Source organism: Perca fluviatilis, chromosome 5, assembly GCF_010015445.1.
Source record: "Perca fluviatilis chromosome 5, GENO_Pfluv_1.0, whole genome shotgun sequence".
In the NCBI taxonomy this organism is placed as follows: Eukaryota; Metazoa; Chordata; class Actinopteri; order Perciformes; family Percidae; genus Perca; species Perca fluviatilis.
The window spans coordinates 2465237-2527722 of NC_053116.1; the positions used below are offsets into that span (position 1 = coordinate 2465237).

The window sequence follows — 62486 nt, forward strand, 5'->3', positions numbered from 1 at the left end:
ATGTGTAATCCTTATAGCCAAACTTTATTATTTTCTGTGCAGAGGGATAGGCGCCGATTTATGTTTTCCTCCGTGGGTGCTCACACGCGCACAGTAGGCCTAGCCTATAAGCTATCTTTCAACTCAGGACAGCGCCACTTCTCACAAATACAGATAGGATCGGAGATGAAAAGTTTAACTGGCACGTAACCGCGATCAGCTTTGTGGGAAATGCCACCGACATAACCAATCACACTATGACAGACGCTCCACAACTGCAGTGTTTCATTTTAGATTAACGTAAAAATGAACTGGCAGTCTGGCACTCGTGGGCGGTCAGTATTTTCCGTGGGTGCTCCGGAGCTTGAGCACGTGGGTGCTCCGGAGCTTGAGCACCCACGGTATCGGCGCCCATGAGAGGGATCCATGACGTTAAGTTAGCCTACTAGCCATAGCCAGTGTTGTTTACTGACGGTCTGCCGCCGCGCGCCGCGTCATCATATCAACGGTTCCTGCGCATGCAACAGCACTCAAATCGTAAAATTAACTCCTCCTCAATATCAGAGGGGGAAAATATATTTATTAAACAGAAAATCAAGTCATTTCAAGTCATTTGACTCAAGTCTAAGTCAAGTCTCAAGTCATGAATATCAAGTCAAAGTCAAGTCGAGTCTTTTATGAATGTTAATCAAGCAAGTCTCAAGTCCTAAAATTTGCGACTCGAGTCTAACTCGAGTCAAGTCATGTGACTCGAGTCCCCCATGTCTGCATTATACAATAACTTTATATGAAGGAGAATCCATGAAACAGTTACAGAAGCTAAACTATTTGTATTGTGCAAACTGCAAAGTAGTAAAATAAACTCAAATCGAATGAATAGCCTACACATACAAACAACTTTAACACCGTTTCCCTTTCAAAACTAAATAGTTGTAAGCTAGTACTGTATAACCCTTGTGTTGTCCTTCGGGTCCCAGTGACCCGAAGGACAACAAGGATTATGTACTTCCATTTACTTTGTTGAGAATTGCTCTCTAAACAAGGGTTAATACAGCACCTTAGTTCTTGTTTGTACAGCATTTTGGTCAGCTTAAACTGTGTTTAAATGTGTTCTAGAAATAAACTTTACTTACTTACTTTAAAAGAAACCGGTTTTAGAGAGCAATTCTCAACAAAGTAAACGGAAGTACATAATCCTTGTGTTGTCCTTCGGGTCACTGGGACCCGAAGGACAACACAAGGGTTAAACACTACCTTGGCCACAGGTAAGTTAGGTTGTTGTAGTGTGGTTGTAGTGGGGGACTGAACGTAGCTCCGCTGTCAGCCTCCTTCGCTGTTTGAATAACGTTAGTAGGTTGGCGGACGTATTTCAGCGAGGCAAGACATCTTAAATCCAGAGTTTTACTTATTGCTCCGAACCAGTCTTTCTCAACGGTCTGTAGCGGGACCGGAGGTGGATTGCGTTCATAACGTTGCTCCGCTGCATGCTTGAAGTGACAGGTCTTTAACGTTAGCACAGTAACGTTAGCACGGCCGAGTAACGTTAGAGCGACTGGCAGCAGCCGTGGCTAAATTATGTCCGATTTGTTAGAAAGAAAAAACTTGGGAACAACAGACGGCTCCTCTCTTGAGCACACGTTGTTCTGGTGTATCTCCGGTCTTTCTTCATCCTCTAGCTAACTTTCTTCTCGGTTCTTGTGCAGTAGCGACCGTAGCCTCTCCCAGCTTAACAGACTGTTATGCTACCTGGCTAGCTAGGCTAGCAGCTGTAATGTTACCCAGCATGCCATTCGGCGGTGTAGCTACATTTGTAAATGTAAAATTATTAGTGTTAGAAACTGTTTAAGTCACAAATTGTTATATGATTTGGTGTTTTATCCTTTTAAGAGAGTTAGTTGTGGGTTATTAATTGTTGTATTATAAAGTTATTACCATGAGTGAGAAGGGTACGCAGTTAACAGGGGCCCTGGTGCTGTGACGGAGTGTAAAAAAAAACAAAACTGGATCAGTCCGTGGATCTGTTAATTTTTCCGATCCACCGATCCAGCTATTTTTGCAATATCGGGGCCGATATCCGATCCTAATATCGGATCGGTGCACCCCTAGAATTAACCAACTCCCTCTAGTCTTGTATTGCTCACAGGTTTTCATTGTTTTGATTTTAGTTTGTGAGTATATTAATATTGCGGTCAAAGGCTAAAACTCATTAAGGGGTGCTATAGAGACACCATGCCACTTCCAAGCCCAAATGTGATATCAGATCGAAATATTAAAGCAGTGTTTCCTATACATAGGTTCTACTTGAACTGTATACATTTCCCCCCCCCAAAACAACAGTGTATTTTTACACACACAGACCAGCTGCCTCCAGCCCCTTATGAAGTCTTGTGCCACGTGCATGACCGCGACACACTTCAGGCTCAAGGCTATCGTTAGTAGTAGCATGCTGCTGGTGGGATTAACTGTACTAATAAAACCGTAGAAACACGGTGACCACACCGCTATGAAAGCTCTCCGACCATCAGTTATCAGAGTCTGGTTGTTAGCCCACTCCACGGCAGTCTCCTCCGCTCCATATATTTATAACGGAGCTAACCGGAGATGACTGGAGCTAACCGCTAATTGGAGCTAATCGTTGTTAATCGTTGCTAACCGAGCCTTCAGTTCTCCGTGCCTGTATCCATTAACTATATTCATGTAGTTGAGACCAGATAAAACCCTTAATTCTATTAAATTGGCTGTGACATTAAACGTTTTAAACTATAACTCAGAGTTGTTTGAATGACAGAAATCTGCTCAGATGAGAACTTAATGAGAGCAACAGGACATGTACAGTACAGTAGTAGTAGGCTATGTTTAGGAACCCCAAATCATGGATAAAACACTTAAAAACGTGAAAAATGATCTAACCAACAAAATGAAAAATAATTTACTTAAGATAGCCTTAGTCTTTTGTGATTTAACAGCAGATAGTAGGAAACAGTGTTGAGATTAATAATATGTCATTTTCTGGATGAAGTATAGTACAGTATTATGGGTATTTTATCTGCTGAACCGTTAACATTTGGCATAAAAAATGTATTGACAAAGCATACCATGGCTACACTTTCCTTTCATTTGTTTTAAATTCAACGAGCAATTTGTTGTATTTTAGCAGAATACTAAGCAGCAGAAAGGCAGAACTGGCTACATTTTAACATGTTTATCGCAAGTAATCATCGCATTATTCAACGTTCAACGTTAGGGCATATCGCATATTCTCCACATATTGTGCTGCCCTAATAACAATCCTAAAATTGTGTCTTAAGCCCTATTCGCACGGGATAAGTATTATCTAGGGACCTCGTGTGAATTATAAATTACCCACCCACGTCTGAGTTTCATCTGGCGCATTCGAACGGGATAAGCGAAGCCTGTGATTTTACTCGAATTTACTGACATTAAGCAACAGTAGAAACATGGGTGTGGTTTGTGTGTGGTCAGATCTCGAGGACACACACGCACACAATCTCAACCGGGTAGTCAGTCATCGTCCGAACTGCGACCTCTCCTTTTTCTTTCTCTCACTTTTTTCTCCGGGTGGTGTCAAGCAGGGTCCGGTTAGATGGATAAAACTAAACATTTCACCAGGTTAAAATCTATTAGCTTGATTTATTTGTAACATTAACCTCTAATTATGAAGTGAGCCCCCTCGCTTGATTGTGCATTATTTTTGATAAGCTATTGCTTGGAGATGTTTTGTCGTTATCTCTAGATGTATGATACAAACAAAAAATATATTTACCGCATGCTGCTATACCATCCATCGCCATCTAATAATTATTTTTGTCTTTGCACTTGTGGTGGTTTTCATCTTTCTCTTTCTGCAAATTGTATATGATGTATAGTGACATGACCCAGCACCCAAAACGCTGTCAAAACACTCCAACGCACCTTCCATTCTTTGCGAAAGATGGATAAAAAGGCGCAAAAGAAGGAAATAGGTACCTTGAAAAAACAAAAAAGCCCCGCCAAATCCTGGACAAATCAGAGATGCCGATTCGCACGGGACTAATATTATCACAGCACCTCCGTTTTCGGCGAAATATGGTAGGTCATTTGCGGGGGAATTATTACTTTACAAATTACAGACATGACCGATTCGCACGGGATTAAGATCACAGACAACCTCCGCAATTATTACAAATGACTGGAGGTCACCAGGTAATACTTATCCCGTGCGAATAGGGCTTTATGCTGCATAGTGTTGCAATATTTTCATTTGTATCTGTGTCATATTTTAGTCTAATTTGCTTAATATGTAAATAGATATTTATTTCTAAATTATCTAATGTCATGTAGTCATTGTTTTCACCTTCGTTTGACTAGTTTATAACTGAACCCAGCCATCACGCACCGCGCCTTCACATCCTGCGCCACCCACCACCACCTGTGGAAAACACTGTTAAAGTTACTGGTTTGAACATGGCTGCAACGTTTTGAGAGGTTATGTGCACCCTACAGTCCATGTTTGCAGAATAAAAATGAGTGCACAAAATCCAAGATGATTCACTTCTTTTTATACATGGTCCTAGATAAGAACAATGTTCTAATCAAATTTCGTGAATGTCAAAGAACCTTTACTGTGGGGTAAAAAAGTATTTAGTCAGCCAATTGTGCAAGTTCTCCCACTTAAAAAAAGTGAGCGAGGCCTGTAATTTTCATTATAATGAAAAATAACCATGAGAGACAAAATGAGAAAAAAAAAAATCCAGAAAAATCACATTGTAGGATTTTTAATGAATTTATTTGCAAATTGTGGTGGAAAATAAGTATTTGGTCAATAACAAAAGTTAATCTCAATACTTTGTTATATACCCTTTGTTGGCAATGACAGAGGTCAAACGTTTTCTGTAAGTCTTCACAAGGTTTTCACACACTGTTGCTGTTATTTTGGCCCATTCCTCCATGCAGATCTCCTCTAGAGCAGTGATGTTTTGGGGATGTCGCTGGGCAACACAGACTTTTAACTCCCTCCAAAGATTTTCTATGGGGTTGAGATCTGGAGACTGGCTAGGCCACTCCAGGACCTTGAAATGCTTCTTACGAAGCCACTCCTTCGTTGCCCGGGCGGTGTGTTTGGGATCATTGTCATGCTGAAAGACCCAGCCACGTTTCATCTTCAATGCCCTTGCTGATGGAAGGAGGTTTTCACTCAAAATCTCACGATACATGGCCCCATTCATTCTTTCCTTTACACGGATCAGTCGTCCTGGTCCCTTTGCAGAAAAACAACCCCAAAGCATGATGTTTCCACCCACATGCTTCACAGAAGGTATGGTGTTCTTTGGATGCAACTCAGCATTCTTTCTCCTCCAAACACGACGAGTTGAGGTTTTACCAAAAAGTTCTATTTTGGTTTCATCTGACCATATGAAATTCTCCCAATCATCTTCTGGATCATCCAAATGCTCTCTAGCAAACTTCAGACGGGCCTGGACATGGTACTGGCTTAAGCAGGGGGACACGTCTGGCACTGCAGGATTTTAGTCCCTGGCGGTCCCTAGTGTGTCACTGATGGTAGCCTTTGTTACTTTGGTCCCAGCTCTCTGTAGGTCATTCACTAGGCCCCCCTGTGTGGTTCTGGGATTTTTGCTCACCGTTCACCTCACCTTGTGATCATTTTGACCCCACGGGGTGAGATCTTGCGTGTAGCCCCAGATCAAGGGAGATTATCAGTGGTCTTGTATGTCTTCCATTTTCTAATAATTGCTCCCACAGTTGATTTCTTCACACCAAGCTGCTTACCTATTGCAGATTCAGTCTTCCCAGCCTGGTGCAGGTCTACAATTTTGTTTCTGGTATCCTTTGACAGCTCTTTGGTCTTGGCCATAGTGGAGTTTGGAGTGTGACTGTTTGAGGTTGTGGACAGGTGTCTTTTATACTGATAACAAGTTCAAACAGGTGCCATTAATACAGGTAACGAGTGGAGGACAGAGGAGCCTCTTAAAGAAGAAGTTACAGGTCTGTGAGAGCCAGAAATCTTGCTTGTTTGTAGGTGACCAAATACTTATTTTACCGAGGAATTTACCAATTAATTCATTAAAAATCCTACAATGTGATTTTCTGGATTTTTTTTCTCATTTTGTCTCTCATAGTTGAAGTGTACCCAGGGCTGGACTGGGACAAAAAATTGGCCCTGGCATTTTTGGCCCAGGCGGCCCACACCCACCGTGATTGGTCAGACACATTCCCTGCAGACAGTCCTCTTAAAATATGTGTGCATTCTATTATATGAGTTGCCTAGTGTTCAGTGTTCATGTGATCGTTTTGGATCCTTCAAGAGGGGTCTCAAGACTTATCTGTTGATCTTACATTTAAATAATTATTTCATTCTTAGAGTTATGATTTGTATATTTATGGTATTTTTATTATTGATATTTTATATTGTATTGACATTATTGTTATTATTACTATTTTGCTTAATATCTTTAAAAACAGTTTACTGTTAATATTAACTATTGTAAGATTCATATTTTGTCGCTTTGGACACAAGTGTCTGCTAAATACAATAACCATAACTATAACCCTTCCCAAAAGCTACAATAAAGCTGAGAGTAGTATATGCCCTGGAAAAGAGCACCAATACAAGAGAAGCTAATTAAGCCATTCAAGGAACACTGATGCCTGATTTTATAGATCACACAGACTTTTCAGTTACCCAACAGGCTAACCGCTAGCATTTTCAATGTAAGCTTAAGCAGTTAGGTTACCTGACAGCCACTAACTTTAATGTTACAGCCAAACTGCTGTTTGCACACACACACGAACACACACACACACACACACACACACACACACTTACTTCCTTACCACATTGTCATCTACTCTCTCTTCCATCTTGTCCTCCCTCGATCCCATGGCCCTGACACGGTTACTCTCCTCTACTTCAGGTAATGCTGATGTTGAAGCAGCTACTACAGCCCCAAACGTCCGAAAATTTGGCACCTTTTGAGGAATCCGCCTGTAGATTCTTAATCTTTTTCTCCTGTAATTTCTCTGCACCTCCCTTGCGCTTTGGTGGTCGTTTGTCCATTTTAACGTGAATGCTAAACTTCCAGCATAACTATTACAGCTTGTGTCTCAGGGACAGGAGGCGTGGCCATAGTGGGATTCGTAAATTTGCGGCCCGGAGTGGGGGTTCCTGGATTTGATTGGGTCAGGCCAGTGCCAATAAAGAAAATTAACCTATGGGCCGCTGTGAGTTCTTTATGGGCCGGCCCGGCCAAAAAAATAAAAAAGGCCTATTTATATCGGCGATTCAGCCAAAAAGTGCTTCAGCCCACCGGGAAAATGCCCTGTATGCCAGATGGCCAGTCCAGCCCTGAGTGTACCTATGATGAAAATTACAGGCCTCTATCATTTTTTGAAGTGGGAGAACTTTCACAATTGGTTGCTGACTAAATACTTTTTTGCCCCACTGTATGTGAACCATGGCGTGTATTAGGGGACGTTAGGGGAGACCACTGCAGAACTTTTTTTTAACCAGGTCTGACGTGACAATTTAAGTGAGACTATCTATCTATCTATCTATCTATCTATCTATCTATCTATCTATCTATCTATCTATCCATCCATCCATCCATCCATCCATCAGTGACATTCAAGCCAGCAATGCAATGTAGCATCAGCCTTTCGGATTCCAACATCCACATTTAGCCTTGGTGCAGAATTACAGGCACTAGAGCCAGTCTCACAATGAGCTTTCCTTAGGATGCCATTTCTGTGTTTGTAGCTTTAAATGCTATTGAGGAGAAGGGGCAAGGTGGATGGTGGGGGTGTGGCCTTGACCAACTGCCATGCTTCGCTTGTTTGCAAGCCATGATGTCTCGCTCTTTCTCATGGGTGAGACAAATTTTCTGGGCGGGCAAAGCAGAGAAAAGGGAGGTAACCTTTCCCCTTATGACAAGATAAGGGGGAGATTCCAGATCAGCCCATCATGATGTCTCTCTCTTTCTCATGGGTGGGACAAATTCTCTGGGCGGGCAAAGCAGAGAAAGGGGAGGTAACCTTTCCCCTTATGACAAGATAAGGGGGAGATTCCAGATCAGCCCATCTGAGCTTACATTTTCTCAAAGGAAGAGCAGGATACCCAGGGCTCGGTTTACACCTATCGCCATTTCTAGCCAGTTAGGGACCATAGGCAGACTAGGGGAACTCATATTAATGTTAAAAAACTCATGAAGTGAATTTGTCATGCTATGGGACCTTTAACACAAATAAGATAACATTGTAACAGCAAGAGCTGCGCAATATGAGGAAAATATGCAATATGCCATGAGTTTGAGCATCAAAAGCCCCTGAAAAATGTTAATGAGCAACAAAAAAGTAATTATAATCATTTAAAAAATATATATTCACAGTAAGTAATCATTAAAACACGCAGCATCAGGTGAAACAGCATTAGACCCACTTCTAGCGGGACTAACCCTACAAAGGAAAGGAGCGTAATATGTAGTCGTAGCCACAATAACATACATGCAGGAGGAAACAGCTTGGCTCTGAAAACATGTTCCACGAGGCAGTGTGAATGCGCTGGTGTTTTTTAAATTACTCTGAGAAAACGTTTTCCCACATTGTTCACACCAGTACGGCTTCTCTCCAGTGTGAATGGGTTGATGTTTTTTTAGGCTAATCTGTTGTGTGAAAGCTGCCCCACATTGATCACAGTTGTACGGCTTTTCTCCAGGGTGAATGCGTTGATGGCTTTTTAGGCTAATCTGTTGTGTGAAAGCTGACCCACATTGATCACAGCTGTACGGCTTCTCTCCAGTGTGAATGCATTGATGTTTTATTAGGTTACTCTGTTGTGTGAAAGCTGCCCCACATTGATCACAGCTGTACGGCTTCTCTCCAGTATGAATGCGGTGATGCGTTTTAAGGTTACTCTGTCATGGGAAAGTTGCCCCACATTGATCACAGCCGTGCAGATTCTGTCCAGTGTGAACTCTCTGATGAATCTTTAAATATGTTGATGTTGTGAAGGATTTGTCACAGTGTTGACAGTGGTGATGTTTGGGTCTCTCTCCTCCTCTCCGTTTCTATAGCAACAGACAGAGAGCGAGAGTTACTGAACAACCTTCTTTAAAGGTACGATGACATGGTGCTCTTTGGATGCTTTTATATCGACCTTAGTGGTCCCCTAATACTGTATCTGAAGTCTCTTTCCCGAAATTCAGCCTTGGTGCAGAAATACAGCCACTAGAGCCAGTCCCACAATGAGCTTTCCTTAGGATGTGCCATTTCTGTGTCTGTAGCTATTGAGGAGGAGAGAGGGGGGGGCAAGGTGGAGGGTGGGGGTGTGGCCTTGACCAACTGCCAATTTGCTCGTATGAAAGCCATGATGTCTCTCTCTCATGGGTTGGCCAAATTCTCTAGGCGGGCAAAGCAGAGAAAGGGGAGGTAACCTCGCTTGTTATGACCTCATAACAAGCCAGATTCCAGAACAGCTCATCTGAGCTTTCATTTTCTCAAAGGCAGAGTAGGATCCCCAGGGCTCGGTTTACACCTATCACCATTTCTAGCCAATTGGGGACCATAGGCAGGCTGGGGGAACTCATATTAGTGTTAAAAAACCTCATAAAGTGAAATTTTCATGCCATGGGACCTTTAAACCGTAGACTTGCTCTCACTCACAATTTTAACTCTTCATACAATAATTTATGACAAAATGAAGGAAAACGTGTGAGTTGCAGATATGTTATTATGGAAGCAAGTGTACTCTTCATAACTTTTATAAGTTCTGAAATATTCTGCTCTTCTCACGGGGGTTTCTCAGGTGCTGCGAGCAAATCACTCCGCCCAAGAAGCAGAAATAACAGGACTCTGATGAAGATGTAACCTTACATCAAAACATTAGTCACTGCTATGCACTTTAAAAAATAAAAAACTATAAATGAAGACATCTGTGTTGCACTGGCGATCTTTTTACTGTACATTGTTTTGTCCTGCCTTGGTTGCACCGGATTGTTGTGGTTTGCAGAAGCGCAGGGAACTACCAGAAGTAGCAGTGCTTTGCCTTCTGAGAAAAGTTCCCAGTTTGTATACGGTTAAAAGATGGCTGTGTGTCATGTGACCTTGTTATTTGTACACGCTGTGACTATACCAATCACAACATGTAAATAGGAAAATGTTGGCGTTATTTTATCATGTGGGCAAACGGCCTGTGGATCGTTGCCATGCCGGGCATATGCCTTATGTTTGGCAACACATGGCTCAGCAGCCAGCCTGCCAGCCCCCCGACAGACTGCCTCCCGACCCGCTGCTGCGGGCGCGGGGGACCCTATGCAAGTGATCCTGCAGACGCTGCTCCAGGGCCAGCGTGAATTGCAGCAAGTCACTACAGCCCTCGGTGCCCTGACTCAGCAACTCTTGCGGATGCAAGACCCAGGCGGACCTCTCGGAGCCCAAACGGCCCATGACGCCGCCCGCTCCCACCTGACCAAGCTCACCGCAGACGATGATGTGGAGGCGTATCTCTATAACTTTGAACAGACCGCCGCCTGGGAACTGTGGCCTCGGGCTAATTGGGCGGATATCCTAGCCCCCTAGCTTACGGGTGAAGCACAACGAGCTTATCAGACTTTGCCCTGGCCAAATGCAAGAAATTACGACACCCTGAAACAGGAAATATTGCTTCGGCTGGGACTCTCTTCAGTGGCGGCCGCCCAGCAGTTTCATATCTGGTCCTTCTCGCCTGATATACCGGTTCGTATCCAAATGACCAACCTTATACGAACGACTCAGAGATGGCTGCAACCTGACCGACTAAACGCCCAGCAGATCACAGAATGAGTTTTAATGCATCGTTTCAACCCTCCAAAGTCCGCGAGATGACTGATGCCACCGCATGGAGCAATTGCTACTAACGCTACGCGTATTCCAGTCCCAGTGAACGAGGTGCTACAATGAGGGCTCAAAGACGCGAGACAGGGGTTTCCCCTCCTTGTCCACCCCCACCTACACCACGCGGGCCACCGCCACAAAGAGACGAACCTATGCCCACCGATCCAGGCATTCGTTCTCCCCCTACCCGGACCTGGCTGGCTGGCTGTGCTATCCACACTAGAGTCCGGATCGGGCCGAATTTTTCTGTCCGATCCCGGGCCGCGTGCAACAGAGCCGTGACCGAACCCGGCCCGAGCCCAACAGGCATTAAGAAATTTGATTCCGAGCCCGACACAGTTAAAATCGCATTTTTTTTCTCATACTAATGACACAGAGACATGTACGTTTGTTTGTATGGAAAGCCCGCTTTTATTAAGCAACTGTAAAGCACTCAGAAATGTCAACAGATGAGCGCATCAGCGCAGTGAGCTCACACAGGCAACAAGCACAAGTTAACACAGGCGCGCACAAGAGGCCCAATCATATAATTAAAATAAAATGAACAAAATTCACACAAGAGGTTCTGTGGACCTATATGTCTCTTATGGAATTCAAATCAACACGAGTGTCCCCAGCAATGTAAAATTAACGTTAACACAAAAGAAGCTTATTTAAATGAAAATCACTCTTACCATTTTCCTCGAAAACTGTATAGGCTACTAAACTGCAACATGGGATCTATTTACATAATCGATCCATCAAAGTTTAGACTAATCCATGTTCTTATGCAGAAAAAGGATTGCATCAACGGTGGATGGCTTCAAGGCTGTCCTCCTCTGCTCAATTGTCCTGCCAGCAGCGCTAAAGTTGCGCTCACTGCTGCTGGCTGGAATGGCAAGGATGCCGCGGGCAAGGACACAAAGCTTCGGGTAGTTGAGTTGCTGATCTCTCCACCAGCCCAAAACATATCTGTCGTCCTGCATTGCATGATTTCGAGTCGAGTACATCTCGACTACGTCCCCGGCATCTGCCAGTGCCACAGGTACATTTTCCCACTCCTCAAAGTCAACTGCAGCTTTCTTGGGCACAGGTCCTTCTCCTTCAGTGGCGGCCTCCTCGGTGCGGAGTTCACTGAGCTGTCTCCGAACATCCAGGTGAAGGTGGTCTCTCTCTGAGGGGAACAACATTCGGAGCTGGCTATATTTAGGCCAAAGGAAAGTTGCAATTTTTTGGAGCTCTTGGATCTGCACTTTACGCAAAATCCAAATGAGATGCCGCTCGCGGATGATGGTTTGATAGGGGCTGTCAGTCGTCTTTCTGTTGCAGTGACGTTTCAGTCGCAGGTCAACACCAGGTTTATGGTTGGGTACTGGTCCCCTTCAAGTTCACGCTGGGCATCATAAAATGGTTGCAGGAACTCGATTAGAAAGTCGAGGACATCTGGAGATATGGCATCGATCCGCCAGCTCTCTGCACAGTCATCCAGTTTTTCGCGTATTTCTTCATAAACCGAGCGGACAGAATTTAAGGTCAGATATACCGTGCTAAACCTTGTGTCTGCCATTTGGATGACGTTTTTTGACAGCAAAGCTGCCATGCCAGTCTTTTTTAGTTTTTTGACCAGCACCTTGGTTGCTTGCAGTGTCTCTGCAACAGACAGAGCTTCTTGGGCCTGTTCTGTGGGGTCCAGGGCATGTCGCATCACTGTATTGTAAAGGTGATCTTGGCAGTCAAGTCTTTGATATGGTCTGAGGGCACTGATGATATTTGCGCCTTGGTCTGTCACCCACACCACTTTATTCAGCAGACTCATATCCAGGCCATACTCCGTTAGAAGTCTGATGATTTCTCTCCTAATATTCTCCCCTGTCTTAGCCTCTTCCAGTGGAAATGCAGCAGTTGTCAATACGGTGCTTATCATTTTAAATGTTTGTGTCACAAAATGGCAAGTGATGGTCATGTAGCTTAATTTGTGGTAGTCCTCCGTCCACATATCCGTTGTCATTCCGGTCGAATTCACCTCAGTCAGAATGTCATTTAGCTGCTCAACCAGCTTTGCGCGTTTCTCTGTTGCCAGCTCACGGCACCGTTTTGACACGGTGGTGGGGTCAGGCAGTACGTCCTGCACTGCCACTGAACCATATGTAGCACCGACGTTAATAAGCTGCTGGGCCAACTCAATGAAACCCCCTTCTTCAATGGAATGAAATGGCCTTATGTCTTTTCAGCAGTACTTCACGCATTTTTCAGTCAGTTTTTGTTTGGTCTGCTGAGGGATTTTTCTTGAGGAACTTGCAGCAAAGGCAGTGATGCTTGGCTGCTGTAGCCCAGGTGACTTACAAGTGTTAACAGGACGCTGCATGGCGGAATTCTCGATCCTCTTGCTGTCATATTTCATGACAACTCCGCAACCCCTACATTGAACATAACCAAAAGGTTCATCACTATCTGCCTTGACAACTATGTAGAAATACTTCCACACAGTAGACTTTCCTTCATTTTTAGTGGTTTTAAAATCTCCTGAGGCCAACTTCTTTTTAACGTCTTCCATTGTTGTGCTCTGAGTGCTCAATGCGCTGCAGCATGTAGCCTGCCTGATATGCACGTGTTTCATTGTCAAAGCTGTCCGCAAATCCACACACAGGAAGACGGATGTTAGGTTAATATTTTACATTTATTTTAATAATTTAATAAGCTGTTTTAAATTTAAAAAAATGTCAATGCCTTAGGCTATTGCGCTGATGTGACCGAGCCCGACCCAAAGCCGACCCTCATTTCTAAATATCTGTCCGAACCCGGCCCGGCCCGTCGGGTACCGTCGGGCTCGGGCCGGGTATCCATGCCTTAATCCACACTTTCCAACTAAAACGGGTCCCCACCCGCCGGGTCCGCATCCAGGGTCGGCTCGTCCACGCCTTACTCGACTCGGGAAGCACCGTCTCCCTGGTTCGCCCGGACGTCTTGGAAGGAGAGCCCCCTGGACCATTACCATGTTACCCATCTCCTGTGTCTACGGAGATGTCCGGGAAGTGACAGCCACCCGGGTGGTTGTTCTCCACCTTTCCTGGCAGGACAAATGTTGTGCAGCACGAGATCCATACTCCCCCTGGGACCATTATCCGGCAACGGCCCTACCGAATCCCTTAAGCCAGACGACAAGCGGTGGAGTAGGAAGTCAAAAAATGCTCCAGCTCGGGGTAATTGAACCATCCCACAGCCCCTGGTCTAACCCTATAATGCTGGTCCCGAAGCCAGACAGCTCTTGGAGATTCTGCAATGACTTCCGCCAACTGAACAAAGTCTCGAACTTTGACAGCTATCCTCTCCCCCGGGTAGACAAGCTGGTGGAACGGTTAGGCCGTGCAAGGTTTATATCGACTCTGGATCTAACCAAGGGCTATTGGCAAGTACCCCTGAGCCCGGAGGCAAAACAAAAGACGGCTTTTAGCACGCCTAGTGGCCACTGGCAGTACAGAGTGCTCCTATTCGGTGTTCATGGAGCCCCGGCTACCTTCCAAAGGATGATGGACCAGATCCTGGCCCCACACCGAGACTACGCTGCTGCGTACTTGGATGACTTGGTCATCCATGCGGAGGACTGGGCTGAACACAACGCCAGGCTAAGCAGGGCTCGAGAGTGCGACCAATTTGGTCGTAAATGCGACCAAAATTTGTAAGGGTGCGACTAAGATTTTTCCTAGGTCGCACCGGTGCACCTAACGTCCTCGCATCCGCTGCCTCTCCACTAACGAAGCGATGTTGTTTATATCGATATGGTTTAATGTTGTGTTACATGACCCATTCCTTCTGGAAAGCCATGCCTGTGTTTGGATTTGGATCTCTCCTCCACGCAGCCCCGCCCCCATTCACTCACACACCGGCCGGCTCACCTGCAACATGGAGAGACACAGCGCCGCTGGTCCAAACTGCTGACATTTGTCTACAGTTTTAATTGTTATTAACACAGCTGTATATTATAGAATAGAATAGAATACACTTTATTGTCCCCGAGGGGAAATTTGTCTTGGGCACAGTGCCACATCCGTTCCTTCACAACACAGACAATATGTAACATAAAAACATTCTCAAGTTAAATACAGTCAAATAAAGTGAAATAAAATAAAATCAACATAAAAGTGAGATCAGCACAGCGTCCTGAGACACAAGCACACAAAAGCACAAAAGACAAAGAGGACACACATGACAGCACAGAAAGCACAACATCCTGAGAATTAACTGTAATAATTAAAGTGCGAAATGCTAAAATAGCTGGGGTATTTACTGCACCCCTGCTCTGCTGGACTAAAATGTACTATTGGAGTTCAGCAGCTTAACAGAAGTTGGAATAAATGATAACTTTAGTCTGTTTGTTTTACATCTTGGCACACGGAATCTTCTGCCTGATGGCAGAAGTTCATATTCAGGGAAGAGAGGATGTAGTGAGTCTGCGGTGATTCTTTCAGCTTGTTTTCTGACTACTTGCTCATACAAGCTCTGTATGGGCTTGTACTCTTTCCTCCCTATTATCCTCACAGCTGCCTTGTGTGTGCTGACCAGCCTGCTTTTTAGCTGCACTGTTAGGTTGCCAAACCATGCTGTAATTCCATATCTAATAATGCTCTCCAGAATCGCCCGGTAGAACATAAGCATGATCTGGCTACTTACTCCATACAGTCTCAGTCGCCTTAAAAAGTATAATCTCTGCTGCAATTTATTACACAGATGGTCAATGTGTGTTTTCCAGCAGAGAAGATTGTCTATGTGGACACCTAAGTATTTGTAAGACATGACCTGGATAATTTTCTGATTTTTTATGACAACCGGCTCATGGTCAATCACTTGCCTTGGGTCAAAGATCATCTCCTGTGTTTTTGTGACATTTAAGATAAGATGGTTGGTGTCACACCACTTAATAAATGTGTCTATCTCATCATGGTACACAGACGGATTTATGTCCTTCCGAAGAAGGCTCAAAATTGCAGTATCATCTGCAAATTTTATAATATAGTTATTTGGGTGTACTGTCCTACAGTCATTGGTATACAATGTAAAAAGTATGGGTGATACCACAGAACCTTGTGGGACCCCCATACTGCTATGTTTAACCTCTGACAGCGTGCCGTTAACTTTCACCTGTTGTGTCCTATTAATCAAAAAGGAATAAAACCATTTAACCAGGGCAGTATTGACATGCATATTATTCAATTTCTTTAAAAGCAGATAAGGTTGCACAGTATTAAATGCTGAACTAAAATCAGCAAATAATATTCTGGAATAGGCTTTTGTATCCTTAAGGTGTTTAGAAGTAAGATGCGAAATGCAGAGGATGGCATCTTCAGTACTGCGTTTATGTTTATAGGCAAATTGCCACGTGTCCAATACCGGCTCAACCTCTGCCTTAAGCTGGGACACTACAATTTTCTCAAGGCATTTCATTAAGATAGGGGTCAAAGCTATGGGGCGAAAGTCATTATTCACTGAGGCAGAGGGCTTTTTAGGAACTGGTGTTACAATGGATTTCTTCCATAAAGCTGGAACAGTGTGCGTGTCCAGAGACCGTTGGAATATGGGACACCATGTTGGTGTTAGTTCTTCTGCACAGTTTTTAAGCAGAAAAGCTGGTAGTCCATCTGGGCCTGTTGACTTATTGGTGCACACCTTTTTAAAGAGGCGCTGAACGCTGGCTGGATCCACTTCCAGCCAGCGGGTGTAATCATCATCAGGCATAGATTGCCGCACACTGTCCAGCTCCTGGGAGCAATGTTCTGACTCGAACCTCAGGAAAAAGTCATTCAGCTCATTTGCCCTTTGTAATTCATCCACTGCAATGATTGTTTGTTTTGGAGGGTTCATATTAGTGACCGATTTCATAGTAGCCCACAGTTTTTTAGTATTTGATGTTTGTATACTATTTTCCATGGTTTGCCTATGTTGTTCTCTTGTATTTCTGAGGAGCTGTTTGAGCTCTTTTTGAACAACTAACAATGCTGCCTTATCTTTGTTTCTAAAGGCTTGCTTTTTCCGATTTATGCAATTTTTAATCTCTTTTGTAATGTAGGTTTTATTGTTGGGGTAAACAATAATATTTTTCTTATCTACCACATTGTCAGAGCAGAATTTTATATAATCAGTTATTGTTTCAGTAGCATCATCAAGCTCTAGTGCATGAAATATAGACCAGTCTGTACACATAAAACACCCCTTTAAAGTCTCAACAGAGTCGTCTGTCCACACATTAACAATCTTATGTTCTGGTTTATTAGACTTAAAAACAGATTTATAAGAAGGGATTAGGTGTATTGTATTGTGGTCTGAGTTAGAGAGAGGTGGTTTTGGCTTTGCAGAATATGCATTCTTAATATTTCCATAGCATTTATCTAAAATCTTATTATTTCGGGTATGGCATCTTACATATTGTTCGAAGCCTGGTAAAACAGCCTCTGGCTTACAGTGGTTAAAATCACCTAAAAAGAAGATCGGAGCTCCGGGTGTGCGCTGCAGCTGTTCATGTGCCCACTCTGCTATACATGTAGCAGCTTTACTTGCATTGGCGCTGGGGGGGACATAAACAGCAACTATAATAACACTGCCAAACTCCCTTGGGAGGTAGTGTGGTCTCAAGGATAGACAAAGTAGTTCTATATCCGGACTGCATGTGATGTCTCTTACTGTATACTGTCTGCACCATTTGTCACTCACGTAGATGCACAAGCCTCCTCCGCTCCTCTTGCCGGACGTTTCTGAGGAGCGGTCGGCTCGCACAAGTGAGCAACCGTCCAGATTGAGTAGAGAATCAGAGACTCGTTGGTGAAGCCAGGTCTCGGTAAACACAAGAAGGTTTGATTCCCGGAATTCAAAACAGTTTCTGTGGTTGATTCGGAGTTCATCCATCTTGGGCATCAACGACCGCGCGTTGCTCAGGATTATTGATGGTAGTGGTGGTTTACTGGCACGCCGGCGGAGACGCTCTCTGACGCCTCCCCGCCTTCCTCACTTTCGCCGCGGTCGTGTGGCTCGGATGACAGCCGGCAGATGATCCGGGGGTGTAGCTTGGAATGATCGGAGAGACAACAGCGTATCTCTGGAGTATATATGTCGTAGTCCATATTCCCACTGTGTTGCGGGGCATGGAACTAAAAGATCACTAATGATCATCAGAGCCAGCAGCAGACCGGCTAAGTGTAGGCTTGATGCCATTGTTCGAGGCTATTGTTTGCCCGCAATAGCTGGCAGATGAGTTGTCTCCGTTTGCAATGCCGTCACAAGCACACGTTTGTATTGCTAACAAACAACCAAAGCGCATTTGTAAGAGAAAAAGAAACACTTAGAACGAAAACACTTAACAGAAAACAAACAAAAGCAACAGTAGCACGAGCCCAGGTCGCTGCAGCGCCGCGCCCCGGAAATCATACGCTATCTAATATTGTTAAGTATGAGAGGGAAACCTGTATTGGTACCAGTGTTTCCGCTGGTAACTCTGTTACTGCGGCCGCCACGGCGAAAAACACATTATTAAACTAACTTCAGTTCGTTGAGTAATAGCGTGTAAGACGGAGCATGCTGGATCATAGTTCATAAAAATGCAGCGCAGTGACGATACAGACATTTCATAGCCTACACAAGACGGGTGTAACGCCGCTAATGAGTCAGCCGTCACTCTCTGAGTAGCCTAGCATACGCTTCAGTCCATCGCACTCCCCCTGTCTTTCTTTCTTTTTTTTTTTAAGATTTCGGCCTTTATTTTGATAGGAAAGCTGAAGACATGAAAGGGAGAGAGAGTGGGGGGATGACATGTAGAGACATGAAAATCACTCACCTTTCGGCGAAATTCGCCGTTTTGAAACCAAAATAGGTGACCTACGTGAATCGTGTAGATTTGATTAGAAAATTAAGGGGGGAGAGGGGGGGTGTAAGTACTCGGGCCTGGTGCCATATGACTATTTTAGAAAAATAAATAAATTAAAAAGTCCACATGGGATTTGTTTTAATGCGCTGGATTTAACCATACTGTCTATGGATTTGACCAATCATCGAACTTCCACCAACCTTCTGCAGCGCATGTTCAAGGAAGACGCCGGCAGCGGTAAGACAGGGCTTGCTAGTCATTAGATGCTAGTCACAAAGCTTCGGTCCGTGCACTCTGTAATACGAGTACGTTACCGGCAACGACCGCTACCGTTAAGACTGCGACTGTTCCTTTACTGACCGACCGTCGTATACAAACAATGCGAGTGTACACGTTCATAGCGGATCATGATTTGTAAAAGCTATCTGAAGCCCAAACTGCCTTGATAAAGCTGTCTGTTTGGAATCAGCATGGCAGGTATTTAAACATAACGGCCTTGTCCCAGAGTTTAGACTTCTAGCTATATGAAAAGATAAACAATGCCACGTTTTTAATAAATGTAAATAAAGCAGCTAATATCAGCATGGACAAAATCATGAATGTACTAATTTGCTTTTTTGATGATGACCTGGCCAAACTAGTAAATTTTAGTTTTCACAATGATTCATTGTAGGATTATGATATTATTGCAATATGTAAATCCACATTGACTCTTTATTTAATATATGGTTGGAAGAAGTACAAATGTATCCAAAACTTTTTAGTCTTTAAAAATTATGACTTTTATTATTGTGTAATGTCAGAAGGACTTTAACTGTTTTGCCAGTCAAATTAACTTTAATGAGTGCATATTGAAATATTACACTGTTGGTTGGCAAAAAATGCATCTCAAAATGCATCAGATTGATGCTTTAAAATATGGAATATTTAAAATTTTCTTCTGGGGGGGCATGCCCCCGGACCCCCCTAGAGGGGTAATATCCTTCTCACCTTTTTCACCCCTGACCCGTTTTCATGCCTGTCATATAGGAAAGGGCTGCAGGTCGGAGTCAAACCTCTATATTTACCAACTGAGCTATCCGGGCGTCCTCTCTCTCTTTTAATCAGTCTGTTATTGTTGTTGAAAGCTTATGAAGGAGCTTTCTCAGGCTATTTATTTTAGATAACTTTCATTTACATGTGTTGCAGCTGTATATTTTCAAACTGGTAAAGAAAACCCTGTCTTTGCATTTTATTTTAATCACAATCTGTTTTAATAAAAGAGCTTGTGAAAAGTGGGTTTGACTTAAAACTGAACATTTAGCCCACTTTGTAAAAAAATACAGAGCTATATATCGTGTATTGCCATTCAGCGTTACGGCGATGCGAGGAAAAATCTGGGTGCACCTAAATTCTGTGCTGGTGCACCTAAATAAAAAAAGTTAGGCGCACCAGTGCAACCAAGGCAAAAAGTTAGTGTGGAGCCCTGCTAAGGAAAGTCCTTGCTGCCCTCCGCCAAGCGGGCCTAACTGCCAACCCCTCCAAGTGCCACCTCGGCCTCACTGAGGCCCACTACTTGGGATATCTGATAGGCAGGGGTTTACTCAAGCCCCAGGAAACAAAGATTGCGGCAGTAAAGGGTTTCCCCCGTCCCACCACCAAACGCCAGGTACGAGCCTTCCTGGGGCTAGCGGGGTACTACCAGCGCTTTATCCCTTCATTCTCATCTACAGCTGCTGTCCTCTCAGATTTGACCAAGAAAGGTTGACCGGAGAAGATCTGTTGGACTCCAATTGAGGAAGCCGCGTTTGTTCGGCTTAAGGAGGCCCTGACCTGTGAGCCTGTTCTGTGGGCCCCGGACTTCTCTAAGCCTTTCCGCCTCTGCACCGACGCATCTGACGTTGGTCTCGGGGCTGTTCTGTCCCAGGAGCAAGAAGGCGAGAAACACCCAGTCCTTTACCTGTCCCGCAAGCTGAACGCGGCCGAGAAGAGATATGCGGCTGTTGAAAGGGAAGCACTGGCCGTCAAGTGGGCGATCTTAGAACTTCGCTACTACCTGTTGGGCCGGACGTTCACCTTGGTGACCGATCACGCTCCCCTTAAATGGATGCACACTAACGCTTGTGTCACCCGGTGGTTCCTAGCCCTCCAGGATTTTCAGTTTACGGTCGAGCATCGTCTGGGGGCGGCCAATGGCAATGCTGATGGCTTGTCCCGCTGTTGGGCCTTGGTTTCCTGTCAGAGCTGTGCGCTCTGGTTTACCTCTGCGGGGGTCCCCGGTGGTGCCCCCGACTGGCCCGACTTGTCACCTCGGGGGGGGGGGGGATGTGGGCAAACGGCCCGTGGATCGTTGCCATGCCGGGCATATGCCTTGTGTTTGGCAAGACAAGAACATGGCTCAGCAGCCAGCCTGTAACAAGACACGGCTGGCAGCCACTAATTACCGCCTTCAGCTGCCTCTCGTTTACCCTCGTCAGGCCAGCATAAAAGGAGCCACACCAACAACAGCAAGTCAGTCTGTTTTGTCACTGAAGCTGAACCACTGCTCTGTTTCCCTGCCCACAGAAAGCCCGTAAAATAAACTAAGGACGACGGGGACTGTATGAATAACCACGGATATTCCAGGCCTCCTGTCTTCACCCTCATAAAAGTCTCCTAGTGAGCTCCCTGCTGCACTTTGCCTACCCATGAGAATTCCCCCAAGACTTACCCTCTCACTAGCCACGCCACAAGGGAGCTACACTGCTGCACATTTCCGTTTTGCTGTATTAAGAACAAATAAAGTACCCGCATCAGCGGGTTTTCACTGCAATCGATTCTGGTCAATTCTTGTCCCGCCACAATCACTTATTGGGAGCAGTAGGCTAGTTGGAGCCAGGATCTGTGCTCAGCTAGGCTAGCGGTGAGTGCATCAGACAGAGTTACAACACGCACAGAGAAGAGAAGGGTAGGTATGGACTTATCTAACTCTGGGGGATACGGTGAATAAACTAAAGTCCCAATAAGTCGGCGTGTTCCTTCAAGTTACTTATGATTTGAATGAATGCGTAAGTGCGGTCAACAGAAAGTGTTCCAGGCTTACCTCCTCTCTGTCAAAGCCCTAAAATCCAGGTGAACAGGTGAAGCCAACAAATATGTTATTACATCCTCTCAAACCACGATGAACCTAAAATATCAGTGCCTAATATAATAATCAATAAATAATATAAATGAGACCAAAACAAAACATACAGTTGAAACATGTGGCTCCTACATTCATTATAGGAGGGCTTATATTGTATAATACAGTATCAGTTAAAAGTTTGGACATGCTTTCCCATTTCAGTGAATGAGGAAGTGTGTCCAAACGTTTGACTGGTACTGTATATTAGTCATTATTATACATTATTAGTATTTATATGGCCTGTATGGTGAAAAAGTAAATGAAGAACTAAGACTTTAAATAACCACCTGTGGGTCGCGGAGTCTCACTATATTTTAAACTTATCAACATCACTGCTTCATCACCGTTCATTAAAGTTCATTGAAGCAGCAGTCTGTCGGAGGATCAGTGAGCGTGCTGACGGTAAGAACCGTGTGCTCCCCACACCTCCAGGCTCTACTAAATACCTGCTCACTACCTGTTCATTTAAAACACCCGTGCTGTGATACCTATCAACATGTAACCAAGCTATCCTATACTAACCCTAGTGGTCAGAATGTATATTTTCAGACATTTAATGAACAAAAAACAATAACTCAATCAGCTCCTACAACTTCCTTCCACATTTGATCTCTAACAACAGAATGAACGGATGATCCACGGAGCCTTGACTCTCTTCCATGGGGCTGTTTCAAAAAAGCAGAATTTATAAATTCAGGATAACTGATAAAGCGAGGCTTAAACTAGTCTGATCTGTGCAGCCTGGCTTGGTGCGTTTCACAAAGGCCAAGCCAGGCTGAGGAGGAGCGACTAGGTTGAGTCAGGTTGAGGAGGAGCAATTAGGTTGAGTCAGCCTGAGGAGGCCTAGGTCGAGACAGGCTGAGGAGGAGCGACTAGGTCGAGTCAGGCTGAGGAGGAGCGATTAGGTCGAGCCGGGCTGAAGAGGAGGTCGAGCCAGGCTGAAGTAATTTGGATAGATGCGCGTTCACGACTTTCCTCAACAGACTTTGAAGTCTATCACAGATTTACTGATGCTAAAATGGAGAATACACGTTGTGCATACTTTACACAGAGTGAGCAGCAGCTTCTTATGGAAGTTTGATGAAGTGAAACACATTATTTGTAAAGAAGAAACACGGCCACTGTAATGAAACAGTGAGAGAAAGCGTGGCAGGCGATCGCAGACTGCCTGAATGCGTAAGCAGCCTAAAAATATACATTTACTTACCACTGTTCTGAACTGAAACCGTCATAATTATACCATTCAAGGAGTTAGGTTACTAATCATTTACACAAATTAACAGTTGTAGCTAGGGCTGCACAATATATCGTTAATGTTGCGTTAACTTGAAACGGGTAAACCTCGTGGTGCATTCAAAGTTATTGTAAAATACCCTTTTCTCGTCTGTTTTTGTCATTTAACAGCAATTTACTGGTGAAATAAGTTACTGTTATTATTACATTTTTAATAAATCATTTAAATTCCTCCCTTTTTTGTGCTGATCCGAAAGATTTATCCGATCTGTGACTCAAAACCATGATCCAAACCGAACCATGAGTTTGGTGATCCATTGTACCCCTACTATTTTGCATGTATGTATACGCATGTGCATATTGCAATGTCGAGTCATTTATATATAAATCCTAAACGACATTTGTGAAACTCTCTGTGTGCATTCATTAATACTGAGATTGTATTTCTGGGACTCTTCAGTCTGGAGTACCTTCTTTCCTTCGCTCACCTCCTTCTTCCTCTTGCTCCCTCGCTCCTCTGAGTCTCCTAAGGCCTCACTGACAACTTTCCTCTTGCCCTCCTTTTTCTCCTCCTTCTCCTTGTGTTTCTGCATGTACTCGGCAATAAGGTCGGGGCAGTCCAGGTTGTCTTCCGGCTCCCATGTGTTACCCTCACTGGAAAAGGGAGTACAGACAGAAGAATATCTCGTCAGGTTTTGTTTTTAGGCAATAAATTATCAATTATCAGCTAATTCGTATTATTCCTTTTTTCTATTGCCATTTTGTAAGATGAATTGCAATTTTGGCAAAATACCTAACCTTCAACTTTGAAGGCATGATACAATGCCAGAATTTATGCTGTATATTATTTGCAATTTGTAAATCAACAAGAAACTATATATATTGTGTCGTCCACATAACTATGGTAACTTATTTTGTTGTTTTCCATAATCTGAGTCAGTGGAAGCATGTAGATATTAAACCGAAGAGGCCCCAGAAGGGAGCCTTGGGGAACTCTGCACGTCATATTTGTATGCTCAGATGTATCATACTAATCAGATGGGAAGATTTATTGGAATATAGCTGAACTTTATGTTGGAGGAAACTCCCAAATGGGACAAATATTAGCAGAAATGGTCACTAGCGGAACAATTAAATACAAAGTTTGCGGTGGTAACTGACCCAGGGGTGCACGTGTGGAAAGAGATGCAGACTTCTTATATTAACCATTGTGTTGTCTTCCCATCAACCTTGCAACTTTTTGGGTTCAACGCTAAGTTTTTTTTTTTACAGTTGTCCAAGTGAAAAAATATTCAACTTGCCATACGAACGTTTTTACTGGCAACTATAAAAAAAAATTGGTTTGTAAATAAGGAGAAAGAAAACTGCCAAAAAAGCATCGGAAAAATCTCCAAAACTTTAAACTTCGGAAAAAAAACACAGCAAAAACCATTAAAAAAAACCCCATAAAAAATATTTAAAAAAGCTTTGAAAGAACGTCAAACATTGAAAGCATTAAAAGTGTACAAAAAATCTTCAAAAGCATCAAGCGGCAACTACTTTTTTTGATTTGACAACGGCACATTCAAATCAAATCATCAACAAGCATTCTCCGACGGGAGCAAGAGAACGATAACGTCAGTTACGATACAATGATGCCCGAACGGGCAACCAGGTTTCTATAGTTACTTGACCAACGTGGCCTTTTACTTTTCCCGGGCCATCGGGCAACCCTTATTTTTTAAACCCTGCTCGGTCAAAATTTCATTTATTTATTTTTTACTTTTTGGTCATATTTTTCTACACTTTCCCCGACATTTTTGAATTTTTTGAAACTTTTTTCGATGTCACTTTTGTCAACATTCTTTTATAAAACATTTTAAAGGAACAAATGTTATTCCATGTCACCAGTCTCATGATCAGAAGAGTCTCCAGTCTGGTCTTCAGTCTCTGGTTGTAAAAGGGGATGTGGATGCGAGTTCCTGGCTGGTTCTGGTCCTCCACAGTCCTCTCCATCAGCTTCTGTTTCCATCGGACCAACACATTTATGTCTTTTGACATGAGAACGCCAGGCAAATCTTTTGTTACAAACACTGCAGCTGAATCTTTTCTCTCCAGTGTGGACTGCCATGTGTGACCGTAAACTGTCTCTCCGTGTAAAAGATATCTTACAAACTGAGCAGCTGAAAGATTTTTCTCCTGTGTGGACTACCATGTGTGACCGTAAATTTTCACTCAGTGTAAAAGATTTATTACAAACTGAGCAGCTAAAAGGCTTCTCTCCTGTGTGGATTCTTATGTGTTTTTGTAAATGTCCACTCTGTGTAAAACATTTCTTACAGACTGAGCAGCTGAAAGGTTTTTCTCCAGAATGAGTCATCATGTGTTTCTTCAGGGTTCCACGTTCAGTGAAAACTCTACCACACTCAGAGCAGCTAAAAGGCTTATCTCCTGTGTGAGTTCTCATGTGTGACCGTAAATTTTCACTATGTGTAAAAGATTTCTCACAGACTGAGCAGCTGACTAGTTTTTCTCCTGTGTGGATTCTCATGTGTTTCTGTAAATTTCCGCTATATGTAAAATATTTACTACAAACACTGCAGCTGAAAGGCTTTTCTCCTGTGTGGATTATCATGTGTTTCTTCAGGTTTCCACTATCAGAGAAAGCTTTACCACACTCAGAGCAGCTAAAAGGCTTTTCTCCTGTATGAGTTATCATGTGTCTCTTAAGATCTGACTTGAAGCCATATATTTTCCCACACTCAGAGCAGCTGAATGTTTTCTTACATCTTGAATCATGTTTCAGAGAGTTTAAAGCTGACTGAGATGCTCTGGTCTCCTTCCAATCAGCACTGTTATCTGTCTCAGGTTCAGGGACAGGAGTGAATGGGAACTTGGTGATATCAGCCTCCTCCAACCCTTGAAGCTGCTCTCCCTCCTGACTGCTGCACAGTTCCTCCTGTTCCTCTTTAATGTGTGGAAGGGGCTCTGGCTCCTGCTGGTCCACACTGGAGCTACACTCCTGCTGCTCAAGGGGAACCCAATCTTTAACCACCAACAGCTGCTGAACATCTGCAGGAAACACAAATTGACAAAAACTGGGATGTCAGACAAAACCAAGACAACTGCACCATTCAACAACTTGCCAACGTTTAGGAACAATCACAACCCCTGACATTTTCATAATTCATAGTGTAACTGACAGTGGTGAGAACAAGATATAAACTTAACAGGAAGGTCTGGAGGTCATTGAAAGCAGACTGTAACCTGGAGAATGCCTGGCTGGTTTGTGGTGAACAGAATGCTATCATCTGCATAAAAATGAGCATTACAACACTGAGCCGAAACATGTATGATTTCAGGGGATCTAAAATTGAACCGGTCCGATCAATCAACCTTGAGTTGCATTGCCTCGGCCCCCAGCTTCATGGTGTTCGTGTCTTTCAAAGAGAACTTAAAGTGCCCATATTATGAAAAAAACACTTTTTTCTGGGATTTGAGGTGTTCTTTTGTGTCTCTGGTGCTTCCACACGCATACAAACTTGGAAAAAAATCCATCCATGCTGTTTTGAGTGAGATACGGTTTCTGAATGTGTCCTGCCTTCAGTCTCCGGGTTAGCTGTTAAAAATCGCTAATGCTAGCATGCTACCTTGTTCTCAATAGCAAAGCACTGCTACAACACACACAAGTTCACCATAATCTACAAAAGAACTACTTACATGTGTCCTCATTTAGAAGTCTCCCAGCTAATCCTGCCTTGTAACTGACCGAAGTTGGAGAAACAGCCTTTCTTTTACTTCTATGGAGCTAGCTAGCTGACATGATCTACATCTGAGCTACTGCGCATGTGCGAGTGATATCAAAGATAGTACAGAAGAAGAAGAAGAAAAGAGGTCTCACTCTGTAGGTAAAACAGAGACCAGGTGAAAAGAGGATCTGCAGCAGTGAGAGAGAGCTGTGCAGTACAACAAAAATATGGTGTTTTTTGAAAATTAAACCATGTAAACCTATTCTGGTACAACCTTAAAATACAATTATGAACCTGAAAATGAGCATAATATGGGCGCTTTAACTATTTTTGTGACTGGGACTTCATGAAGGGATGCATAGATTCTGGTCCGTTTTCTCCACGAGTGGGCTCTGCAAAGCTCAAGAAAAAAAGTAGGCCAATCGGGTGGAATGCATCAGGTTTTGTTAATCCACACTCCCTACATGGTTCCCTACTCCTGCTGACGTGAAGATGGAGGTGCTGAAGGCTCACCGTCCGTAGTACCAGAATGCTGTACAGGTGGGTACCCGTACAAGAAGCTATGGTACACACACCGTGAGCAGATCTGAAGACAGCCAGAGGCTCTCAGCTCAAGGTGAACGGCAGAGAAAATATTCAGATTTTTTTTTTTTAGAAGGAATATTCAAACGCCATTTTTGGCCAATTTTGACAGCACTTAAATAAAACAATGTAACCTTATCACGCTCTTGCCAACAGGGCTGCCCTTTCAAATAGTCGGTGCCCCATGAAAATTCGCCAGAACCTATCTATCGCCCCGTCACTTTTAATAAAACCACTCATGTCATATTGTTGTATCCTGATTAGGGCTGTCTATAATGATTATTTTTGTCATTGATACCTCTAACCCATTTGCATATTATTATAAATATTTTTTTTATTATTTTTACTTGATAAGTAACAATTAACCCAAAATTAAAACATCAGCACCGGAGCAATCCCAGAAGTGGAACGTTGAGGATATAGACTACTTGGGGCTGGACATTTTTCCCTCATTAATTAGTATTGCTACTAAAAACTTCCAGAACATCTATAATTTAAAAAGGAACCTGATCTTGATCGATGGTTTTACCTCCCAAAATCACTACAATCTTGGGTGTCAATAGTTAAGACGGACATACTATGACAAATTATTTTCTTCTCCATGTTACCTTTACCACCTCCAACTGATTACTGGGACAAAATGTATCTGGGATCGATAAAAAACAACCGCGCATAACGTTGACAACTCTCCAACATCATAAATCAGAGAGTGGACTTTTAATTCATAATTTTAAAAATGGTCATTATTTTGGACATTTGCCTTGAGATCATTATCAGATTGACTTAGTCCTGGCTGTTACTTGTTGAAAACCTATAGTGTAATTTAGCATACCCACACAGCTAGGGCTGGGTATCGTTAAAAATCTTTCGATCCGGTGGCAATTTTGATACCTTAGTTTCGATGCCGATTCCTAACGATACTTTTTTCGATACCATATGTTTTAAAATCAATTTCAACATCAACAAAAATACATTAAACACAAAGCTAATTTTCCACCTAAATTGTAAATCAAAACAGTTAAATTCTGGTAAAACTGCTTACTCAGAGTAACATCATTAAAAGTGCCTTCCCTTGCAAGCTCAGCCTGGCAGTCAGTCATCAGGGCAGAGAAACCACCGTTGTGCCTGCTTGTAAGAGGAAGTGTAATGTCAACAGCACAGCGACTGCTTTCGGCTCGCCATTAATATCACATCACAGCAAAGGTGTCTGCATGAAGTTTAAAAAAACTGTAAATACACTTGAAACCAACCATGACTCTCTGTGACTTCAACAAAACTGCAGACAGTTTACTCCGTCCGCACCTCTGTGTGTGTGTGTGTGTGTGTGTGTGTGTGTGTGTGTGTGTGTGTGTGTGTGTGTGTGTGTGTGTGTGTGTGTGTGTCAGTCGGAGCTCCACTCGGTGTCAATATACAGAGAGGACAGATAAGCTTGCGCTTACGTGCTCAGACGCTTTTGGAAGCGAAATTTGGCACCGAAAGATAAATAATTTTTCGACACTCATTTTTTCCGGTGCCATAAAAGTTTCGACGATCGTCAGCCCTACACACAGATTGGACAACACATTCTTTCTTCGTATGATACCACATAAAATAAACGACTGCCAGCTGGTCCTGTGACCAGACCAGAGCATCATGCAGCGAACGCAGTTAAGTTTAGACACCAATAAAACTTCAACACGATCGATTAGTCAACTTATCCACTCAGAGGGGGCAGCTCTAGACTTCTGCAGAGTGTTTCCCCCTTCCCCTAAAAACACGGTAAATAAACACATCCACGTTGTTCCTACCTTTCTCTTCATCATCTTCACTCTTCACAGGGACAGGAGTGAATGGGAACTTGATGATATCAGCCTCCTCCAGCCCTTGAAGCTGCTCTCCCTCCTGACTGCTCCACAGTTCCTCCTGTTCCTCTTTAATGTGTGGGGGGGGCTCTGGCTCCTGCTGGTCCACACTGGAGCTACACTCCTGCTGCTCCTCTTCACCAACAATCACTTCCAGAACGTCTGGAGGTAAAGCTGAAACACAGAAAGACATACATTAGATATCAGTCTCAACAATACTTTGCTAATTAGCTGACATCACTCTGATGAGGACGCCGCCCCATAATGAAATCATCCGATTTATTTCAGGTCCCCAAAGATCATCATACAAAACTGAGCTTCCAAAACCCTTAAAAAAAACCTCATACCTCCACTCGGCTCCAGCTGTAAAAGCTGTACCATTCTGTGTGAGAAAATCTCCGAACTGGAAGGTAAGATAACTTTGCTGCACCGGATCAGACAGCAGGGCTCCAGACTGCAGCCAAATTAAACGTGTAGTATAGCCTGTTATCAGATAGTTAACTTTGTAATATTAAACGTGAACGGCAGTTAGCCGACCCGAACGTCAAAGGCTTGCGGCTGTCAATGTTGTCATGACAACAGTGGTGTAACGGACCATAGTTGAACACTCACGGTTTGGAATGCATGTGAACCGATGATCAATTGCAAAGTTTACCAATAATAATAATAATAGTCTGAAATAAATGTTTACTGTTGTTGTTACTTAAAGTAAGCTGATGAATCTCTATAGAGGAGTACCGTAAAAAGATACAGGCAACTACATTTTCTGTTTACGTGACCGGCGCAAGTTAAAATCCAGCACTAATATGGCACCGGTGCCAAACCGACCGCTATCTACCGGACGGAATAGCAACGTGGATTTCGGTGCAACTTAAATGCTCTCTGATGCTGCGAAAACAGACTTAGAGACAAGAGTAGCATCGCTGCATGTAACGCTAGTTAACACTAATAACATGTTACACTTGGCAGCAGGTAGCGTGTATGTTAGACTACCGTTAGCTAGCAGATTAAACACGGTTTAAATGCTGACAGCTAAACGGTGGAAAAGTGTGACTGTATTTCACTGTAGAGGATTCTAACAGCAGGACGTACAACAGTCTGCCGCTAAAGCTATGAACTAAAAGACACAAACTAGCTCTATGGTCACTGCTGTTGTTAGAAAAACCACACACACACACACACACACACACACACACACACACACAAACACACACACACACAACAACCACAAACACACACACACACACACACACACACACACACCCCTCCACTTTCCTGTTCCCAAAAGTTACAAATCAACACTTTGGACAACTGATGGACTGATTCATATTTATTTATAAATGATATGTATGGATATATTTTATATTATTATAACATGTGACACCCTCCCCCCTTTGAAGTTGATTAATTTCTTCTTCCAGCTTTGACAGCATCACAGATTAAGCCTTCAACTTTTCAAAAATATATATTTCAGCTCATAGCTTCTTATGTGATGAAATGTATCTTTTGACCTCCCAAGTGTTCTCTAGCCTGGCAGAGTCAGACTCAGTCTGGAACCTCCCAGTCAACAACTTCCTTAGTAAACGGTGTGTTACTGGATGTACTGGCCCTTTAAAAAGGTATTTCAACAGGTAGAAAGTTCAGTGTGGGCTATAATCTGTCAGATAAAAGCCTCATGAATAAAATCTAGTCATTTTGAGGCAGAAACAACCTTTTTAAACACAAGGCAGAAGCTGCAATCACTTTTTGGCCAGTGGAAAAAAGACTGGATGGTTATAATGTAGGCAGCGCTGGAATGTAACTAAGTACATGTAATCCAGTACTTGTACTTCAGTCCAAATGTTGAGATACTTGTACTTTACTTGAGTCTTTTCTTTTCATGCCACTGGTATTAGTACTTGCACTGCAGTAAAGGGTCTGAATACTTCTTCCAGAAGTGAATCTAGGACAGCGGATGTTTTTCTTGCAGCTGAAGGACTGGGAGGATAAAGTTAGCACGCTGATATAAAAACACATTAGCTTCAGGAGCTAGCTGCATGCGGCTAACAGGCTAACGTTAGCTTAGCGTGATTATGAGAGCAGTTAGATTGTCAGACTAACCTTCTCCCCGCAGCTTGGTCTCCTCCGTGTGTTCCCGGTGTCGCTCCATCTCTGATGAACAAACTAAACGCTGTTCGGGATTCCCTGATCTGGATTCAGCTAACGGCTTCTCTCCTCACTGCTCCCGCTGCTCAGCAACAAACAACAACAAACACCACTTCCGGGGGGACCGCTGTCAAAATAAAAGCCACGTTCTTCTAGTTTCACTTTTAGTTTTGATTTCTTCCATGAGGATATATTTTGTTACCTTTAGAAACCCTGTTTTACTGTAGTAACTTTTTAAACAGTGAAGACTATTAGAAAAACTGATGGATTGATTTATATTTATTTAGATATGTGTATAGCCTTTGTTTGATAACCTACATTTGATGTATTACTTGAGTTGAACACACACACACTCACGCACACACGCACACACACACACACACACACACGCACACACAAACACACACACACACACCACACACACACACAGACACACACACGCGCACACACACGCACACACACACACACACACACAAAATACACTGGTGTCAAAATAAAAGCATACCTTTTAGTTAGGAAATGTATTGGAGTAAAAGTGAAAGTTTCCAGAAGATACGTTACAATTAGCCCTAAGTACAATAAGTAAGTATTTCTATATCGTTACATTACAACACTGTTGGTTCCAAATGTAATCTTATGAACTTCCAGTTTGACTTAGTTAGTGTCTCTTATAAGAGAACTAAGAGAACTTGCAGTTTTGGCCATTTCTTCGCTTTTTGTTCGCCGGTTTCTCTAAAGAGCTCCCCTACAGCTTCAGAATAGATATTTGGCAGCTCCTATGTTTACTTGTGTCTGACTCCTCTCTTGGTCAGTCTGCCGTTTCCTCTTTCTCTGTTCCTCCGACAATGCTTTCCTATCTTTCTGCTTCTTTTTTGCCGGCTCAGCCATGGTGATAGTGTGAAAACTCCATCGCTACCTTGTTAGCTGGTTCCTGAATGGGTGTATGCGTGCAGTGCCGTGAAGCAATTTGTTACATCACGAGACCTGATATCTAGCGATACTTCCTGATGCTGAGGCCGCCGGCTTATCTGCCGAAAGTTGCAAGGGTGGTTTTTCCGCTCACAGGCGCTAGGGGGAGCTAGACAACCACCATTCAACTTGAAAAAAGTCCTATAACCATTCCAATGACTCCAAAGCTGTTCATTTAAGGTAAATTAAGCTTAAAAAAGCTGCATAGTTCTTCTTTAATCATTTAAATTCCTGCGTGTTTTCCAGAGGAAGTCTGGAACACTTCCGGGCTTTTATTTTGAAGTTCAGCAACTAATCTGCACCGGAAGTTGTAGTCTTCACTGCGGCTAACTTCACACTTTTAACAAGATGGTCTAGCAGAAAGGTGTGTTAGCAGAGTCTCTTTGTTGTGTTGAGAAAGAGGTAACATGTGTAAAGTCCAGATGCTGAGAGCGTTGGTGGAGCAGCGACTAACTGCGGCTGCTGAAGAGATATTTGGGCTGTTTGAAAGAACGATAGCAGAGTTAGTGGTGGGCAGATCGAGGCTTCGTGAAACAATGAAACAGTTGAAGCAAATGTGTCATATTGTGTCGAGGCTTCGAAACAATCCAACACCCGTCTCAGCGAAAAATGTTTAATTAATTCAGCATTTCTTTGTGTGTCTGTGTGCAATAATTAATACTATGCATTGTCTGGATAAAATACAATGAAACAGCCTAGGCCAAAGGTTTTCACAATGGGTGCCAGGAGGTTGTGCAGTAAAAATAAAAGGAAAGAAAAAAACTAAAAATATTCCAAATTATTATGGTTATTGTTATAAAAGTATTATGGGTAGGCCTATTATAAAATGGGTATCTTTATAAAAATATAAAACTGTCAGAGTAGCCCTGCAGCTGATTCAACATGTAGCTATAATAATAATAATAATAATAATAATAATAGGCGCAAAAGCTACCCAGTGTTTCCTCTATGTTGATTTCTGCCGCCACAGTATCAGAAATAGGGCAGACGCACAACAGGGTTTCCGCTATGTACATGTAGTATATAAAGTCATAATTACAGGACTCTACAGAGCTGTGTGCTGTACTGAACCCAAGCTAACCTGTCATCTGCTCTCCCTCCCTTCAACTGGAACAGTGACAGGACGTCATCACTCGCGAAGTCATGGCAACCAGATAAACAACAGGGCGTGTACACTTGTCACTCAATCTTAGGCAAAGTCACAAACAGTGACGAAAGCCGCAACTTCAAATCCGCACTCACTCAGCCGGTGCATGGCAGGGCCTTCTGAACTCTATGGGGAACTCACTCCTCTACCTGTTCCACTGTTTAAAAAATAGCGGCGCAACTTGGTGGGCGTTATCCTGGTAATTTCTCTGCATGAGAAATACAAGGTGTGGCGTGTGAGCGTGTGAACTGGTTGAAATGCGTGTGTCTCACTGAGATTTGAGAGGTATGTTACATAGTAGTAATGTACACATTGGGGTGTGGGTAAGAACACACGGGGTGCTCAGGCTGTATGGTTATTTGCTATTAGTGATTAATCCTTAACGCACAGTGATGCAACAACTGAGGCTTAGAGGTGTCTAGTTGAAGGAAATGTGAGTGTTTGTGTGTCTATAACAAGAACAAATGCAAGATACAAAAACTGAATGAGAATTCAAGTAACCATATACTTAGCTTAAATGGCTTATTTCTAGCAATAGTCAATTTTTATCTGGAAAGAAATGAATACGTCACTCTTACTCCAATAAGTTACAATAATATACATCATATAATACACATCGAGGAATGTAACATTCAATACAACAGTCTTTACAAACTAGCCAAACAAGGCTAGAATACACACACAATACGTACACAATAAAAACAATACAACAAAATACACACACACACAGAAAAACTTTACACAACAAATAAAATTAAGTTAAAAACCAACAATAAAAAAGTAATAAATAGTTAAAAAAGATATACAAAATGGAGATAAGAATATGGATAAAGTGCACTAGCTCTGTATGTGGTGTGAGTTTAGGAGGGGAGGATGGAGTGTGTGTGGGATGATATTGCAGTGTTTAGGAAGGAAGGATGGAGTGTGTGTGGGAGGATATTGCAGTGTTTAGGAAGGATGGAGTGTGTGTGGGAGGATATTGCAGTGTTTAGGGAGGATGGAGTGTGTGTGGGAGATATTTCAGTGTTCAGGAAGGGAGGATGGAGTGTGTGTGGGGGATATTTCAGTGTCCAGGAGTCTGATGGCCTGTGGATAGAAGCTGGTTGTGAGTCTTGTGGTCCGTGCTTTCATACTCCTGTGGCGCCTTCCTGAGGGCAGGAAAGTGAAGAGACTGTGTTGTGGGTGTGTGTTGTCTTTAATGATGTTGTGGGTCCTCCTGATGACCCTGGTGATGTACATGTCCTGTAGTGATGAGAAGGCTCCTCCACAGATGAGTTGTGCCGTTTTTATAACACGTTGGAGAGCCTTCCTGTCCCGAGCAGTGCTGTGGGTGGTGATGGCGCAGTGGCTATGACACGTGCCTTTGGTGTGGGAGATCTGGGTTTGATTCCCACTGCGATACATCAACCAATGTGTCCCTGAGCAAGACACTTAACCCATAGTTGCTCCAGAGGTGTGCGACCTCTGACATATATAGCAATTGTAAGTCGCTTTGGATAAAAGCGTCAGCTAAATGACATGTAATGTAATGTCTCCATACCACACTGTGATGGAGCTGGTGATGACACTGTACATCTGTAGAAGTTGCTGAGGATTTCCATTGACATGCCAAAGGTTTTCACTAGGGCTGCACGATTATGCTGTTGCTGTACACTTGGTCTCAAATGTCCCTCTCCCGTGATGATGGTATTTGGGGAGAACAATCCTGAGGTTGTAGTAATGAAAATCACCAGCCACAATAAACAGGGCATTCGGGTGTGCAGTCTCATGCCTGCTGATGACATCATGCAGTATCACCAGCAGAGTTATGTGATCTGCTCGTGACGGGATGTAAACAGCCAGCAGAAGCACAGCGGTAAACTCCCTTGGTAAATAAAAGGCTCTGCACCGTACCAACAGTTCAATATCTGCTGAGCAGTGTTTTTCAACAACCCGCACGTCTCCACACCATGATGGAATGTGTGTCTAGCAGGAGAGCAGAGTCTGGCGTGGTCTTTGAAAGCCAGGTTTCTGTAAAAACAGGAGCACAGCATTCCCTTAACTCGCGCTGAGTTCTAGTCCTCAGCTCGTCCATTTTATTTTCCAGGGAACGTACATTGGCAAGCAGCAGGCTAGGTAGTAGGGCTTTGACTTTTGCCTGAAAATCCTATTCAAAGTTCGTTTGTTTATTAATATTTGAATATATTTGAATATTTATTAATATTTTCCCCATTAAATGCATTCAGTAAGAACTATATTTTTATCAAACTTAAGTTGTATATGTTCTGTCCACCAGAGGGCAGTGTATCAGTCAATGTCAATAGGCAGACAATGTTTTCATAAGAAAAACGCAATTATTAAAATTGTTAATATAATTAAAAGTCAGACCCTGGATTAAACACAAACATTATGCTTATGACAGGAAGTTCGGCGCTTTCACCGTGGCCTACGTAAGTGGTCTGATGTTTATACTTGTCGTGCGTGTCCCCTGTTCTTTCTGACCACGGTGAGAGATCTGTAGCAGGAGAAGTTAATCCTCTCCTTGATTTCATGTTGTTTATGGAGAAGGAGAACCAGGAAATGAGTCGGGGGGGGGAAGCAAGCCACGGCCGAGTGACGTGCGTTGCCGCAACATGTAGTTACATTATGAAATGCGTGAAAACGCCTCGGAATATGAATTGAAACAAGCAAACACATTTAAAAAAATAATGGGTTTGAAATAAACAGGTTTGAATATTAAGAGCTGCCTAATATTCGTTCGAATATCGTTATTTTTTTTAAATATTTGAATTATATTCAAATAACAAATTTCAGAGACAAAGCCGTACTAGGTAGCGGTGGTCCAGTAGCTCTAGCCTTTAGCCTAGCATGTAGCCCACCTCTCATGCCTCGTCTCCACCCTGTATCGGTCGCGTGAAGCCGTGCTGCTGCTCTATCCTGCCGGCTGTGGTTGGCTGGATCCCGACGAAGGAGAAAGTCACAATCCAACAGGCCGTTTTTAAGCTTGTGGTGAACTTTGCCAATGTTGAGAAGTTCCTCCTTACTGTATGTTATTGTTCCATTTATAAACAACCTGTACATTTAAGATACATGCTAGAACTAATATACACAAAAATACATTGGTATGGGGAGAACGACGCAAACACGTCAACCATGGTTGGTGCAATTTTAAGATTACATTTAGGGCTGAAACGATTCCTCGACTAACTTGAATAATTCGATTACAAAAAAATCCTCGAAGCAAAATTCTTTGCCTCGAAGCTTCGTTAAATCAAAGGTTGTACGGCTCACTGTGTTTCCGCACGGAGGATTATTACTAGCGCACAAGAGGTTTGCGCTTCTGCGAACACAACACAAGCACAGACAGTATATAAACACAAGACTGACGGCCCAGATTACAAATGAAAACGAAAATAGCGAGGGTCTAAGAGAAGAGACAGGCGAGAGAAAACGACAGAAAGTTTGGGATCATTTTAAGCTGCAAACATGCTGCTACATCACCTCTGTAACAAACCTCCAGTGTACTCATCCATTCCACGGAGCCAACCCGACACAAGGTAGCTAACGTCTGCTGCTCTCGTCCACCGCGCTGTTTACACAATTAGCCTTCAGCATGCTACTCTGCTAATAGCCATGTTTTACACAACTAGCCTACAGCATGCTACTCTGCTAATAGCAATGTTTTACACAACTAGCCTTCAGCATGCTACTCTGCTAATAGCCATGTTTTACACAACTAGCCTTCAGCATGCTACTCGGCTAATAGCCATGTTTTACACAACTAGCCTTCAGCATGCTACTCTGCTAATAGCCATGTTTTACACAACTAGCCTACAGCACGCTACTCTGCTAATAGCCATGTTTTACACAACTAGCCTACAGCATGCTACTCTGCTAATAGCCATGTTTTACCAACAAGCTAAAACGAAAGCTGTCGGTTTGTAGTCTAACTGTTTATTAGTTTGCTTCTAATCTTTGGAAACTTAGCTGCTGCCGAGACAAACCGGCTCCTCCCCCCAGCATGGCTACTTAATATGCACGTGAATGACGTCATCATGCATTCTTTATTCTTTCTCCTCACCATAGATATTTTATGCTCCTCACTGTGTATTAGGCTTCTGAAAATGTGTCCCCCAGAACAGTGTACATTTGTACATTGTACAGTCACATTTACCCTCTGGTCAGTGAACAGCTCTTTTGCATATCCAGTGTAAAGAGCCAGAGGCAAGAAGGGGAATGGGGTGAAAGTATTAACATTTGGGCCACCAAAAATGTACTATTGTATTTTTTTTAAGGGTCTTGGAATTTGGCAATAAAAAATGTATGTCTTTTGTATATAACAAGCGACAGGTTTCCTTTTTTTTAGTAAACCGCAATAATAAATATTTACTATTGCTGTTTACTAAGTATTTCTTACTAAGTATTTCTTATCCGATTACTCGATTAATCGATGGAATAATCGGTAGAATATTCGATTACTAAAATAATCGATAGCTGCAGCCCTAATTACATTAGCATGAGCAAGCCAAAACAACTAATGCTAAATAATCAGAGGTTCACATGCATTCCGAACCTTGAGTGTTGACCCGTACGGACCACATCAACTACGGTCCGTTACACCACTACTCCTCATTGTTGGTTGTTCATAGTTAAAGCTGCTCTAAGCGATGGCACACATTTTTTTGTCACATACAGCAAACATCTCTTCACTATCCGCTAGCTGCCTGTTTCCTGACCACACTGTAAAAACGCGGTCTCTGTAGACAGCCCAGGCTCCACAAACGCCAACAAAAACAAAATGGCCAACCTGCACCACAAAACATAACAAACAGAGAAGGATTTTGGGGTGGGGGGGGGGGGTTAGTGCACTGAAGGGAGGAGGAGGGGACGGGATGAGGAGGACAGTACTTTGAACGTCAAGAAGAAGTAATGTCACCCAACATCGCTTAGAGCATTTTTAAGGGGGCAATGCTTAAAGCATTTTGATGTTAAAGAGCACTTATGTGCAAAGAGGCACACTTCAAGAAAACACCAGCAGCCTCAGGCAGACCCACCTGCCGCAGGTCTTTGACCAGCACATGCAAAAAGTGCTGCAAGAGATCCGTGAAAAGAAAAACTTTGTTGTTTTTGACGAAACCTCTGACAACCGAGATCGCAGTGTCCTCAACATTGTTATAGGTGAGCATCCAAATTGCTTTGCTGAATATATTAACAGTTTAAATAAAAAAGCTGAATTGTGAGTTTGTGTCACTGAGCTTTTAAAGTTCAATACTGCTTAGAGAGAAAAGAAAACGGCTAAAAATAAATCCGAAAACACGGAATTTGAAAAAAAAATTAAACTGAATCTGAAAAAAAAATAAAACGGATTTCATAGGGCCCTAGGTTAATTCAATTCAATTCAATTCAATTCAATTTTATTTATAGTATCAAATCATAACATAAGTTATCTCGAGACACTTTACAGATAGAGTAGGTCTAGACCACACTCTATAATTTACAAAGCCCCAACAATTCCAACAATTCCAGTAATTCCCTCAAGAGCAAGCAGTGCGACAGTGGCGAGGAAAAACTCCCTCTTGGGAAGAAACCTCGGACAGACCCAGGCTCTTGGTAGGCGGTGTCTGACGAGCCGGTTGGGGGTGTGATGAACAGTGGCGATAGTAGTCACATTAATAATGGAACAGTGACTGGATGTAGCGGGAAGCTGCAGGGTTCAGCAGGACGCAGCATGACATTGCAGGGCATCGCTGAGCTCAGCAGGAGTGCAGCAGGACCACGGCGACAGCTGCAACCAGGGTCTTGGTGCCAACGTTCTCCAAGGAAATCACGCCTGGGGAAAAAAGCATAAGGACTCGCGGAGTAAACTCCCCAGAAGCTAGGATTAGTAACAAGCATTTCTGGGACGGGCTGCACACAAATAGTAATAGTAATAGTAACAGTAATAGAAACAGTAATAGAAAGGGAGAGGAGAGAGCAGCTCAGTGTGTCAAAGGAAGGAAGTCCCCCGGCAGTCTAGGACTATAGCAGCGTAAGTATAACAGGTAACTAAGAGAGACAGGTCATAAGGAGAGGTAGCTTTTTCGGGCTTAGAACTCTCCCCCGCCGGATTCGGCTTGGCTGGCCTGCCTCCCTCTACTTTGTTATGTATTATTAATCTAACAATTATGAAGAGAAGCAGTTGGGCCAGTTAGGTGAACACTGCAACTCCTCACTCCCTAACTATAAGCTTTATCAAATAGGAGAGTTTTAAGTTCATTCTTGAATGAGGTGACAGTTTCTGCCCCCGAACCCAGATCGGGAGCTGGTTCCATAGGAGAGGAGCCTGATAACTGAAGGCTCTAGCTCCCATTCTACTTTTAGAGACTCTAGGTACCACCAGTAACTCTGCATTCTGGGGAGCGCAGTGTTCTAGTGGGACAATAGGGTATTAGGAGCTCTTCTAGATATGATGGTGCTAGACCATTTAGAGCTTTGTAGGTCAAGAGAAGGACTTTAAACTCAATCCTGGATTCAACAGGAAGCCAATGCAGAGAAGCTAATACAGGAGAAATATGATCTCTTTTCTTAGTTCTTGTGAGAACACGCGCTGCAGCATTCTGGATCAGCTGGAGAGTCTTAAGAGACTTATTTGAGCAACCTGACAGTAGGGAATTACAATAGTCCAGCCTGGAAGTAACAAATGCATGGACTAGTTTTTCAGCGTCGTTTTGAGACAGGATATTCCTAATTTTGGCAATGTTACGAAGATGAAAAAAGGCTGTTCTTGAGGTTTGTTTTAGATTGGCATTAAAGGATATATCCTGATCAAAGATAACTCCTAAATTTCTAACAGTGGTGCTGGAGGCCAGGGCAACACCATCCAGAGTAGCTATATCTCTAGATAATGAAGTTCGGAGGTGTTTAGGGCCCAGCACAATAACTTCAGTTTTGTTAGGGTTTAACATCAGAAAATTATAGGTCATCCAGGATTTTATATCCTTAATGCACTCTTGAAATTTTGCTAGCTGACTGGTTTCGTCTGGTTTGATTGACAAGTATAATTGGGTGTCATCCGCATAACAGTGAAAGTTAATTGAGTGTTTTCTAATAATATTGCCTAGAGGAAGCATATATAAGGAGAATAGAATTGGTCCAACCAAATTGGTTAAGTGCCCAAGACAAATTTTCCACGATGTGGGACAATAAAGTGAGTCTTGAATTAAAGCCAAGGGTATCTGTTTCGCAGTGCCAGCTCAGTCCCAATGTGATAGCCAAAGCTAGAGCAGAGTCAGGGGCCGTTCACATTTTACGCGGCACGCGCTGCGCTCGCCGCTAGGTTGTCCTATTCCCAACTATATCTGTTGTGCTCGCCGCCGGGCTCAGCGCAAATTTACGTCATACATGCGCCAATAATAATAACTGAATCCACGTCACGTCTGCGTCCGGTGTTTACATCAGATGTGCAGTAGGCTACATGCGACATTATGTTGGATACACAGTAGTGATTTGGTGGAGTCGATGTTTCTGTCTTTGAAACAAAAGAAAGCCTTGTTCCGTTTGTGGATCCACGTGTGTTCGGTATTTACTTTTTTTTTCTTTTAATTCAGACCCGTCACAGCGCACCGCAGCCGCTCTTGCCGCGGTCAAAGTTGAACCTTGTTGAACTTTGACCGCAGCACGTGTAAGAGCGGCCAGCCGCAAAATGCCGCTTGCATTGTGCTTTGCTCAGCGGCAGACCAGTTCTTGCGTGCGCATGCCATTGACAATAATGGGTTTCAGAGCGCAGCGCTGTCGTTTGCGCGTACAATGTAAATGGCCCTTTAGCGTTCAGTAGGGTGACAGCCGCATTCTCAGATAAGTGTTGCTATTGTCAAGCTGGGACAGGGCAGAGTGAAGTACCGCAGAAATGGCATCCTCTGTGCTCCTGTTCTGACGGTAGGCGAATTGGAAGGGGTCCAGTGAAGGCAGGTCTTGAGATGGGCCAGGAACAGCCTCTCGAAGTACTTCATTATAATGGGGGTCAGTGCAACTGGACGGAAGTCATTAAAGCTTGTTGCAGTGGAGTGTTTAGGCACCGGCACGATGGAGGTGGTTTTAAAGCACGCAGGGACAGCTGCCTGGGCTAGTGACAGATTGAATGTCAGTCCAAACCTCAGTCAGCTGCACAGCACAGGCCCTGAGTACACGTCCGGGGATACTATCAGAACCAGCAGCCTTGTGTGCATTAATCCTGCTCAGTGCCACACACACATTGGTGGTGGAAAGTGTGAGGGGCTGGTCATCTGCAGAGACCAAGCCTTGTGCGTTCTTTTTGTCTTGTAATCGCGACTAGTAGCTCGAGCGTGACGTCACATCCGTGTCGAAAAACGAATAACATTGGTTGTTGCATTCTTTTTGTCACACAATACTACGAGTCGGAGAAAAGATGGATTTTTGTAACATTTTTAGTAACATTTAGGATTCTATTCACCCAGTTATTGACATGTTACACACATATATTTCACAGTTTGATACATGAAAATTACGCTTTGATTAACGTTAACGTTAGGCTACTGCTCTGCTTTCTGCTCAAGACTCGGCTTAAAGCCATTGTTGTCATATAGCAAACGAGCGTCTCTAGCCAATTTCAGCTGCACAAGCTCCAAAATAACTAATCAGGTGGTATTTAACTCCTAATAAGACTGTAGCGACATGCCTATAGGTAGCAGTATACAGCGCTATGTGTACGACTTAATTTGGTTACAACAAAGACAAAAGTGCTTAAAATTGTAGATAACCACAATGTTTACTACGTGTGATGCACGACGTAGTCATCTTTGAAAGTGAGCTCGGGGTCCTCTGAGTTCAGACGACTTGACGATTTGTAAATACGACCTCGGGGGCGTTCTTTTTGCAACTTCCAGGTCGTAACTCCGGAAAACGACTCGTAAAACGACTTCGGTGGACAAAAAGAATGCACCATTAATGGCCACCTCTTTGTTGTCCCTATCAAAGCAGCCAAAGAAGTGGTTCAGCTCATCAGGCAAGGAGGTGTCGGTGACAGGGGGGGTGGAGTTGGTAGCTTTGTAGGCAGTGATGGGCCGGATGCCTTGCCACATGCGTCATGGGTCAGAGTTGTTCTTGAAGTGATTCTCAATCTTGTGGTTGTACTTAGCTTTTTTGATGCCCCTATTCAGGTTAGCACTGGATGAGTTATAGGCTTGAGCATCATCTGGTCTGAATGCAATTTCCCGTGCCTTCAGCAGGAGTCTGACTTCACTGTTCATCCATGGCTTCTGTAGCTTGTTAACCAACTGCTGAGCCTCTTCAACTGAGGGAACACTCTGTAAGTAGTTGTTCACATAGAAGCACAGTTTGATTGAGAATCTTACATCCTCTCTAGGTTCAATGTGCAGGAAAACATGGCAATGAAGGGCAAGCGAGGCACAACATGGACAACAAGTAGTCCCAAAGGGAAGTATCTGCCACTCATAGATTTCAGGGGGCTCATCTGTTTTCATGTTGCGCTAAAGACACCTCAGGAGGGGTTTGTCTTCAGGTAGGATGCACACCTGATGACACATGGACTTTCTGTCGCCACCGATTGGGACACTGTGTCCCCTGAAGCGCAGCAATGCACTAAGAATTGAGGGACTCAAGGCAGGACCAGGCAACAGAAATTAATTGAGGTTAAGTCCCTTGTCTCAGCAGGAAACCGATGGAATGCCTTCTCCAGGTAGGGAATGAGTCCTTACCCCAAGTGAAGGAGTTCAAGTACCTTGGGGTTTTGTTCGCGAGTGAGGGGACAATGGAGCGGGAGATTGGTCGGAGAATCGGCGCAGCGGGTGCGGTATTACATTCCATCTATCGCACCGTTGTGACGAAAAGAGAGCTGAGCCAGAAGGCAAAGCTCTCGATCTACCGGTCAGTTTTCGTTCCTACCCTCACCTATGGTCATGAAGGCTGGGTCATGAGCGAAAGAACGAGATCCAGGGTACAAGCGGCCGAAATGGGTTTCCTCAGGAGGGTGGCTGGCGTCTCCCTTAGAGATAGGGTGAGAAGCTCAGTCATCCGTGAGGAGCTCGGAGTAGAGCCGCTGCTCGCTGTGCGTCGAAGGAGCCAGTTGAGGTGGTTCGGGCATCTGGTAAGGATGCCCCCTGGGCGCCTCCCTAGGGAGGTGTTCCAGGCACGTCCAGCTGGGAGGAGGCCTCGGGGAAGACCCAGGACTAGGTGGAGGGATTATATCTCCAACCTGGCCTGGGAACGCCTCGGGATCCCCCAGTCGGAGCTGGTTAATGTTGCTCGGGAAAGGGAAGTTTGGGGTCCCCTGCTGGAGCTGCTCCCCCCGCGACCCGACACCGGATAAGCGGACGAAGATGGATGGATGGATGGATAAGTCCCTTGTAGTGAAATAAGCAGTTTAAGTACTACCCTATGTTTTCCATTGTCCATGTAGTGAGGTATGCACCAGCTTTCCTTGCTCTGAGAGGCAGCTTGCAGTTTGACTACAGCACCAGAGGTTTCCAATTTATTCTTTGCAGTGTAAGCAGCAGCCCTTTCTGGATCTTTAGCAAGGTGTTTCCCAGTACTCCTGAGGCTTTGCTTCTTAAAACGCCTATAAATATCCTTTGTCCTTAGCAGTGGTGTGGTATGCATTTGCATCCCTTTTATGGTCACTCCCTTGGTCCTGGCTTAATGTAGGTGTATTGCTGATTTGTCTTCCTTTGACCTTGTCACCTCCTTTTTACTTTTTTATAAGGCAGAGTGTCAACTTGCCAAACCTTCCCAACATTTTTCTGCAACTCAACTGACAAGGGGCTGAGAGATGTAAAGAGGCATTATTGAGACAGTAATTGTGCCTCAAGCATCTTTGCCGGCCCTTGAAGTGTCCCTCCCATCCGTGCGCTGATGGCCGCCGGCCCTCCTAGTGGTCTTAAGATACACATGATGTGTGAAAGGAAGAGTTAATACCTGTGGGGGTGGGCTCTGCAGGCTGAGATAAACAGTAGTCTCTCCCCGACTCCCCGGTTGTAGGGGGAAGTCCACACTGTGGCAAATGAGCAGCTGACGATGTTTTCCAAGGTCAATGGTAAGGTGAATAATTGGATTAATGGGTTTTGGTAATTAATGTGCTCAACGGCGCAGTTGCATTATTTCACCACAAGAGGGCCCTAATATGTCAGTCAACAGCCTTTCCAACAGTATTCCAAGGCTGAAAAGGAAATAAAAACTAATATTGTAGATGTAACCTAAGTAACTGACTGAGCAACCAGTATTTCTTTATAACAATCACAATCCAGGTGATAAGATACAGTTCCACAACATTTCTCTGTATGTGTTTCCTGCAGATGTTGAGCAGCTGTTGGTGGTTAAAGAAGAGCTTCCCCTTGAGCAGCAGGAGCCAGAGCCCCCCACACACATTAAAGAGGAACAGGAGGAACTGTGGAGCAGTCAGGAGGGAGAGCAGCTTCAACGGCTGGAGGAGGCTGATATCACCAAGTTCCCATTCACTCCTTTCCCTGTGAAGATGATGAAGAGGAAGCTCAGTCCTCACAGCTTCATCAGAGACAAACTCAACACATGGAAACAGAAGCTGATGGAGAGGACTGTGGAGGACCAGAACCAGCCAGGAATTCGCATCCACTTTTACAACCAGAGAGTGAAGACCAGACTGGAGACTCTTCTGAACCTGACACTGATGACAGTGCTGATTGGAAGGAGACCAGAGAACCTCAGTCAGCTTTAAACTCTCTGAAACATGATTCAAGACGTAAGAAAACATTCAGCTGCTCTGAGTGTGGGAAAAGATTTGGCCAAAACGGAAATCTGAAGAGACACATGAGAACTCACACAGGAGAAAAACCTTTCAGCTGCTCTGAGTGTTGTAGAGCTTTCTCTGGTAGTGGAAACCTGAAGACACACATGAGAACTCACACAGGTGCAAAACCTTTCAGCTGTTTAGTTTGTAAGAAAACGTTTTTAATCTCTAGAAATTTACGGAGACACATGAGAATCAACACAGGAGAAAACCTTTTCAGCTGCTGTGTTTGTAATAAATCTTTTATACAGAGAGGAAGTTTTCGGTCAGACATGAGAATCCACACAGGAGAAAACCCTTTTAGCTGCTCTGAGTGTGGTAAAGCTTTCTCTGAAAGTAGAACCCTGAAGAGCCACATACGAATCCACACAGGATAAAAACCTTTCAGCTGCTCAGTCTGTAAGAAATCCTTTACACACAGTGGACAGTTGAGGTCACACATGACAGTCCACACAGGAGAGAAAAGATTCAGCTGCAGTGTTTGTAACAAAAGATTTGCCTGGTGTTCTGATGTCAAAACACATAAATGTGTTGGTCAGATGGAAACAGAAGCTGATGGAGAGGACTGTGGAGGACCAGAACCAGCCAGGAACTCACATCCACTTTTACAACCAGAGACTGAAGACCAGACTGGATAATCTTCTGAACCTGAGGCTGGTTTGTGCCTTTTAAGTCCAAGCAAAACTTCTCAAGTATCATACACAAATCTTTATGTATCAACATCTAGAAAGAAGTCATTATATTGTGTGGTAGGAAAAAGTACACTCTTTTTTTAAATATTTGGTAGCACTTTATAATAACTATCCATAATTCATCATTTATTAAGCATTAGTTAACTATTAGTTAATGGTTTGTTCATTATTACTCATTAATTGTTCATACACAGTTCATCATGAGTAAAGTATTTGTTCCCACAGTTATAAATGGTTTGTTCATAGTAAACAAGACTATTAGTTAATGGTTTGTTCATCATTATTTATTAATTGTTCTTACATAATTCATCATCAGTAAAGCATTTGTTCCCACAGTTATAAATGGTTTGTTCATAGTAAATAAGCCTATCTTGAAAAATATGTTTGTAAGTACATAATTTATACTTAATAATTAACGAAACAACCATTTGTAAATTAAATAATTTTCCCATTATAAACCAGTTGCTAACTATTGCTAAATGCTTTGTTCATCATTTGTAAAGCATTGCTCCTGTGTTAATTCTCATAAATAAAGCATTTGTATACACACTTATAAATGGTTTGTTCATAGTAAATAAAGCTCTCAAAAATTATGTTTATAAATAGAAGTTTGACACTTAATAGGTATTACGAAAACCATTGGTAAATTAAATAATGTTCCCTTTATAAACTATCTACAAACTATTAGTAATGTATTTGTTTATCATTTGTAAATCATAGTTCCTATATTCATTCTAATCAGTACAGCATTTGTAAATACAGTTAGTAAATGGTTGGTCCATAGTAAGTAAGCCCATGTAAAATGTTTATCAGTATATTTTTTTAATCATTCCTAAATGATGCATTAACCATTTGTAAATTAAGTAATTTTACCATTATCAACTAGGTACTCAGGAATGTAAAAGGTTGTTTAAAACTAGGAAGTTAATGATTAACAGACTATCTAGACCTGCATTTGTTCATGTCTTAAATAAAATGTTATGATTTAGAAAAAGGCCTAAACTAATAGCTAGGGTGTTAACACATCTGTTACAAATACTTACCAATAATGTAATCCATGATTAACTCATGAGTTACTGCTGGTTAGTTAAGTATACTGTGTGAGCCCATCTAAAGTGAGTACTTTCTATGCTTTACAAAGCATTTATAAATGAGTTGCAAAGGCTAACAGAACCTGGACACACACATGTATTGTTCTTTTGGACACGCCTTCAGAAATATGCCTACGGATAGTTAGTGTGTTAATGCATCTCTAACGAGCACTTATCAACACATCAATTCATGATTAACTCATGAGTTACTACTGATTAGTTGACTTCATGGCGTGAGCCCATCTAAAGTGAGGACTTGCTATGCTTTACAAAGTATTTATAAATGTGTTGCAAAGCCTAGCAGATACAACAGAAACACAAGTAAAAACAGTATTTGTAACCCTTATTACGATGTAGTTCAGAGATGTTCAACGTTGGGGCCCATATGAGTTTGGTTTCTGTTTGTCCTACCACCGTGAAGAAGGAATCCAGGGCAATCCGTCTAAGTTCAGAGTCTCAATCCATAGCTCGCCACCCAGCCAACTGAACTGGGAATCTCTAAACCTGGAAGACTCTGGGATCTGAAGAGTCAATGTGATCCAATATCCCTCTCTGGACCGGACCTCCCGTGTGTAGCGCTTCTCAAATCCCCACCTCCTCCACCTGTAGATAAGGCCAAATCAGTTCTCTCAATTACTATTTAGTAATAAAATCAATTGCTTAGGCTACAATGAAAATAAAATGAGGTGATATTTCAGTTAACCCATATTGAAATATCTAACTCTCTATTCAGTTGTACAATTTGTTGTACAACCGTTCTTAAAGTATCAAAAGTATATAAATCCCTTTCAGGTATCAAAAGTACATTTATATTAATAGGTAACCTTTATACAAAAAAAATTCTAATTCAAGTTTTATGGAACCTACCTTAGTAACATTAATACTATTCTTAATATAATTGCATAAATTGCATGTAAAAATGGAGTGCAAGGTTTCCCTCCTCACACATCAATGCATCCATGGACATGCAATGCAACCCCCACCTCAAAGAACATATCAACCCACAAAACACAACCTGTTCCCTCCGCTCCACTCACTCAAACCTCCTCCACATACCCAGAACCAGACTCAGGACAATGGGAGATAGGGCCTTCTGTGCTGCTGCCCCACATCTGTGGAAAGCCCTCCCTGACACCTTGAGGGCACCTCAATCCACTAACTGTTTTAAAAAAGGCCTTAAGACATTTCTTTTTAGCAAAGCTTTTGGTCCCCTTTAGATGTTGTTTTTTTGTATTTTAAACTGCTTATCTTTTTTTGTTTCTAACCTGTAGCACTTTGAGATCTTTTGATGAAAAGTGCATTATAAATAAAATGTATTATTATTATTTATTTACACTACTCCGCTAGCCTTTTGTGGCTAATTACCCTATTAGCATATGAATACAGCACCTTAGCTAACCCGTTAGCTTTGCACTATTAGCACCGTTCTCTTAATACATCCATGATTAGCACCGATTAGCATGGATGCTAGCGAACTCAAGGCCTAGTGCTTAAGAATGACTCACCATTTTAATGGAATTCACTGCCTTTAATTCCGTCATGGAGTAGATTCAGGCACAGCTCTCTTTCGTTCTATTCACAACAAAGCATAGCCAGTATTAGATAGTATATAGTATGTAGAATTGATTTAATTCACTAAATGTCGTTCTTTTTCTCTTACCGAGTGTATAACAGCAGCCTTATACGATGTTCCGATCAAAGTTAACAATAATGACACCCCTATATTATTTTATTTTATTTTGAGACATTCCTTTTGTTTTCCAAGTTATTAAAATGTGGTCAAAAGTAGTTGTAAGAGCTATGGGAGAAAATAGTGGAAAATTATTTAACTTTCACTTAGCTTTGATGGGCTTGTAAATAAGCCAATGGGTGAACTGGGGTCCGTGAGCTGACCAATCAGCTATCAACTAGGCTACGTTAGATGGCTAGATTTACGTCTCCTCATGTCTCTTTTGGCGAAATAAAGTTGTGTCATCAGCCAAAAATTTAAATCAAATTCCCTTAGCCTTACAAATTATCAACCAGTTTTCAAGAGCTTCAGGCTTACAATTGAATTTATAAATGTGAAATTTTAACATTACATGATTATCCCTCGCAACCTCTGTATAACATACAGGTAAAGTCAGAAGTTAAATACTTGGGGATTGTTATTTCCAAGGATAAGACAACATCAGACAAAATGAATTTATGGAACAATATAGACAAGTGTAAATTAATCTTAAATAGGTGGCTGCAGAGAGATATCACAATGTTTGGGATAGTCTTATTATCTAAAATAGACAGCTTATCCAGACTTATTAACCTGGCCTTCTCCTTTCCCATCTCTCCAAATATGGTCAAAGCCATAAACAAGATTCATTTAAATTTCATATGGAGAAACAAATGTTTCTAAGGAAAATCAACATGGTTAAAAACTATGAAGATAGAGGTGCGAATGTGATTGATTTTGATATAATGAATGGTGTCTTGAAATTGAAATGGTTAAAATCTTTTTTTAATAACAGGCAGTCCTTTTGTTTTACTGTCCCCAATTTAATATTTTCAAAAATGGGTGGAATAGACTTTCTTCTGCGATGTGATTTTGAATGCAATTCATTACCAGTCAAACTTTCTGCTTTCCATCAGCAGGTTCTTCTCTATTGGAAGTTAATCTACAAACATAATTTCACACCTCATAATACAGAAAATCTGTGTACATGGAGGAATGGAAATCCAAGGGAATCTGGTCAATTGCTTTTATGGACAGTAACAGACTCTTGTTACAGCATGAGGAGTTTTGTGAGAAATATCAACTTCAATGCAATGTCAAGCGTTATGATAGATGGTTGAAAGCTATACCAATGTCTCTGAAATCCATGGTGAGAGAAGACATTCTCCTGGGGCCTCATTTATAAAACCTGTTACGCAAGAAAAAGTTGCGTGAAGCAGGGTGAAATTTGTCATCGCAACATTCCTCGCAATAGTTGGGATTTATAAAGACTTTCCATGCGTAAAAATGTTCCCAGTTTTCCGCAACTTTTTGACCACACGTGTGATCGTGCATAATGTTACCAAGGTTTTGTAGACTGCGTTTTAGTGAACTCCGATGGTATGGCCGTTTTCTGAACCTAACCCAGTTTTTGTTTTCCTGAACCCAACAATCCCGTTCTTGCTAAACCGACCCAGAGCCGGTCGCGGCGCCCGGAGAGGGGCTCCTCCCACACCGTGCAGCTGCTCTCCCCTGCCTCTCCCTGTGAAATGCGCTGTTTGTTTGATGTGTATATGTGTGTGTGTGTGTGTGTGTGTGTGTGTGTGTTGTCTGTGTGTGTGTCTGTGTGTGTGTCTGTGTGTGTGTCTGTGTGTGTGTCTATGTGTCTGTACGTCTTTATGTGGTCGTGTCTGATTGTAGCTGTCTGTGTGGAAATGTTGTCTTTCTACACCTGCTATTTCCACACAAAGTTACCAAATTGTTACATTTCAAGCACTTTCACCTGCACCAATAATGATCCAAAATCTTGTTTCTATTTTTTTTTACAATTTTTCACCTTTTTAATAATTGAATGACCATATGATAATAAATGTGATCTCACAGGGGTAAATGGCAAATATGAACCATAAATTATGTATGTATCATTGGTAATTGAGCTAAATCTGTTACATTACATTATTAAGTTTGTGTAACAAAAATATGAACACTACACAGGGGTTAAGTCTTCCAAACAGGATTTAGTTTGGATGTTCTACCTCTGTTAGGAGCACATCGATCTCACAATCACTGAATCGTTTTTTCCCCATGTTTCTGTTTCGTGATAGGTGATCAAGGGCTCCTTTCAAGGCTGGAATATTCATTGATTAATTAACATGGACCTTATTAGGACAAATATAGGACGACCTTGGGAGGAGCGTGAGGCTCGTGCAGGACCGCAATAGGTAACGCACGTCCGTATTTATAACGAGAAGATTGCGTACCGGTGTAAGATTTGCGTACGAAAATTCTGACTTTTTTGCGTACGAAATCTTTCAGAATGGATTCTACGCACAGTTTTATAAATGAGGCCCCTGGTCTGAGGCAGCTCTGCATCCAAGGAATTGATTGCTGTGATTATAAATGTACCAACAAAGTTATTAGAAATATTCTATTTAAGGAATATAATTCTAATCCAGTAAAAAAACAATATATGATGAAAGAATTAGGTGATGGAGACGTTAAGAAAATAAGGAAACGTTATATCTCATTTTCTCTTCTTCCGAAAGTAAGAGGTCAACTTTAAAATTTTAAATGAAATCTACCCAACAAACGAATTTTTAAGACTGAGATTCAATTTTGACACTAATAACTGTGTTTTTTGTGAAAAAGAAATTGAGAACCTAGAACATGTTTTTTTTCTGTGTGAGTCTGTGCAATCTTTCTGGAGAGATCTGCAGAGCTGGTTACAGACCAGGAGAAATTGAGATACCACCTCTGACAGTGAATAATATAAAGTTTGGTGTTTTTATAAGAAGGTAGATTTTGGTCTCAACAATTTGGTGCTTTTAGGAAAACATTTTATACATAAGTGTAGATATTATAAACCAAGGGTGTCGGACTGGGGGTAAAACCAATACTGATTACCAGGGCCCAAGGTGAGAGAGGGCCCTTGAAAAGTCTGGAACATATTTTATTTTACCTGTATATTTTCATTTCCTAATTAAATTTCATAATGCATGTCAGAGGAAATGTAAAGTTAGTGTATTGGCTGAATAACTTTGTTGATTGACTGACTACATTTTGTATACAAAAAAAGACTAAGGTCTCAACCACTCCTTGCTAATGCGCCAAATGGTTTAGTCCATCTGCACACACTGTGTTTACGTTAGTTCAGTTGAGCATCTGGTGGAGCGCAAACTTCTGCTGTAGAAATGTCTTTCTGAAAGAAAGCCAAATCATGCTACCAAAAAAGAAAAGAAAGACAGGAGAAGGAGAGAAAACAAAATGAGGGGAAACAATTGGTAACTGACTTATTTTCAAAGAAAGGTGAGCACAAACTAGAAAACGAAATCCACGGTGCTGAATATCTCCGTGACCGTTAGTGCTAAAAACGAACTGAGACAACCCATTGAAAGAGCAGAACATAGACTTTCAAATGATAATTTGGTTATACATGTAATGTCTATAATTAGCAATAATAGGCTAATCAGTGTCATAGGTAGCTTGGTAGCTCATTGGTAGATACATATCATGTCAACATTACACAGTTTCAGAAACTGTCACACCAGGGAGTGGAGTAGCAACAGACCCCTCATCATCCTCTTTGGATTTGGGACAAGGTGAGCTTATATCAAAGTTAAAGCAAACCATGTTTAGCCATTTTGACTGAAAGGTGTTAAGTAACACTAACATCTTAGTGCGTTTTATTATATTAGGTTACAATTAGGATAAGAGGTTAACCCTTTAAGCGCCAAAGTCGCAATATTGCGACAGGACGCGGTACTGAATCAAACAGCTGTTTTCTCTGAATAGAGTGTTATATGTCATTCATACTCCCCTCCACTAGTTGGCAGACATCCCATACTTAGACCTTTGCTCAGAAATACATCATGCTTCAATGCGAAATGTTCGAGGAAATCCCATCCAAACTTGACTTTTTTTGTCAAAAGCGACTTTTTCTGGTGTTATTGGAGACTTTTGTGGCGTTTGGAGACTCTGTTAGGCTGGGCTGCCTGGATTCAAGCGCAGACACGGAAAAGGTCAGAACAGGTATTGAGGTTTATTGAACAAAAAACAAATGAGTGATGCAGGTGCTGGATATCCCCTGGGGCTGAGAGCGGGCAGACAGGTGAGAGGCAGGATTGGGAAAAGAACAAGGCTCAGATAGGCAGACTGGGCTTCCAGGGCGGTAGTGGAAATCTGGACACAAAAACACAAAAAAAGTCAAAACTTGCAACAGGTATACAAAAAAAAAACAGTCTTTCAAAAACAGTGAGGCTGGCCGTAGCGAGTGTTACCACTTGGGTGAACGGACGATCTGGCAGAGACTGGTTGGAAGGCTGGGGTTTATAACAGGAGTGGTGATTGCTGGATGTGAATCAGGTGAACAGGAAGCCACAGGTGTCTTGACGAGGAGGGAGAGAGAGCCAGGAGCACCACACCCACTCAGCACATGACAGACAACAAAAAAAAGGGAGAGGGAAACAGACAGCACCATGACAGTACCCCCCCTCAACGGGAGCCTCCCGGCGACCCACCCGGCATATCAGGATGGGCTGCATGGAACCTCCTAACCATGTCCGCATCCAAAATAAAAGACCGCGGTATCCATTGTCTTTCCTCTGGGCCGTAACCCTCCCAATCCACCAAGTATTGCAAGCCCCTGCCACGACGCCGGACAGCCATAATCCGACGCACCGTGTAAGCAGGGAGGCCATCCACGACCCGAGCCGGAGGAGGGGGCACAGCTGGAGGGCACAGAGGGCTGGAAGAGACAGGTTTTAGTTGGGAGACGTGAAAGGTGGGATGGATTCTCATAGTACGTGGTAGCCTTAACCTGACAGCTGAGGCGTTGATGACACGGTCAATGACAAAGGGTCCAATGAACCGGGGTGAGAGTTTCTTAGAGTCAGTCCTGAGGGGAATGTTCTTAGAGGAAAGCCAAACTCTCCGCCCTGGTTTATACGTGGGGGCCGGGGTCCGGCGGCGATCAGCGAGGCGATGATTGCTCGCCACAGAGCGGAGAAGAGCTGATCGGGTCTCCTTCCAAATCTTGCGGCAGCGTCTGAGGTGGTGCTGGACCGAGGGAACCATCAATTCACTCTCCTGAGAGGGAAACAGAGGGGGTTGATACCCGAGGGAAGCCTCGAATGGGGACAGCCCTGTGGCCGAGCTGGTCAGAGAGTTGTGTGCATACAGGCGAGCTGCGAGCTCCAGGAGGATGGGTTGGTGGATGCTACACAACGCAGGGCTGCTTCCAAGTCCTGGTTGGCCCTCTCTGCTTGTCCATTAGTCTGAGGGTGGAAACCAGAGGAGAGACTGACAGTAGCACCAAGAGATTGGCAAAACTCTTTCCAAACCTGGGATGTGAATTGGGGTCCTCTGTCCGAGACTATATCCAGGGGGATGCCGTGCAGTCTGAAGACTTGTTGAACTAGCAGGTCGGCGGTCTCACGGGCTGAGGGGAGCTTGGACAGGGCAATGAAGTGCACGGACTTAGAAAAACGGTCCACTATAGTGCAAATGGTGTTGTTACCTTGGGATGGGGGCAGGCCTGTAACAAAGTCCAGAGCAATGTGCGACCATGGACGGCCAGGCACAGGCAGAGGGCGCAACAGACCTGCAGAGGGTCGATGGGATGCCTTGCTCTGGGCGCAGACAGTGCATGCCGATACGTAGGCTCGAGTGTCAGCTTCCATGGTGGCCCACCAAAAATTCCTCTTGAGCAGAGACAGAGTACGGTTGAAGCCAGGGTGACAAGCGAACCGGGAAGTGTGGACCCACTGCAAGACCTGGGAACAAACAGAGTCAGGCACAAACAAACGGTTAGCTGGAGCGTTACCTGGGTCTGGCTGATCCCTCTGGGCCCCTCTGACAGCAGCCTCAATCTCCCAGGAGATAGCCGCTACCACACAGCTGGGTTGGAGGATGGTGTCTGGGCTGGGAATGTCCTCCATGGGTTGATGTAGTCGGGACAAGGCATCTTGCTTAACATTTCTGGAGCCGGGTCTGTAGGTCAACACAAAGTTAAAACGTCCAAAAAACAATGCCCAGCGTGCCTGGCGAGAGTTCAGCCTCTTAGCAGACTGAAGGTAAGCCAGATTTTTGTGATCAGTCCAAACGATAAAAGGCTGTTCAGAACCCTCCAGGTAATGCCGCCACTCCTCCAAAGCTAGCTTCACGGCAAGCAACTCCCTGTTTCCCACATCATAATTTCGTTCCGGTGGACTAAGGCGGCGAGAGAAAAAGGCACACGGATGCAGTTTCTGGTCTGGTCCAAAACGTTGGGAGAGAACCGCCCCCACCCCACTGTCAGAAGCATCCACTTCAACAACAAACTGCTTATCAGGGTCAGGATGGACTAGGATAGGTGTGGAAATAAACAGTGTCTTAAGCCGAGTAAAAGCAGTTTGTGCTTCCGGGGGCCAGGTGAATGGGGTCTTGACTGAAGTAAGTCGAGTGAGGGGAGTCGCAACCTTACTGTAGTCCCTGATAAAACGCCTATAGAAATTGGCAAAACCCAGGAAGCGTTGTAACTGCTTACGGGAGGTGGGAGTTGGCCATTCGGCAACTGCTCTAATCTTCTCAGGGTCTGTCTTCATCTGCCCGCTCTCAAGAATGTACCCCAAAAACCTTACAGAGGTCACGTGGAACTCACTTTTCTGCCTTCACATAGAGCTTGTTTTCGAGTAGTCTCTGGAGCACCTGGTGGACATGGGAAACATGTTCAGCAGTGTCCCTTGAAAAAATGAGGATGTCATCCAGATATACATATACAAAGCGGTTCAAAAAATCTCTGAGCACATCATTCACAAGGCTTTGGAATACCGCAGGTGCGTTGGTCAAACCAAAAGGCATCACCAAGTACTCGAAGTGTCCCTGGGGCGTATTGAACGCAGTCTTCCACTCATCCCCCTCCTTGATCCGAACCAGGTGATAGGCGTTGCGAAGGTCCAACTTGGTGAAGATCTTGGCTTGCTGTAGAGACTCAAAAGCAGAGTTAATCAAAGGTAGGGGGTACCGGTTCTTGACAGTTATGTTGTTAAGGCCTCGATAGTCTATGCAGGGTCGGAGGGTCTTGTCTTTCTTCTCAACAAAGAAAAACCCCGCCCCAACTGGAGAGGAGGATGGACGGATGAGTCCCGCATTAAGAGAGTCTCTGATGTAACTCTCCATAGTCTCCCTCTCTGGTTTGGACAGGTTATAGAGCCTGCTGGTGGGCAAAGGTGCATCAGGGAGCAGTTTTATCTCACAGTCATAGGGTCGGTGTGGTGGAAGGGAAAGTGCCAGGTCTTTCCGAAACACCTCCCTAAGCACGTGGTAGTCAGAGGGGATAGCGGACAAATCAGGAAGCTCAGTGCAAGTGTCTTTAGTGGCACATCCAGCAGGGGGCAGGGCTGACTGTAAACAGTTGGAATGACAGAATGGGCTCCAACTTGCAATCCTTCCAGCCGACCAGTCCACCTGTGGGTTGTGTAACGTTAACCAGGGAAACCCCAGAATAACTGGTGTATTTGGGAGCTGTGATAAGGTTGAAGGTTATTTCCTCGTGGTGATTGCCAGACAGAACTAACTTGATGGGGAGAGTGACATGAGTTACATGGGCCAGAATTCTGCCGTCCACAGACCTGGCAGTGCGAGTCTCCGAGAGAGTCTCTATGGGGAACCCTGACTGGGTGGCTAACTCGGAGTCCAGAAAATTGCCTTCAGCCCCAGAGTCAATCAGGGGCGGGCACAGAGAGGGAGAGCTGGGGAGAACAGAGGGTGGCCGGAAGCTGCATACGAGAGGGGTTAGAAACGGGAAGGTTATCTTGGCTCTCCAATACCCCCACATTTATTGGGGAGCCCGGTCTTTTGGCCAAACGGGGCAGACCGCGATGAAGTGACCCTTCCCTCCGCAGTAGAGGCACTCACCGGATCTCCTACGGTGGAGACGTTCGGCCAGAGATAGGTGAGCGCGGCCCACCTGCATAGGCTCTTGTTCAGCCTCGGGTGGAGTTGTGGGAACAGAAGGGCCAGGGGAAACCGGGGACCTGGTTGGCGGAATCCACCGTTGGGGAGAGACTTCCAGCAGGTTGGCTCTCTCCCTGCGCCGCTCCCGGAGGCGATTGTCCAACCGGATAGCCAAGGAGACAAGAGAGGAAAAGTTAGAGGGTTCATCACGTGACACTAGCTCATCCTTGATCCTCTCACTCAGTCCCTTATGAAAAGCTGCGGATAGCGCTGCGTCATTAAACTCTGTATCAGCAGCAAGAGTTCTGAACTCTACAGAAAAATCCGCCACACTTCTGGAGCCCTGGTGAAGGTTTAACAACCGCCTAGCGGCATCCCCGCGAAGATCTGGATGATCAAAAACTTCCTTGAATTTAGACTCAAACTCACTCAGAGACAGCATGGCAACAGGTGAGTTGGAATTAAACGCTTCAGCCCACATTAGTGCCCTTCCCCTTAACAACCCCAGAATGTATCGTACCTTGGACTGGTCCGGCGTGCGATGTTGCGGTGAGTAAAAACCATGGCACATTGCAACAAGAACCCTCTACACTTAGAGAATTCACCGCGAGAACGGTTCAGGATCCGGGGCATATGACTCCCTCCGGGGGGTCAACAACAGGTGATGGGGCTACAGGGGCTGGCTGTGGAAACACAGGCTGTGGGGCTACAGGAGCTGGCTGTGGGGTCTGAATTAACTGGGTTAAGGCAGAGACTTGTTCAGTCAGAAGTGATAATTGATTGACATGGCTTGCCTGTCCTCCACAAGAGTCCGGATCAGCTGGTCGTGTTGTCCGAGCAGTGCTCCTTGGTTGCTGATAGCTATTTGGTTTCTGGTGCCGATGGAGTCCGTCTCCGTGTCCGCTGAATCCATCTTGGCCAGATCGTACTGTTAGGCTGGGCTGCCTGGATTCAAGCGCAGACACGGAAAAGGTCAGAACAGGTATTGAGGTTTATTGAACAAAAAACAAATGAGTGATGCAGGTGCTGGATATCCCCTGGGGCTGAGAGCGGGCAGACAGGTGAGAGGCAGGATCGGGAAAAGAACAAGGCTCAGATAGGCAGACTGGGCTTCCAGGGCGGTAGTGGAAATCTGGACACAAAAACACAAAAAAAGTCAAAACTTGCAACAGGTATACAAAAAAAACAGTCTTTCAAAAACAGTGAGGCTGGCCGTAGCGAGTGTTACCACTTGGGTGAACGGACGATCTGGCAGAGACTGGTTGGAAGGCTGGGGTTTATAACAGGAGTGGTGATTGCTGGATGTGAATCAGGTGACAGGAAGCCACAGGTGTCTTGACGAGGAGGGAGAGAGAGCCAGGAGCACCACACCCACTCAGCACATGACAGACAACAAAAAAAAGGGAGAGGGAAACAGACAGCACCATGACAGACTCGTGAAAGCATGTATCATTCTACAATTACTGTGCTCAACGAGCAGCGGGTGCTGCCGTGAGCCCCTCCCCAGTCAAAAAGCCCTCAAAAAGGGGGGTTTGAGGAACATGGGGGCTCATCAGGACTGCCTATGCATAGGGCCCAGGATCTTGTGCTACACCCCTGTTTTAAACCCTCCCTCATCCATTGGAAGAATGAGTTACATCTTTTTTGTAAGTCATTGAAAAGGGTTAAGGATAAAAAAGCCCTTGAATTGATTTATTTACTTACTTGAAACTCTTAATTTAATTTGAGATAGCCCCTTCTATTTTCTATTTATTTTCTCTTATATTATTCTTTATGTTGATTTGTAAGGTATAAGCTCCTAGGTTATGTTTATATGCTCAACCTGAGGCAAAAGATCAGTTTTTTTAGGTGGATTTGTGATTGTGCCTTCTTTGTTTGTATATCTGTATTCTAAAAGGATGAACAATAAAAAAATATTTAAATGTATTTTCAGAGCTCTGAGAAGACAAAGAACCAAATTAAAGATGATGGTAGTTTTTTCTTTTAAAGTGTCAAACAGAAGACAGAAGGTTTAATCTTGGAGTGTAAATGTAAGATGTCAACAGTTTTTTTGTTTGTCTAAAGGTGAAGTTAATGTTTATGTTTATATTAGACCAATTATCATATTAAATCAGACCACTTTTCTATCTATCTATCTATCTATCTCTCTCTCTCTCTCTCTCTCTCTTCTCTCTCTCTCTCTCTATCTGTCTGTCTCACAAACATACAAAACACACATCTCTCTCAAGTTATTCATTTATTCATTTGATTTGCGTCATGTGCACAAAAACACAAAGAAGCCGTCGTTGGGCTCAGGCTCGCTCCAACATTATTAAATGTGTAGAAAAAAAATCATAGTAAAAACGAGAATCCCTGAAATAGTACATAAGTTGAAATACAACATACATAACATTAAATTAAATATATTAGTGGTAGTGATAAGTGACTTCCGTGAATACACAAACAAAACGGAGGAGGTTTTCTTTCCAGACCCACACCCCGGGGCTGAGTCAGCTAATAGAACTAGCTAATGCCGGCTAACCACAGCTGATATTAATCAATAAAATCCAGAAAAATTGATCTTTTAATATTTGAATTTTCACCATGGGCGTAGAAGTAAAAACTGCTTTAAAACTAACTTTTGGGGGCTGAGTTCTTAATGTAAACATGAACCTGGTGCAATATAAAACATATCTGAGGGATCCTTCTTGCTTGTATATAATTTATAGCAGAAGTTCTCTGAAAATCTCTTTTATATACAAGCTAAACTGGTATTGGAACTGAAATTTCCCTAACCTGATTGTAATTAAATCTGGACTTTGTGAATTGAAATCTACAATGAATGCAATTTACATGTGGAAATATGCTGGCTCTATACACGCTAAAAGTCCTGATTATCAGAGATGGGGACTCAAGTCTGAGACTCGGACATGAGTCGCACTTAAGTCGCACAAACAGCTGACTTCAGACTTGACTCGGACTCGACCCAAAAGACTTCAGACTCGAGCTTCGAGACTCGTCAACAACATGTTTTCATGCAATTATTGCTTTTTAAATTTATTCATGTATTTCCATTTTCTTTTATTGGCGCATATACAGTACGTTGAGGAAACATGACGAGCTGCATGTCCCCTGCCCTTTGCCATAATGTGCAACGTAACGGATGCATTATGCCTTAATGCATCCGTTAACGCAACCAGCGCACTTGCATATATATAAAAAAAAAAAGACGATGGCGACACCAAGTCCTCCCGGAGTTGTGCCTTTTGTCATTAGTTTTGTTTTCAATAACTTCGTAAATAGTGGCAGTAAGCCAACAGCTACATGGGACTTCATCAGGCATCTCCAAACGCACTTAAATAGGTCAGTCACTCACACGCTAATGTGAAAGAAACGATACATTTAGCATATATCATCACAGGTAACAAGCTAACCATTGCTAAGTGTTGTGCTAATGCTGGGAACAGGCACATTATATCTTTATAGTTAGTAGTTGCTGAGCCTCAGACATCCATGGCGCACAGGAGGCGGGACGCATGGATCCATCTCCCCAGGAACAAACGCTGTGTCAGGTGGGCAAATTCATGTGATGCGTAATTAATCCCGTGGATGATTTGTAGGCTATTAAGGGTACAATGTGTACCCCGGTCCACCAAACACTGGGTCTTAATCAGAGGTGGGTAGTAACGAGTTACATTAACTCCGTTACATTTTATTGAGTACGTTTTTGAAAAAAATTATACTTCTAGGAGTAGTTTTAAATCATTATACTTTTTACTTTTACTTGAGTTGATTTGTGAAAAAGAAACTGTACTCTTACTCCGCTACATTAGGCTACAATGTGCTCGTTACTTTTCGTTTTACCTCTTTGGTATTCTACGCGTCATTGTTTTTATCGCCCCCGCGTATACCTCATTTTAATGTTTTATTTTGACAGAGAGAGAGAGACTTCCGCTAAAGGCTCTACCACGTGGCTGTGTTTCACCAATCAAACATAGTTGTGCAGTCTCGTCATGTGACCATACTCAATCTCAGCGGCGGGACGTGTTAGCTTTACAGTCGTAGCAAAACAAAAATGTCAGAATTAACCGTCGGCAGACACAGACGAAGAGGAACAGCCCTGGCCTCATAATGAAAGCTTGTTTACCTTACTAAAAGTGCCAAACAGCAGCTCCATTACCTTGTTCTAGTTCTGCCTGCAGAGCCTGGTAAAAAAAAGTATAAAGGTTTGGAAATTTGTCTTACTTGTGCTTATTTATTTTTATTTATTTTATTTTTTAAGTACTTGAATTTGCCTGGATTATTTTAATTTAAGATATTTTGTAATTAATTAATTAATTAAAATTTCTTTAATTGATTGGATGAACTATAATTTGCCTAAAGATGATTATTTTGTATTTTTGTCTGTCTGATTGAATACTTGTGTTAAAAAATAAATCAGACGTTACTCAACAGTTACTCAGTACTTGAGTAGTTTTTTCACCAAGTACTTTTTTACTATTACTCATTATTTGGATGACTACCTTTTACTTTTACTTGAGTCATATTATTCTGAAGTAACAGTACTTTTACTTGAGTGCAATTTTTGGCTACTCTACCCACCTCTGGTCTAGAGGTTGACCAATATGGGTTTTCTCAGGCCAATGCCGATGCCGATCTTTTGAAATCAGGGTCGGCCGATGGCCGATATATGCTGCCGATTATTTTTGGCCGATATTTGCTTGCTTTTAACCTCTATTTGAAAGATAAAATTTAACACTAATAAGTACTTAAGATACACAAAATTTCTCAACAAAAACATTTATTGAACACTTGAACACCAATCTGCACTTGTATACTTACATTAAACATGTATAATGTAAAAACATATATTGTATAAATAAACAAAATGGGTAAGAAGAAAGAAAGAAAAATTTAACTTTGTCGAATAAACTTTTCAATTAAAAGATAAAGTTTAGTGCACTTAAACACATAAAATAAATTGACCATTTTAACAATGTGCTGACACACATTGTTAAAATGGTCAATTTACACAGTAGCAACCAGCAGCATTTCTTTGTTTTGGTGTTGGCTGGGTGAAGCGCTGCCATAAGGGGGTGGTTTTCTTTTCAGCCATCAGACTTAATGACTAAAAAAGGGGGAAAATACAAGGTTAAGTTAGTATTTTTGTATAGTATCTTCTTCAAGTCATTTTATAGATAGGTATAGATATAAAATCTAACATTTGTTTTATAAATCAGCTAATAATTGAGTGCATTGATCACTTACAAGTGATACAAGGCTAAAAAGTTTCTATCATCTTCCCAAAAACTGTCCTGAAACATATTTTTGGTTTGTTTTGTTTGTTGACAGACAAAGCCAAATGGACAAAACCTAATTAAGGGGGGAAAACAACTTTAGGCCATATGGTCAAAATTAAATGATTTAATAATAATGTAATAACTATAACTTATAACAATAACGTATTTCACTAGTAAATTGCTGTTGAATGACAAAAACAACCACCATGGCAAAACTTTGAATGCACCGCGACGCACCGTCTGTGTTGTTCTTCAGACAAGTAGCTAAACAACGGCAGCAGCACACTGCTTAACATGCTGCTGTTGGATCCTATACAGTGAAATAAATCACACTTTACACCGTTTAGCTGTCAGCATTTTAATCGTGTTTAATCCATCTGCTAGCTAATGGTAGGCTAACGTTAGCTGCTGACGAGTGTAATGTTAACTAGCGTCACATGCTGGGATGTTTCTGTTATTCTAACATTTGTTTTCGGAGCATCAGAGAGCAACGCAGGCATATCAGTGGCGCCGAAATGAGGTACAGAAATCCGCGTTGCTATTCGGTCCGGTAGATACGGGTCGTTAAGGCA

The 62486-nt window shown here is 43.1% G+C and overlaps 1 protein-coding gene and 1 long non-coding RNA gene across 2 annotated transcripts; both read right to left on the reverse strand.

The window, feature by feature from the left end:
• Nucleotides 1-23305: 23305 nt before the first annotated feature.
• On the reverse strand, nt 23306-25888 carry LOC120559397 (gastrula zinc finger protein XlCGF8.2DB-like). The gene is made up of 2 exons (XM_039801092.1): nt 24954-25888; nt 23306-23720 (listed from the first exon to the last, which is right to left on the reverse strand). The coding sequence occupies exons 1-2, from the start codon at nt 25762-25764 to the stop codon at nt 23593-23595; spliced, it is 939 nt and encodes a 312-aa protein (XP_039657026.1). The 5' UTR covers nt 25765-25888; the 3' UTR covers nt 23306-23592.
• A 31720-nt stretch (nt 25889-57608) lies between these two features.
• On the reverse strand, nt 57609-58262 carry LOC120559435. The gene is made up of 2 exons (XR_005639277.1): nt 57864-58262; nt 57609-57767 (listed from the first exon to the last, which is right to left on the reverse strand). It is a non-coding gene; the product is annotated as an uncharacterized LOC120559435 (long non-coding RNA).
• Between the last annotated feature and the right edge of the window lie 4224 nt (nt 58263-62486).

What these genes read in the sequence shown, in the direction of transcription:
- LOC120559397 (XM_039801092.1), bottom strand. Translation starts at nt 25,764, where the DNA reads ATGATAACTCATACAGGAGAAAAGCCTTTTAGCTGCTCTGAGTGTGGT. An exon ending in CTCTTCTGATCATGAGACTG is followed by an intron (nt 23,721 to 24,953) that starts GTGACATGGAAT and finishes TCCCTTTTCCAG; the next exon opens with TGAGGGTAACACATGGGAGC.